Consider the following 72089-nt stretch of genomic DNA (forward strand, 5'->3'; position numbering starts at 1 on the left):
TAAAGGGTAAAAATCACCATGCTCCTTTGAAAATAGCTCAGACTTTTTAATGTGTATTTGATCCAGGGTGAAACTCCTCTATGCTTTTATAAAGACATGAGTACAATTTTCTCTGGAAAACAGAGAGCAAGTTTAAAATAGATTTTCTCCAGAAGAAGATGTCTCACATTTGAAAGCCAAAGTAGGATTTCTGACTTGTGATGCCTGTCATTCATATAAAAACTAACTAAAAATCATTAACAAAACATGTCAAATTTTGCATTTTCAAGGCAATATGATTTTCTACAGATCTTTTAGCAGTATATTAAATGTATCATTTGTCCCTATGAGCCTCATATGCTAGAAGATGTAGTAACTGGTTCAAGCATCTTGAACATTTTACATTTAGAGTACGAGCAGCATATAATTAAACAAGTGCCTATGTCAGCAGGGAAATCTCCATTGAAGTGAGGATCTGATCACACTAGCAGTTAATTTTGCAACTGTTTTCATGAATAGAAATGCTTCTGGTTATGCAAGCCTCAAAGCTGATTCTATTCAAGTCACTGGGACTATTGGAATCATTGAGACTTCAGCAGAAATAGAATCTAAGTCATTATTATTTGAGCCGCCAGCAATTCTTGAAATGCTAGTGCCTTTTTCCTTTCTGTAAAATGAAATTTTTGGAAGAGTGGAAAGTGAGTCATTTGGACACACCAATCGGACAAAGTCTTGTAATACAAGGAGCTGTCCTAATGGGATTTCATGCCCTTGCTGACCCACAGAGCTATAGCTGCCAGTATATTTATTTGTTCAAAAAGAACGTTGATATTAAGAAGGCAGTACATGATTTTACCAAACATGCACATCAGATTTTCTCTTTACTTTATAAGGATCAGTTGGCCTGAGATTGTACTGCAGACTGTAAATGTTCATCTCAAATGGAAAACAACAATACTTTAAAATGGCTGAGGTTGGTATTTTTTGATGGGGCACCAATGAGTTGAAAGAGCAGACTAATAATGCTCCCCCCCTCATTTCATCCCAGGCAAGTGAGCTAAATTTAGCAAATAAGCTGGATACAAGGTTCTTCATGCTTGTCAAAATATGATGGCAATTAAACAGGCATCTATTCTGTACCTCATTTTTTTAAGGAATATATTTTTCAGGGCTTTGACAGTTAAAAACTATTTAGATTATTTATGACATTTCCAATGAGTTACTAACATTTTTTTTTATTGCATTGCATTTTGCATAATATAATTTGTCACTACTTCTTTATTAAGCTTGTTTTATATTCATAGTTGTCCCACAACACCATATTTTCCTCTTTGTCAGCTCAGAACTTCATTATGAAGGATGAGGTTTTATCGTTTCCTAGTGATGCAAATGTCTACAGTGAATAAGTGTCATTATGCAGGAACAAGAATTTAGTTTTCCTCCATTAAGCAGCCAGGCTAATGACTCAACAAGTTTATAGCCCACCACAAAATTTGATAGCTTGGTGTGAGCTAAACAAATGATGGTTACATATTTATATGAAAATGAAAGTGGCTTTTTGGGGCTGGATGTTGTACTTCTTTCATTTAAAGCCTAGACTTCCATTTTTAATTTAAAGAAGGAACATTCTCAGTTATACCTTAAGATACGCATGCCATTTATTTCATTATGTCTGACATGACTCCTATATGACAACACCATTGTAGGGAAACAACAAAAAAAATAATGTTTCGTGGCCAACTTTCAAATCCCATTGACACTCTTGGAAATATCCTCATTTAATGGCTTTGAATTCTCACTATTTTTCATTATATGCAGAAAAAAGGCTATTCATAATAAACATTAGATCCAGCTGAAGATCATATATGCCATGTTCTCAGCAATGAAATATTTCCATCTGGGTACAACACCCACTCAACACTGTTTCAGGGACAGTGCACAACTATATAGTCAAAACCATTGCCAAGCTCTTTCTTTCTCTATACAGTCACTTTTAAGTAATTAAAAGAATGTGTGAAAAAAACCTATTTGACTATCTAATTCATCTCTCCTCCAGTACAAATTTGTCCCCATGGTATATTTTTTCTAATACTTTGCCTAATCTAATTCCAAATATGTCCAGGCTTAAAGCTTTCAGCACTTTCCTTAGGAGACTGTTTCTCAATTTAAGGGATCATACTATCAGGATTCTTGTTCAGATATTTAGCTAAAGTTTAATTTTTTTTCCTTAATTTCAGTATATTTCTCCTGGGGACAGGTTCCTGGCTGTCATAAACTGTCAGAGCTTCCCTAATTTCCTTTGGGTTTGGACAGTGTACATCAGCTGAGAATCTGGTCAGAGTTTTCCCTTCCTACTATGCTAACAATTCTTCTCTCCTCTGATACATGATACTATTAATCATCATGCTCACACTTAGTCATTGCATTCTGTATTTAATAATGCTTTCAAATCCTGCTTTCTAATACCATATTGCTTGCTGTGTCAATCATTCCAGCCAGTAATTCACTTATTAATCCGTACTTCATGCAGAGATTAAAATCAGCTGCTGAACTAGATGAAACTTCTCCATAGTGATGGTAGAGCCGCTACCATGATCATAAAAGAGGATTGTACTGAGGGCTATGAAGTAAGATCCTACTTTTGATAAAATTTGTATTTGATATTTCTATTTTCAGATAAAAACAAACAAAACCAATCGTATGATATGGTCTTGTTGAGAATTGTCTTAAAAAAGGACAAAAGCCCCTCTGCTTTACATCTCAGTATTTGTAAAGGAAAGCTGGCTGTTTCAGAACAACTCCATGCTTCCAGTGGTGCTTCCTACCTATAATCTGCTGTGTGCCCCAACACAGGCTCATATTACTTGCTGTTATAAAATTGTCCCCTCTCCACTAGTTTGTAAATCCACTAGTTTATAACAGATGGATATTTTTAAAATAGCATGGGAATACATTGGCACAAACAGGTTTCATGACTGAACTGTCCCTAGCTCATCACTCACATTTTTTTCTTTGGTAGTTACTTTTGTTAATTTCTGAACTAGCCTATCACTGCAGCAAGCTCCAGAAAACTGAAACAGAACAAAACAAAACAAACTGAAACAAAACAAAGCAATCTTTTCTACTGGCAGAGTTCCTTGGTAATGAGGTTGTGTTTAAGAGGTATTTAAAGGTAGCCACTGTTTCCTACTTTAAATGAAATCCCAGCTCTCCTGTGCCTTTAGACATGATAAACTGAGCTCCCTGATACCAACTGTTCTTGGGATTTCCAAATCCAAATCAAAATATTAACTAAACATTAATCAGATAAATTTTGCTCCACCAGTATTGAGCTCATTTGGACCAGCAAATAAATGCTTTTTTCTCTTCTTTCCAACATTCCTTAGAAAGTGACAAAGCAGGAAAGCTTTTGAGTATTGTTGAGCGCATATTTACTTTTGGCAGTTTCTTGTTCAAGTCACTTAACGTTCTGCCATGGCCCAGGCCTGCTTGATCTATTATTGCTCATGAAATCTATCATGTTTTATAGCAGGGACTTAAGAATATGACACCTATTTATATAGGAGAGTCTACGAGGCTGTCTTACTGAAGACCTCCTACTGTGTTGTTAAGTGCTCACTGTCAAATTGTGACTCATACAAGAGTCTTGAGCCCAGCACTTAGCCACGAGTAATCTGCTGAAGCCTGGCAAAGTGGGATCGCTCTTGTGATGTGGCCAACCTCTTCTGAAAGTCAGAGATTCATTTTTTGAACAAAACACTGGTGCATCATAGAAAAACCTGTGATGAACTTTTTTGTATGAGGTAAGTAAAGTTATCACTAGCAGGAGCTTGGTGGCCACGTTACTTATCAGAAATACCACAAAAGCAATGTCTGTACATAACAGTGTACATACAATTCAACGGTACTTTAACGTCTTGACCTTGCTTCTCTCTAACTTCATACTTACAGAGGTTCATCTGTAACAGGAGTTAATGTGAGAGTATCAAGGCAGTACACATTTTTTGAGCAACGTTCACGGTGGCAGCACACATAAGTTTCTCTTTGGTTCTGTGAACTTCTGCATCCATGTACCATTAGCGCTGGGATCCCGTTCAGTATTTCAAGGGCTTGAGCAGTGTGCCCTTAATCCATACTCATGGCATTCAGAAGTACATTAGATAAAATTTCAAACTATTGCTTCACTAGCTTCTTCTGAACAGTAGATCATCTGATCATGTTCCAGACTGTAGGCTTAGATTGGTGGGATTCTTTTTGCTGAAGTAGAAATAAATGTCCCTAGTAGAATGTAAAATGTTAGTTTTTATAGAAAGAGAATAAAAGCATGAACTAGTTCACAAGTTGACTTTCAGTTAGTTCTACATATTAGCAGTCACAAAAAAGAGGTTTGTGGCCTCAGGCACTGAATTCAATCACTTAATCTTTCCAAGTAGCAACCCTGTTTTTGCTTCCCTCCAGGCACACACTCACAGAGCAATCACATTGAATTCTCAATTCAAGTATGAACAGTTAGCTAAGCTTTTCTCTCAACAAACCACATTATAGAAAATTTAGGGAAAATCAGGCAGTTATAGAAAATCATAAAAGCTAGATTTTGGTAACATGATACCTCTGGGCTTTGAAATAAGAAAATCAAACAGCTAATCCGTAATACAGAAGTAATGCTTCATGTCACCTTCTAATAGATGTTACAGACCCTGTGTGAAGTGAGACAACGGTCCCAGCTCTATAGCTAAAGGTCAGGGGTCCCAAAACAAAGCTGCAAAGGCAATTAGACTTCTTTTTACAGGTTTTAGCAGATAGATGATGGACATGCTAGAACTGATGATCTGGACAAGGTACCTCCAATTCAGGTTGAAATATTAGTGAAACATTCCCACTGATGATACTGTCCTGGACTAGCAAAGATGTCAGTAACTTATTTTCAGAAAGCTGGTTTTGTTTTTCATGAGAATAGAGGCCACATATATTATTTTGCATCACAGAGAGTTATCACCTACTGTTGATGCAAAATAGAAAATAAACAATACAGTCGTGTTATGTATCAAACAGGTAGGTAGCGACAGCATGTTCTGAGCCCCCTAAAAAACTTCAGCAAGGACCAAAATAATATCCTCAACAGCTTTGGGTCTAGTCCAGATTTGTAACATAATTTTTTTTATTTTCTAGTATTTCATTTCAACATAGTATATTGTGAGGTAAGAATAACTATAAAACAACACATTATTTGGTGTAATAATGTGGCAACAAAATATAACCTTAATAACACTTTCTGTATGTGTTATTGCTTAATTTAAGTGATTTTTTTGGTGTTGTAGGATTATTGTTTCCATTTTATTGATTGAGAAATCAAGGCCCAGAAAGACTGTATGATACTTTTCAGAGATACAGAGCTTCCCCGTCTGAATGAATTGTTGTCGGTCCTGTTCCCATAGGTCAAGTGTTCAGCTCATTAAAATGTTCCACCATCACAATTCAATGACCTTGTGGGCAATCTTTGCAGAGGCTAATGACTTATTTAACATTGGCATTGATCTGCCAGGTATGATCTCTTTGAGTTAGAAGATCTATAAATACATCTTAATCATTCAAAAGGCTTAATTAGCTACTGCATTACTGCAGTTTTATGTTGATGTATTATTATTGGGCTTATATGAGATTACTGAGGAATCACACTGTGATTTAATATTTACTAGCTAGTCTTTCAAGGACCTCAGGCTCATCAAACCCTATTTTCAAAAGTGCTGCTACCTAGTGCCCATGGGTTGCAGGAACGCTAGCTTGGGCTGGTGGCTAGTCAGAATTTCTGTCTTGGCATGCTCTTGTGAAGCCTGCATGCACGACAGGTCTAGATCAGCATATATTTACATACACAGATATTCATATGCAAAAATAAATCTGCACTCAAAACTTAGTATTTGTACACATACATACTCACTTCCCTGCAAAACTGACCTACAAAGATTGCTTTTCTTTTCAAAATCTTTAGTCAACAGTAAATATGTTAGGGATATTGCTGTTCTTTTTCTTAAAGACTGCTGTCTCCTATGTGAATAGCCAGAAAAACATTCTCCTATTTACTTTTGGCAAAACTAAAAATACGTGATAGTGTTCATAATCCTTATACTTCAACTATATTTCATGGTAATATTTGCTACTTAAATATTATGCAAGCTGTTCTGAGTTTAATGACTGTTTGCTCCTGTTCACAAAATTTCAAGGTTAGTGCAAGGTCAAACTGCACTTTGCTGAAGAAGCCAGCTATAAATTTCACTAATGTATTTCATCATGTGATGTTTTTCTGGTCATAGTGGTGATTGTTCTGGAGTAGCAAAAGGTTAGCTGAGCACGCATGATACATTGATTATTCCTGGTTTCACTATCTTCATAGATGAAATATAGATAAAGTTAGTCCTGCATCTCTCTTTCCTATTGCTATCTTTGAACGAAGAACTGAGTTCTTGCTTAAACATAATAAAATTGCTTTAGCCTGATGTCAATTAAATAAAACTAGTTTCTTTGTAAGAATTTTAGTTGCTTCTGGTAGTTTCTAGGGAAATCTGTGGTGAACAGCTTCTCTTAGCTGTTTGCTAATTGATGGGTTCTTGATTATTATCCTTTTTCTGATAGTCTTCTTCTTGATTAAGAAGCATCCACACCTGTAGTCTCTAGCTGCCTGCCAAGTAGAGGGTAGCTGAGTAGGGGACACTTGTTTATTTAGTAAGTGGGCATAGAGCAAACTGAGGCTTTGGGAGTTTATGTGGAGAGGGGCAGAAATGGCTCCAAATAGTGTGGGAACAAGACTGGTGGGTATGGGCCAGCAGGGTCAGTCCCCAGCCTTGACTGGAGAAATCAGCTCCGAAAAAACAGAAACCATGACCCAGATGGAGCTCTGGAGAGATGCTGCTGCTGCACAGGTCTCAGGCAGCAACAGGCTCAGATATCTTTAGATCTTTGTTATGAAAACTGAAAAAACTGAACACATGATTTTCCCTTTCCATTTCACAGAGGGTATCCAAGAAAAAAAAAAAAAAAAAAAAAGTCCCTAAAATGAACAAAGAGTAAGCAGGCAAAGATGAATCTGTTAACTGTATATTCATATCCAGAGAAGCTCTTGTAGACCTTGCATTTTTTGTCTGAAATGTCACTCTTCCCCGTGGATGTGCCAAGACAAACAAAGCACATCATTGCAGTACAGCATGCTGTCAACCCTGCATCTTGCAAAGCTGATTCTGAACTAATGGTTGCTCATACCCTCACCTGGACATGATGAGGACAGAGTAGAGAGAGGTAGCCAAGATAAGAAGTGTCCCTGAGGTAGACATTCTGTGAGTGACAGAGCATGGACAGACTGACTTTTCTGCTAGATTCTCCGTTTGCATTAGATTTCAGGGACCCCAGCCCCTAAGAGAAGCGGGAAACATGAATTCCCTGAGTAGCCCTTTGTCTTGCTGGATTTCCATCTCTGATTGTTATTCAATGGTTCAGGACTAAATTAATTCTTTTTGAGAAATGGTTACTTTATATGCATGGCAAAATACTTCAAAACATTCTGCAGGCATTTTTGGATCCTAACGGTCATGCATTTTCCCACTAGTAATGTTGATTCAACTGACTATAGTGATAATAAAGAGACAAAATAGTTGATTGAGTTAATAATACACAGGTTGAATTATTTCTAAGTAGCATTCAAAAAATAATCAATGCCACATGATGACCTCTCTGGTCAATTGCCCATGAATTATGAAGAATTAAAATAAACCTTGACAGGGTAGGCTGTACACACCAACCCAAGCAGCAATGTGGCAGTTGGTTTTATGATGATATTCGTAACACAATAAATGAGTCATTTGTGAGCGGAAGTCTCCAAATTTTTTCATTATATTCCAGTCTTTTAAATATTTACCTGAAATGCTGCCTTCATTTTCACAAAAGGGTTTGCAGGATCTTTGCCTTTATAATTTGTATTAGATGTTCCAGTAGTAGGAAGAAAAAGTTGACTGAACTCGTTTAGGAGGAAGAAAGGATCATGTAAAGTTTAAAAAAGTGGCAGTGCCTTCCAGGAAGACACATGCTAGAAGCAGCCAGGTATGAGGTCAGATCAGAGATCCCCCAGAAGAGATGCTGAAATAGCAGCATATGCCTACATACTCACTGCCACAGCTCTATGCAGCAGGTGCCTATTTATATAATAAAAGTTCTAACCCCAATGTTCATTGAAAGAGCTCTTTGAATTTTTTCCCCAGTCACATGCAATGTACACTCATGATCAAATGGTGTACAGTTGGCCTTGTGCCTGTGAGTGCCTGTGAACCACTGGAGTCAGGTTGTGAGAAGGTCCCCTTAGAACATTTCACTGACAAGGGCTTGCACTGCCTCAAGCAGAAAATCTCTTGCCTAAATACTGTCTTTCTGTCATCATTGCTAAGCAAACCCTGAGAGAGCATTTTAGGTTTGTGTTTAAGGAAAAAAGATGTTAGCCTTGATGTGAAATGTCAGGCTGTTTTCTCTAAAACAGAGAGTAATCTTGATCCCCTGGAAGAAAAAAAAAAAATCTCATGGTCATAAAATCTAGTAGATTACAATTAGATATTGTAATCTAAATAACTCCATCTGGAAACCACTATACATAAGAGAAGAAGTAGCTGAAGTATTGCTTATAGGCAGGTTATAACCTATTCCTCTCAGATTTATAGCACCTTCATCTCTGAAAGAATATTAATCTTCATTAATGGGTTGGATTCCAGGCATCTGCCATCATTGCACTTCTGATTATTGAGGACTTATAGAGATAAGATATATGTGCTGTGAATAATGAACCTAACTAGCCTTCAGCCAAAGTTGCAAAGATCTGAAGTTGCAGACTTGAGTGGTCTGCACAAGTCTCAGTTATCTGAGATGTGAATGTATTATTTAAATTTTTGATACCTTTAACTTAACTGACAACGGAAACCACTACAACATAAAATCTATAAAAAATGTTTTGATACGTTTAACTTAACTGACAACAGAAACCACTACAACATAAAATCTATAAAAAATGTATGTATGTTATGGTGTATAGATATATGTATATATTTATTAATTAGTCACTAAGACTTCAGTGTGGTTTCTTATTTTGCAGTCCAAGGCTTTCTGCAACTGGACAGCTAGAAGTACAGAACACCACAAGTTGTATTTCTCTGTACAGGAAGATAAATTTAGCTAAATAAATAGTTATTTGTACTGAGATTTTGTTTAACCAGTTCCATGGAGGATTCAATTGTGAAATTTAGATTAGGCCTCAAAGCAAATTTTAACTCATCTCCAGGCAGAGTAATTTCCTCTAGTGCTCTAGGCTATATCTATATGCAGTTAGAAGTATCCAGTAACTATTGCATTTCTTATCCATGCAAACATAGTCTTTTTTTCTTTAATAGAAAACAAGACAAGATGATAGGCGTTGACTGTTCATATTTTCTTTCCTGTTACCTGAGAACTGCAAGTCTTTAGTGACTTTTAAAACTAGATTGTTAAATTTTTTGTCTGAAATAAATAAGAATTTACTATCTGCCGTATATGTATTTTAAAGAATTAATGAGCATTTAATAAATAAATTGCATGTGTCATTCACATAACAATGTAGTATATATTACACAAAGCTATGTTAAAACCCCCTTTTTTCAAAGTAGTTAAAGCTGTAAGTTAGCTGAATACAAAGCTTTCAGCTCTCATGTGTGTATGACATAGTATTTAAAGATCATCTGTGATATTTTGCACAGAATAAATGATGCTGTCGGACTAAGCAGCTGTTCATACCTGTTTGCCTTTTTTTTGGTGTGCAGCTCTATTGCCATGCCCAGCAACATCCCAAGATCTCAGTTGCCAGAGAAAACCCTGAGAGCAGTGAAAAGCAATGTCTCTTCCCCAGTCACAGCTTCATAAGTGGAGCAGTTGTTTTTGCTGTGTTTTAAGAAAAACACATCAGTGGCTGATACCTGTCATGAAGAATATTAACCAGAATGCAAAAAGTTGGCAGATAAATAAGCAACAAGGTCTTATGACTGTATCCAATACTATAACAACAAAGAGGACTATGAGTCCCAACAGCAGTCTGTTCTCTGTACACATTTTTTTGGCTCAGAACTAGAAGGGCCTGCAGTGAGGATGTGGTTTTCTAACTTCAGAGCAGGAAGCCAGGTCATGGTTGAGATAATTGAGGAAGCTCCTGCGTGAGGTGGTAGGCCAAGTTAAAGAACAGGGGTCTTTACCTTACTCTAATACAAGTATTCTTTCTGGTAGAGAAACAGACCAAACCCTAAATTTAGCCACAGAGTATGCACTGGTCAATGTTTAAATGGGATCTAGAGCATTAAGCAGCCTGCACCTTTGAAAGCCACTTGGAAACTGCAGCTGCCTCTGCACTAGGAGAGGAACACCACCTACTAGGGGAATCTTCTCTATTTGCCTTCAAGGGTATTGCTACTCAAGTGGGATGAAAAGTGTGCAAAGCAAAATGCTCAGCAAATTAAGGACTTTACTATTGTAGTTCAGTCAATCAGAAATGCTGTTTCCTGGAGAAAAGATGGTTTTCCTTTTGATAAAGCATTCTTACAAAAGAACTAGAGGCAATGTCAATATCATAAAGACTGGGAAGCTATAAATAGAACTGTTGTGTCAAAGATGCATCTAAATATAAGAAAGACAGAAATAAAAGGGGGTTTTGCCTCCAAAATACAGCACAAATGGGCAAGTTGCTGTGTTCTGTTTGAACAAATGAGACCCAGATCTTAGCTGACATTTGTCATCATGGCAACATCATCTTCACCTAGAGGAACATATGAACTATGTATTTCTCAATAAAAAAGCAAGAAGCTTTTATTTCTTTGGGGTTTGGGGGGAAAGAAAATAAAAACAGAAATGGGAAAAATAATTGGGCAATCACTGAGTTATAGACAGAATGAAGATGGAAGTTAGTCCAGTGCTGCTGAGTATTACCAGCAAATCAGTTAGTCAGCCACTTGGCTTTTTGAAATTATTAGTGAGGGTCATGAGCCATGGGAACAGCAATTTGCAAATGCTTCATGAGGAGCGTGCCTGCTGCCTCCCAGCCCTGGGATGCCTCTATCCCAGCCAAAAGCAGTGCACTCTCCAGGGTGCACACAGAGATGCAGTGTTTGTACTCTGTGCATGTGCAGGTAGGCCAAGACACATTCAAGTGTTCCACAGATGGAAGCAGGATCAGGTCAGATGAAACATCCCAACAGACCTGAACCTCATCCAGAGGCCAAAATAGCCAAATTAGGAAGTTAAAAGGTAAAATTCTTGGAAAAACATGAGGGGGTGACCAAGAAATAGTGGAAAAGGGGAGCAAAAAGTACTTACAATCCTAATTTAAAGAATAAAAAAAAAAAAAGGTAGAGGTTAAACCTTATTTTGGTCTATATTTCTACGCACTTTTCTATGGTGGCAGAACAACTCATGTATTTTCACTGTTGTATATGCACAGAATACTCCCCTTCCCTTCCTTGTCTACATTCTGGCTCCCCACTAACAAAAACTACTAGAACTTATTTATTTCCTTTGACATTCCTCCCTTTTTCTCTTTTCTTTCTGACAATCTTTTGTAGATTTTACAGGCTGTGGCTATATTTGTCTATGTTTGTCATTTGTCTCAAAGCTTCAACTTTACAGACCCCAAGTTCACCTCATAATACTAGATTCAGTCGCACTGCTTTTCAGCAAGAGAGAACTCTAACAATCCCATATGCCTTTGTGCTCTACAATCATCATCACTGAGAGCTTTTTTGGTCTCCATGGCTGTCTGCGCAAAGGAAATATCCAGCCCCTATATTAGGTCTTTTTCTTTACTCTTTATACCAGTCTTGATGAAAAATATTTTATTAGACAGCATTAGAATAATGCAATCTATCCTGAGCTAACTTGAAAGTATAACAGTTTTTGATGATCTTGAATTTGATGAGTGATTGTTCAGGTGATGCAGCTGTGGCTGTCAATATATGAGAAAGTATTTATATCTGTATAAACTATTATTGAAAATCTCACACAGTTAAAGTACATGCAAGGACATAAGAGAATGCCCTCCAAAACTGGCTTTGCTTGTCTTCAGGTAAAGAATTTCTTCAGTCAGCTCAAACATAGATGAATTGTTCTGAAGATGGAGAATTCAAGCACAGGCCTTGAATGGGTATTCTTGAAAACCCCAAAATATTTCCACAAAATGTTGAAAAGTTGGCTGACAGTCTAGGACTGAAATAAACTGTTAATCCTGTGATTCCACTGTCAAGTATAGTGTTAATCTGAAAATTATTTTCTCTTTTTTCTGGTACTAGCAACATGTTGAGCTTTGCTCAGAATAACTCTCACAAAACTGTTGCGTATGATTTCCAGTTCACATATCAAGTTTTGCAGACTTTCCACTTCTGCATCACCAGTTTTTCTTGAATTATTCAGTCCCTTCAGCTAATGGCTACCAGTGTGCTGTACATGCAAGAGAGTATGTGTTATAACTGCATTTACTTCATGCCATGTCTTAGATATTTTTAAATTTAGATTTTTCTGAATGTTTTTCTAAATTTGTGTTGAAGCCTGGTTAACAAGCTGTGAAGAATCAGTCACCATTAACACAATCTGTCTATCCTGCACTAGAGACCCCTTGAAGGGAATTTCCAGCATGACGCTGCAGGGTGTCTTGGCTTTTTGGAGTGCTGCAAAGCAAATTGTAAACAGTCTTCACTATGCCAGCACAAGCAACAGCTTTGATACCGCTTTCTGATGAATCTGCTTGACAAAGATTCAGTGATGACAATTTAGGAATAGTATGCACTGTTTACCTTCTTGTTTTCACCCACTGTAGTTTTCCCCAAAACCTATATACCATATTAGCTGCATTAATCACATTATTCTGGTTTTCAGTCTTATGATAAGAATCATTCCAAAATTCATCAAGTCTGTTTTAACTCTTGTCTTTCCATTCCAACTCCATCAGTTCAGAGAATGCTCCTAAGTTGTATACCTTTTCTAGGTACAAATGATTCATCACCACCCTCAAAGGCAGCATGCTTTATGTGTGATCTGCTTTCATACAAATATGGTATAACATATTTCTGGTGAATTCTGCCTTGGCACACTTTCTGTTCAGGAGCTGGCACTGATGACGCAACCTCACAGTCACTTCTTGGCTCCACAGATAATAATCTTAACCACCTTCAAGGAAACTGTATGAACATCTGCATATCTGCTTTTGTATTGTTCTCCATCACATCATCATGTGGTATGTCTCTGTTGTAATGATTCTTGAGGATCAGGTGAGTCATGTTTCTGAAGACAGATTTTTCTCTAGTTGCTTTCATCAGCCTAAGGACTGGTGGGAAGTTCCTAACTAAAAATGCCATAGTCATAAGAGGGCCATACACCCCAAAGAAGATGATTGTCTTATTGACATACATTTTGTATTGGACAACATGGGACCGTGACCATCCTATTAATTCACTTCATCACCATTTGAACACAATGATTCAATAACTGAAATATGTTCTTTTTCATGTGCCATGTTTGAACACATAATGGCTATGTGTCAGCTGCAGAACCGAGAAGTGCTTCCCATATTTTGAGTCTGTGTGTATGTGAGCTTCAGCTCCACTCCTGCTCCAGCTTGTGATGGAGATCTAGACATTCACCACCCTTTCCCTGAGCTTTAATTTTGTGGGGAGGGAAGCTGAGTGTTCAGGCAGCAGAAGCGTCTTGATACAATTCAGTCAGCCTCTCAGTCTAGATGATCAAGATGTGGAAGGTGAATACCCAGCCACCCATTCTCTGCACAACTTAAACAGAGGCCATCTACCTTCTTCTGTTAGAGTGCTAGAATACGTCATAACTCAGATATTAAAGCTGAATTGGCCAGTATTATTCTGCAACATGAACACTCTTACCTTTCACGGTATTTGTTTCCTGTTGAGCTACCAAAACAAGTTCAACACTTAACAAACAACCCTAGAATTCATTCTGTCCTTTTTATCTTTTTTTTTTTTTTTTCACTTTGATCTCTGTCTAGTATATTTGTCACCACAAATCAATATCAATTACAGGTTGTAGTGAACTTTTGTGGATTTGGAAAAGATGAGGATATTCGGGGGATTTTTACATTAATAATTTAGTCTGATTTTATAATTCTCTTAATGAGACAATGCCTTCTCTAAAAATGTGGTAACCTATTTTATAGTATATTATCACATGGACATTACAAATGTATTGACCAATCTCTTAATAACATCATATTCTGGAACTATTAATTGGTCTTTACTTACAGACTCCTTCAAACTTTAGACTTTCAGCTTCCACAGAGGGATGGTGGTTTGAAATTTGCAGCTGGTACCTAGTTTTCTAAAGAATCAGCTCAAACTCTTAATTCTAGACACAGCTAGTATGTACAAATCCAGAGATGATACACTGGGCCTTTGTCGAAGAGAAAGAGAATGTCTGAAACTACTGAACAGGGTTTCCCCAAACTGTGGCTCAGTGCCACAGTTTCAATTTCATTGACAAAATTTTGATAAAAAATAAGAATAGGATACCAGGAACCCAGCCTGAGCCAAAGCAAAATATTCATTCTTCATATTCTTCAAATGTTCAGAGTTGGAACCCAGTTTTACAGCTTTTTTTGATGCTGCAGACAGGGATAACAACTAAACATAAGGGATTTTGTAAACTGTTCTCCTCTCTTCACCTTGGCTTCTACTCCTTTCCCTCATCTTAGCTTCAGAACACAAAGCCTTTAACACAGCCAGAAGATATTTTGTTGTCTGTTTTCAAATAGCCAATAAAGCACACAGTAGTATTTGTCAACTATCATCTTTCATCTAAGAAATTCAAAGCAATTAAGAAAATTTATTATATTAAATATACAGCAGGAATTCATTGTTGAGAATTATTTGCATCTTTTTCATGGATAAATAGAGGTACTTTCAGTAAGTCAATGACAAAGCTAGGCCTGGACCATTCTGCCCTCCATCATCTGTTCTAACTGTGCAATATACATAAACTATGACATTATGAAGTATGAGAAGCTTCAGACAATGAGAAGAATGATTTTAGGGAAGAGTGAACTTCTTTCATTCTAGTATGCACAGAATCACAAAATCAACTAAGCTGGAAAGGACCTTGAAGATCATCTAGTCCAACCGTTCACCTAAGCACTGACAGTTCCCAACTACACCATATCTCTCAGTGCTATGTCAACCCGACTCTTAAACACCTCCAGGGATGGGGACTTCACCACTGCCCTGGGCAGCCCATTCCAACGCCTAACAACCCGTTCTGGAAAGAAATACTTCCTGACATCTAGTCTAAACCTTCTCTGGTGCAACTTGAGGCCATTACCTCTTTTCCTATTGCTTGTTACTTTGTTAAAGAGACTCATCCCCAGCTCTCTGCACCCTCCTTTCAGGGAGCTGTAGAGGGCGATGAGGTCTCCCCTCAGCCTCCTCTTCTCCAGACTAAACACCCCCAGTTCCCTCAGCCGCTCCTCGTACGACCTGTGCTCCAGACCCTGCACCAGCTTCGTTGCCCTTCTCTGGACACGCTCGAGTCATTCAATGTCCTTTTTGTAGTGAGGGGCCCAAAACTGAACACAGGAATCGAGGGGCGGCCTCACCAGTGCCGAGTACAGGGGTGAGATCCCTTCCCTGTCCCTGCTGGCCACGCTATTGCTGACACAAGCCAGGATGCCATTGGCCTTCTTGGCCCCCTGGGCACACTGCTGGCACCTGTTCAGCCGGCTGTCAATCACCCCCCCAAGTCCCTCTCTGACTGGCAGCTCTCCAGCCACTCCTCCCCAAGCCTGTAGCGCTGCTGGGGGTTGTTGTGGCCCAAGGGCAGCCCCCGGCATTTGGCCTTATTGAAACTCCTCCAGTTGGCCGCAGCCCATGGCTCCAGCCTGTCCAGGTCTCTCTGCAGAGCCTCCCTGCCCTCGAGCAGATCAACACTCCCACCCAACTTGGTGTCATCTGCAAACTGACTGAGGGTGCACTCGATCCCTTCGTCTAGATCATCAATAAAGATGTTAAACAGGAGTGGCCCCAAAACTGAGCCCTGGGGTACACCACTCGTGACCGGCTGCCAACTGGGTTTAACTCCATTCACCACAACTCTTTGGGCCCAGTCGTCCAGCCAGTTTTTTACCCAGTGAAGCGTGCAATTGTCCAAGCCTCAAGCAGCCAGTTTTGCCAGGAGAATGCTGTGGGAAACGGTGTCAAAGCGCTTAGTAAATCAAGGTAAACAACATCCACAGCCTTTGCCTCATCCAATAAGCAGGTCGCCCTGTCGTAGAAGAAGATACAGGTTTGCCAGGCAGGACCTGCCTTTCACAAACCCATGCTGACTGGGCCTGAGCATCTGGTTGTCCCACAAGTGTTGCGTGATGGTACTCAGGATGAGCTGCTCCATCAGCTTCCTGGGCACTGAAGTCAAGCTGACAGGCCTGTAATTTCCCGGATCATCCTTCTGACCCTTCTTATATATGGGTGTTACACTGGCCAATTTCCAAACTGTCGGAACCTCCCCGGTCAGCCAGGACTGCTGGTAAATGATGGAAAGCAGCTTGGCGAGCACCCCAGCCAGCTCCTTCATCACTCTTGGGTGTATCCCGTCTGGTCCCATAGACTTGTGTGTGTCTGTGTGATGCAGCAGGTCACTGACTGTCTCCTCCTGGATTGAGGGGGTGTCGTTCTCCCAGTCTCTGTCTTCTGGCTGAGGAGGCTGGATTCCCTCAGTACAACTAGTCTTGTTATTAAAGACTGAGGCAAAGAAGGCATTAAGCACCTCAGCCTTTTCCTCATCAATTGTTACCATGTTTCCTCCTGCATCTAGCAGGGGATGGAGACTCTCTCTGGTCTTTCTTTTGCTACTGACATACTTATAGAAACATGCACAAGTCTGGCAATCAATTTTAACTATAGAACATGAACACTAAACTTATGTTCACATTTTATTGCTTGCAGTGCAGTTGCATGGGTTTTACAGTGCTATTATTCAACAGTTAGCCTAATATAAGTTACAAATGCATAGCTTACCTGTGATTTTGTTTTAAATTAAATATAGGCTTTCAATATTTGTTTCTAACTTCTCATTTTTCATTAAAAAATAATCCATGCAATTCTTTAAAATTTAATAATGTGAGCTTTTTGCAACCATTTGAGAACCTGGGTTATGTAGTTAAAACACTGTGCAAATAATTCATATGATCAGACTAATATAACTTCAGTGTTATAGTCACTTTTGAAATTTTGAGATTGTAATTCAGCTACCAGGAATCCATAACCAATTGTCTGTACATGGTCCTGGGTGACTATTCCTTATATAATGAATGGCTCCAGAAACCTCTTGTTCCCAGAATACATTATAGTCTATAAAATAAATTAAGTTGCAGTTTTACATGACAATTTTCTTACGACAATATCTGTTGGAATGTGGATTCTAGGTTATGTTTGTATTACTGCATGTGTTGTTTACAGTGCAGAGAGAGGCCTCAATAGCTCAGTTATGTATGAAATGTCTTCCTGAGACATACGAATATGTGAAATTTATCTCACTGATATAGAAGTTACCTCATATCTCATGAGCAGAGCTGCCCCCAATAGGTAATGTGATCATTGTTACCAGGTGAATATTCACCCTGAGGGCAATATCCTACCATTGATTTTCAGTCACCGTTTATTGATTCCAGAGGAAATTTTGTGCAATATCTGATAGTCTTATATAGTCCCTACTTTAAAGTACAACTGGAAACTTAGTGGCATTGTACAAATTAGTTTTCAAGTGAAAAAAATAAGTACAGTCCAGTCAGAAAAGTTTTGGCTATTAACTTTCATAGGAAATTGTGCCTTTACAAATAGACACATCAGAGGGAATATATTTGATCGAGATAAAACAACAAAAGTTGCTGAGAAGGTCAGTAAGGAACTCATGTTTACACTCTAACAATACAAACCCAAAAACTTCTGATAAAATAGGAAAGCAATATACTTTTACACAGTTTGTAATTAACCTGTGGAACTGGCTGTCACAAAATATCAGTGCATTCACGAGTTTAAGAGCCTTTGAAAAAGAGATGGCATTTTATCTGAGTAATGAGAACATCCACAGTTAATTTAGTAAAAAAATAATATTTTGGACAGGATGCAAACTTTCATACTTTGGGATATTAACCAATTTATATTTAAAAGTTTGAAGGAATTTTTGCCTGGAAAGATCTTTTACAAATTCTCTATGTATTTCACACTTAATTTTGTAGTGCCCACAGCCAGGCAGAGACTGTGACCACAATTGTGCAGTGTTGCATAGTGACTATATGGTCCACTAGCAGTGTCTTGGACTCATGGTATCCAGAGATACAAGATTCCCACGCTGTGTAAAGCTGTCCTCGTTATAGTACTATAAAGCACACCAATTCCTTCTGGAAGACTTTCCAGGCTCTAAGTTACTATTGGTTTTACATTTCTATTCTTTTCTGGATTTCAGAATTTAATTAGACTTTTAAATGTAGAATTAGTTTCCAAAAGCTGGAAGGCTCTCTTCTAGAGTCTTAATACATGCAAGATTTTGGTGTCAGTCTTGGTTGCTGCTTACTGCAAGGAAAATAATATTTCACTTTTTCTTCTCAATATAATTCACTGTTTTACCTATTGTATCTCTTACATTCCTTGACATTACTTTCTCCTGTGACTATTCTTAGTCTAAACTTTTTGTTACTGAATACAATGGAAGCCTTATTCAGTCCACTCTCTCTTTCCATGGTGTTTCATTGTCTGGTTGTTTTGTAAAGAATTGTAAATGTGAGAAACTGTTCATTAAAATAATCCTTTCAGTTCTTACATCCTTCAGTTCTACAGACATACACACACATGTACAGAGTCATGCATTGTACCTACAGTTATCAAGCTAAAAAATAAACTTTCAGAAGTCTGCTGTATCCCTGCATAGAAATGTTAAGCTTTCTGCATTTTTTTTTTTTCCTTAATAAAAACTAAGGGTAGACGGGAGAGGTGAGGAAGGGAAAAAAAATGTTTTACTACAAAATTTCAATTTTTTTCTTGTTGAACAGAAGGGAAAGGGTTTCAAAAGTCATTTCAGAAGATGAAAGGCTTGAACAACCAGCCAAAATTACTGATGTCACACTGCTTTGCCTTGTTGAAGCCAAAGGCATGACCCTTAGCCTTTCATTTCCCAAGCAACTGACTTAACTCCAACCTATTGAACTGTTCTGGAAATGGTTGTCTAACAATTTAACCCAGTAAAATAATTTGAATAACTAACTAGGAACTGGGCAGAGAATAGGACTGACCCTATAAGCAGGGTTAGGATACTTGCCTGTTGCACAGCATGACTGGAGGCTTCTGACTATGACTACAACTTTGCCTTTTTCTCTGGTTTGTTGGTTATTCTGTTCATGGGAAAGAGATACTGAGGTCTTCAAAGCACATGTGCTAAGCTGTCACTTTGACTTACCCTGTTAAAAAGTCTATCTCTAGTGACATTTTATGGAGAGCATACTCCTAAGATTAAATGACTATCTTTGTTGTTTCTTAACAACACATTTATTCTGAATGTAAATGAGAGTATCTGAGTATTTGATGAAATTATCATTGAAACGGCATGTTCTGTAACCCCATTAAATCTGCATTTTCAGTTAAAAATATTCTGTTGGAAAATTCCCAAATGGCTTTTATAGTCAATATGTCCTGTTTTCTTCTTTTTCTCTTAGAACACCTAAAATAACAACAAATTGTGCTCTGTATTTTCTAGACTCAAGAGCTCTATCCCAGTGCTTACAAGCCTTCATGTCCTTCTCCTAGTTGTAGTATATGCATTTCAGTTAATATATAGAATAACCTTCAAACATAGCATCTAGATAGAATATATTGTGGTCAGATCCTGCAAGAAGTTTTAGTGCATTGATGGTCTTAATAAAATTAAGATGCAATGAGATGGTTGAAAAAACTCAGTATGTGTTGATGCAAGTGATTGCTGGGGACTCAAACTCTTAACATGGACAAGCAAATACTGTGTTAATGTGGAAGCTAAACACAAAGGCATGAGCTCTCTGTGGCACAACACCTCCCCTATATAGGATGTTCTCAACGTTCAGTTACGCTTTGGACAGCAAGGGAGGTACGTTAATATAGGGTGATGGCAGAAATACCTCTTTCAGCAAGAATTAGTTTTTTATTTTGCTTTCAGCTGTTATCTAACTGTATGCAGATTTCCACTGGTTTGCAGGAGTTAAGTACTACTGAACAAGAATAAAGTGGTATAGTTTTGTCTGCTATGAATTTTGAAAAAGATGTTTTGTTCTGGGCTCTGCCACTTCTTTTGCAGTAAAATTGAGTCTTTATGATCATACACAGAACTAAGACCATGTAATTGGTCAAAAGCATCCTTCTACAGCTTGTCATCAAACCATCTATCATGTGAACCCAACTGGGTATGGGGAGAGATGGACAGAGATTCTCCCCATCCCTGCTGCTGCCTCTATGGGGAGTCTATTTAGAACAAGCTTCCTGGGGATGCTCCATTAGCTTAAAAGATATTGTATAGCTCTCAATTTTTTTGTTGCTGTTTTTGTTTTGTTTTCCAGCCAAAAATCTTCAAAAGCTTTTAGACAACAATGGAGTCAGGGAAGATGGTTGTCTGAATTTAAAAGGCAGACAAGTCAGCAGAGAGTCTCCTGTACATATGATTTCTTTCGTTCTCTATTTCTTGCATTAAGCCAATTACTTAATGGACAGAAAGTTATTTTAAAATCCTTCAGAGTGTGAGACAGATTACAGAAGAATCTCCCTAAGCAATGGAAAACAATGTATAAATAATAAGAACCTAATCATTCCCTTTAATGAAAAACTGCTCACAAGGGAGGAAAGATACACATGCATATGCACTAAAATTAAGTCATCCTGCCTACATGATCATGTCCCCGTGAAGCATGCTCTTCAAGCACCATTCTGAAGCTTAAATGTTGCTATGCTTCATGATCCAAGACATATGTAGCGAGAAGAGAGTGCTGTACTTGTGTCAGCTCATTATTGGACCTCTATACCATTTAAGGCAGGCACAGGCTCTGGCTACTCATCTCAGATAAGAAAAGTCCAGCTTTAGAGCCTTTTCATATCAGACGGAGTACATTCAAACATTCATCAGCTTTTCTCCATGCAGTATTAATAACCAGTTTCTGGTTGTACGTAGACAGGAACCAAGAGACAATACAGACTGTTTATCTGCTTGCCAAACTATCTATCTATCTATCTATCTATCTATCTATCTATCTATTTATTAATTATCTATCTATCTTCCTTCTAGCTTTTTCTAACCACAGTAATAGTTTCTACTGTTAAGAAAAATCATTTAATGAAAGAATATTCCAACACTGGCAACCAGAATTGACAAAAACCTGGGATGGACCTGAGAAATGCTAGCTGCCTATCTTCTAGCCAGAGAATCTGGTTGCCAGTTTCAAAAGTTGTATTTTAGCTTGAATTATTTGCTAGAAGAGTAAGAGGGAGCAAAAACTTACCATTAGGGAAAAACACTGATCTAAACATTCACAAATATACAGAAAGTAATGACTGAGCTCCTCTCCTCCTCATTCCCCAAATTATTTTTTTTTCCACATACAATTTATAATGAATTTCAGAATATTTCAGTCAATTCTATTTCACAAACAGCTCTTATCATTCTGTTTATTCTTTCTTGGTGTCCAACAGCACCAGCTGTTTCCTTGACAGTCATATGTTATTCCCTAACACCTCCTTGAGCAGCAGTTCCTTCCTGCATAGAATGGGCAGATACTTTCCAAAATAACTTCATGCAGAGCAGTTAAATTCTGTCCATGACTTGGTTGATGAGGTGAATGCTTGACAGAAATACCTTCTCAGTTATCATGTTTGGGAACATCCTTACCTCTTCCAGGAGTTCCATCAGTAGGTACACCTTAACAGTATTAAAAACATGACTAGTGAGCCATGGAGTGCACCTAGGGCAGAACATTTTGGTTTTAACAGGTTTAAACCCATTACAGAAAATATTGACTTAAACAGTTGGTCTTTTTACTACAAAAAAGGTAAGGATTGTAGGTAGGGCAAAGGCAGCTGAGGAGGCAACACTGGCATATCTAGGTGGAAAGTAATGTTCTTTAAAAGCATGTTGTCCATGAAGTGGATGTGAATGGAAGCTAAAGTTCACACTTGAAAAATGTTCATTAAGTGTCTGCATGTCTTGACTCTTCAAGCAAATAGGGGGGCTCCTGCTGTCACCAACAAGTTTTTCCCTTTATCTTCCTTCTGTGTTTCTAAAATGCATAATTGTTTAGTGCTGAATATCTAAGGAAAGTAATATTTGACTCAAAACTGTTTTCATTAGGGTATTTTGGGGCTATAAAATAAGTATTTGAAGGGAAAAAAGAAGTTTCTGCTTCATACCATCATACCTACTTATGCAGTGAAATTATTTTTATGTTCTAAAGACCTGTTGAACACACCAGTCCTGTATTTATTTTGCACAGAATGTCTGGAGGTGTTTTGTTTTTCTCTCACTTAATCTATTTGTGCTATATAAGTATATTGCATCCTCTACTACCCTCTTTTTAAGAATGTTAATACAGCACTTCATTATTAAATTTGAAACTCTCTGAAGTTATTCTTTGTGGAAGAAAGGACAAACTCTCCCAACTAATTAACTAATGTGCTATTTTGTTCCCTAAAATATCCCTTAATAGTCAATGTTCATAGATGCAAAGGAGACGAAGCTGCCATAAGTTTTAGTACTTTTCACTTGTACAGCCTCTATGAATTTATCACATGATAAAGAAAACTTTTCCTGTCTGAACACAGTTGTTACAATCCCCTCAGTTGTTATAGTTGCCCAAAACACTATTTAGCCTAAGCTTTGTCTACAACTAGGCTGGTTACTTGTGGAATTCTCCTGTTTGTTTTACTAGCAGGCATCCCACTGTTGGGACTGTATTCCCTGTTTGCTCATTTGATCATGTATAGTGTGTATAACATACTTTATTTGGTTAAGGGAACTTTTTTATTATTAGAAAAAGCACAATTTCTTATATCATACTCTGCCAGATATATTGACTCTACAGTAATTTAAACCTATGTTTGTAATATATATATAATGAACATTTATGGAGCCTAGATAAGCAAACTATCTTTTTTTCTGCTATTGCATCTATTTTACAAAATGATATTGCTAAACATTAAATCAGACAGCCCTGACATAATTCTAATTGTTATTTGATTCTCTTAAAGTATTTTCATATAAGCTGAATTTAGAAGATTTCTTCACAGCCCTTTTCAGATAGCTCTAAAAGACAGTTCAGCAGATGTTTCCAGTAAAAAACAAAGGCAAATGCAATATTACTCAGGAATTCATGTGCCCTGCAAAGCGGGGTTTTTCCTGAACACTGCTTTGGGTACAAGAACAGGGATGGAGAGACAGAGACATGCAGAGAAGAAAGCCTTTTTCAAGGGTGTAATGGTTTAACCCTGGCTGGCAACTAAGCACTGCACAGCCCCTCACTCACTCCCCACTGGTGGGATGGAGGAGATAATCGGAAGGGTAAAGGTGAGAAAACTTGTGGATAGAGATAAGATAGTTTAATAGGTAAAGCAAAAGCCATGCATGCAAGCAAAGCAAAACAATGAAGTAATTTGCTGCTTCTCATTGTCAGGCAGGTGTTCGGACATCTCTGGGAAAACAGGGGTCCACCACGCATAACAGTTACTTTGGAAGACAAACGCCATTGCTCTGAACATATCCCCCTTCCTTCTTCTCCCCCCAGCTTTTTATTGCTGACCCTGATGTTATATTGTATGGAATATCCCTGTGGTCAGCTGGGGTCAGCTGCCCCAGCTGTGCCCCCTCCCAACTTCTTGTGCACCCACAGCCTATCTGCTGGTGGGGTGGTGTGAGGAGCAGAAAAGGCCTTGACTGTGTGTGAGCACTGCTCAGCAGTGACTAAAACATCCCTCTGTTATCCACACTGTTTCCAGTAAAAATCCAAACCATAGCCCCATACTAGCTTTTGTGAAGAAAGCAAACTCTATCCCAACCAAAACCATCACAAAGGGTCATTTCTATCAATCAGCATCAACACCAGCTCAGCAGATCCCAGTTCTCTCCCCACTTTCAGCTGCTCATTTCTGCCTGCACATGCCTCCTCAGTTGTGTCAGAACAACTATTTTGGGGGCTCTGCAGTGAACCAGATCATAGAACTGGTATTGGTTAAAAATACCCTGTTATTTTTAACCTGTTTCAGTTTCTTTATTGGCTCACCACATGTCCTCCCAGCTATGCTCCTGTAACAGAGGGGGCAGTGCAAGGACAGAAGATGAGAGGCAGGGGGACAAAAGTGGGCAGAAAGAGCTTAAGCCGGTGCTGTTGCTGAAGTCTGTGGAAGCTTGGCCTAAGCCAGCCCCAGTGAAGATGCTGTCAATAACCCTGAACTTTCAACAAAAAGGGGGTATTGGTCAAAAGAGGCTGGGATCCTGAGTACAAACACTGAAGCAGGATTTCTTCTTTGGCAAAGATAACCATCTCTGATTATTTTAATAAAGGAGCAGACCTGCATCAGAGATATTTCTCTCCGCTGTTAACTTCTGCTGATTTTAATAAGTGCAAAATCAGGTGGGTGAAAAATGGCTGAAAAACAGTTGAAACAGGTACAAAGGTGAGAAGCCTCAAACATCACTTTGTCCATTTTTCTGCTTTTCTTCATAAAATAGCATGGATCAGAAAATCAGCTCAGCAAATTTTATAATTGCACACAGTCCTCCCTAACCATCTTGTTTGGTAGGTCAGGCCACCATCACACTTGCTTATGGGAAATATTCCAGTAGATTCATTTAATTATACAGCATAATTGGCAGTTATATTGGCTAGTCTTTCCATATTAAATTGTCTGGTTGTCCAATCTATGTAATAGGTGACATTGATAATAACAAGAGTATGTTTAGTCAACAAAGCTACATGCTTTGGTAGGTAGTTTCTATTTTGAAGAATTTAGATTTTCTTTCTTCCAAAATCAAAATCAAGAGTTTTATTTTAGGCATCAGTGAAAGATATTACTGCAGCTTAACACAGGGCTGTGCAGCAGCTGAGTGTTGGCAACTGTTGGATCAGTTTTAACAAAAAAGCAAATGCAAACTGTTGTAACGTATCTTTGCACTACCTGACATTTTTTGTGCCCTACCAACAACCTGATCCTGACTTCAGTGGGAATCTGTGACCTCGATATTGATCTATTCATTACTCCTGCCTGGTAACACCTTCCTTTTCTGTCAAAATATTGCTTGATTGTTGTTCTTCTTTTACACAGCTGTTACTTCTGCTATAAAACTTAAACAAAAGCATGTTCTGATTCTACAAACAGTGATGCACATGGTTAACTTTAAGTTTCCAGCTAGGCCATGGAAGTAAAATTTGTTTCAGTTTAAGAACCCACATAACTATCCAAAGGATTGGGTCCATATCCATGTAAAGATAAATATCAGAAACACAAATGAAAATACTTGAGCATATGCACAGCTTACTGTGGCATTACTAAGTCATTAGGGGTGATTGCTTGTGCCAGCAACCTAATATAAACATTAGATGATTTTGCATCTCCCTGATTGATCATACATTTGTTAGAGATGATGAGATGAATTTCATATTTCCATACAGCCTGAAAAAAACTAATAAAATGGAATAGGATGGTATAAAACAGAGACCTTCTTCTGAATCCTGAAGGTCATTTCTTCATGAATACAGAAATACACCATCTCTTGGTAAAAAAGTACAAATATATTCTGTAACATAATGCTCTGTATTTATTTTTTAAACATTTTAATGAAATATTAAACAGATTCAGTTTGAGATCCTGTTATTAAGCTATAGGAAAGGTCATGACAGTAGAGAGACTGCAATAGCTACTCTGAACACAGTAGCTTATTATTCAGTATTACCATGAAGTTTTAACCTGGAGCTGATATGAAAAAAAAAAAAATTATAACTTTCTTGTTTCCTATTTTCTGTAAGCAATCTTTTTCTCGGGGGGGGGGGGGGGGGGGGGTTGGGTGGTGTCATTTCTTTAAAATGTATGTTCTCAAGCTCAACTCTTTCCTATACTTGCCTTTATTTTTCCTTTCTAGCCCCTGCTTTTTCCTCCTCATTCTCCCCTCCCCCCACTTCTCTTCAATCTGATCTCATCCATATGGTCGTAGACAAATTGGCTGCAAAAGATCTGGGTAAGGTGAGCAGATGTCCTGTGGAAAAAAGTCATCAGGGTGTCCATTTTTTCCCCATTTCTTCATATTACACTACTCAGTTGCACAGTAGGGGAAAAATAATAGGCAATTTACATAGAGAAATCCTTGGATAAACCTGTGCTAAAATACTGGAAAAGAAACTTCTGCGATAGTTTGTCAAAATTAAAAAAGAAAACCAAAAAACATTGTTCATTCTTTGCAGTTATGCCAGCAGGTTGTCTAAAACATCTGCTCTGGTAATATGTCACAAGAAATAGCCTGTGCAGGTTAGGCCAGTACATAATGGAAGTAAATGTATTTTTAAATGCCAGGTTTTAAAAGAAGACAGATCTGCTTGGTATCTCATTATAAGGGAAATGGCTTTTCATGTCACCCCATCAGTAGTTGTGCAGCTTTGGGGAAAGTTTCAAAGGTTACGATCCATACCTTTTAACTGTTAACTAGTTTACAATTCTTCCCATGAAAAAACTCTAGATGGTTTTAATTATCAAATAATAAAATTGACTCTTTTTTTTTAAAAAAAAAAAAGAAAGATAATTTATCTGCATATGGCAAATATTCTTCCTATTTCCGTACATGAAAACTCCTTAGGAACATTATGTGAGATTCCTACTATATATCCTTGCTTCTCTGCATGTTTATGTGCATATACATACATGAATCAGAAAAATCTTTTGGGGCTGATTCTGACTTAATGGCAGCATAACACTGAAGTAAAATCACTGATTTCCCTAGAAGTGCCTAGTCACATCAGTAAAGCATAAATTCAGTATTCAGAAAGCTTCAGCTTTCTCTGAAGACAACAGAATAGACCTGTCTTAAGTCAAAAATCCTTACATAAATCTGCAAATTCAATAAGTCACTAAAATGTGTATTGAATTTAAGTATGCTTGCCCGTTTGCAGATTTTAACCAAGAGATATTTAAGCATGCACTCAGGAAATTTACTAAATCATGGATTATCCAGCAAAGTACAAAAACCTTTTAGGTGATATGAGGTTCCTAACTGAATTAAACTTTTAAATGTATTATTCCCTTAGAACTGCTTATTATCTTGCAGTTGTGCAAGTACTTAAAGATTTTGGTGAACTAGACACGCATAATTAAGTATACACCACCAATAAACAATAATTTCATTTTGTTTATACTGGTTGTAAGCATGTAATAAAAATAAAATAAAAATTACACTGACCCAAGTAAGAAAGCAATACTTTTCTGGATGCACTATGTTTATCTCTGAAGTCAAAGAGTTATTAATTCAAACAGTTGCTCATCAGAAAAAACACAGATACATACCAGTTTTGACTAAATTTTCACTGTCAAAGTGAAAGTCAAGTATATATGTTTTTGGTTAAAAGCTTACAGAAAGCAGGCCCAGAATAGAAGTGCACAATTTTTCATTTACTGTAGAAAATGAAAATAACTGCCCATTTTGGAGAAGGGTTTTAAGATATCCCAGTGCACTCTTACTGACTCTTCTGGAGTGGCTCAAACTAAAGTTTTTCAAAGGTAAAAATCCTATATTGTAAAAGCTTTTGAGTATATTCCCTCGTGGGTATGTAGAAAATAGTAAACCTCAAAATATCATTTTAGAATAAGATGTCTGTTTCTTCCTTGCTTGAATTATCTCTTGATTGAAACTGAACAGAAAAAGCTCCCACATCTGTCTTTGAATAGGCTAATCCCTTATATATATATATATACATATATATATATATATTATTTAAAAAAAAAAAAAAGTACTATTTCCTATGTTGAAAAGTTGAACATATTTTAAAACCACAGTTAAGAAGTGTGAGAAATAAGGAAATGAATGATGAAGTATAAAAATGTGTCAGAAAAAAAGGACCTGATTATCTGGGGAAGGTTCTGCTTTGCATTGATATTACATAATAGTACTCTGGTCTGAACTCCTCTCTATTTCTTAACCAAATTACCCTTTAAATTACCAAGCAAGGGCCATATGCTTCCCTCATTTATGCTGCACGTATCTCAGATTTTCACTTAATTTAAACAAGAGAGACATGATAAGTGTCTCTTTAGTTTAAAGGAAACCGATGTGCACTTCTTTTAGTGCAATATTCTGAAAGTTACCGTGGTGAGAAACACTATTTCATGCAGTCCTGATCTCTGATTCAGTACAGAAGTTGTTCCTTTTTAACTTCTTTACACCATCATCTTTCTGGTCAAAGACTAGTCAAGATTCTTCTTCACTGCTTCATAATGGCTATTTTCTAGGGACACTTATGGTTGGATAAATAGTATCTGAGACAAGAAAAGGACTAAAATTTAGAAACAAACTTCAATTTGCTCCTAAATTTAAATTAATTCATAACTCAGCAAGACCACAAAGATTAATAATGTGCCTAAAACTATGCACAATGTTTAGGTATCTCACTAAATCTGGATCCATTTTCTTGGAAACAGAGTAACTGGACAGGTGTCAGAATGCTCAGTTAAGACTGCTTATGTCTCTATATCTATAATTTGATTATTTTTTTCTTGATGGACTTGTACATGCATTGTGGTACTGAAGCGTTTTCTCCACTGTTTCATATGGTGCTGAGATTGTTTTTCTAGTGGTGCTGTGTTGTGTGATAGAACCAAAATGGTAAAACCTGTAACAGGGACTGAGGTTAGCCAGTTGCATAAATAATATTAAACTGTTGGGCAACATTAGGCTTGTTATGCTCCATTTCTTGCCTTCACAATATCATTTCCTACTTGCATTTCCTTAAAACTTTAATAGATGTAGTGCAAAAGGAGCATGAATGGGCTGAATTAGGATTTAGCCACAATGGTTTATAGATGACTAGAGGTTGGTCACAAGTAAGTAGACTCCTTGATGACATAATTACTGTGCATGTAGGAAGAAGGAAACAACAGTATCTACTTCTTGACTTCCAAAATTTCTCATAGGACAATAGACAAATGCTATTAAATCTTCCAAATTAACGACATGGAGTACACCTATTTCCATGCCTATACCTCCCTTATGCTAGGTCAGAAAAAAGAGAAGGCCATTAAATCGTGATTATTTCCATCTGAATGTGAATGTGGAATGGTCATGTTGTAGGGTGAGACCAAATTCTCCAAATCTTTCTGTGAGGAGCTGACCTGAAACTCTCTTATCAGGAGGACTACATCAACACATACTAATTAATGCAGACTTCATAAGACACAAAGTGTCTACAAGTATATCAAGAGCAAGTCCTTACATTTTCCCCTCTAGTATGCAGATTCTTCATTCATTTATAGCACTATACCAGATTTATCTCTTGCTCTCTTGCAACTGTGCCCTAGGGTCTGCCAATCAGCTGGACCTAGTGTCTCAGTGTAAGTGTTTCGCTGTTAGGAATATGCTTGCTGGTAGAAACTCACACTTCAGAGGCTTGCTGCCACCCAATCCTTCCCTACTGCTGCAGCCAAGCCTGGCAGCTTCCTCTACGGGCAGTGTTGACTTGCCCATTTAGTAATGGGGGGATCCAACTCTTGGCTTCTCATACACTGGGAAGGAGAATATTGCACTCAGGGACAGACAATGAGAAAAGATAGACAAAGATGCTTTTTGAGTTCAGTGGCTCTTTTTAATTCGACGACTAGCAAAACAAAGAGGAAACTGTAAAATCAAGAGAGAGAGAAAGGCTGAGATTTAGAGGAGAAAGAGGCATTCATGTTAGTTGGCTTTGCAGGTTTCTTTTTTCTGGATCAATGTAATTTTTCAGTTAGCTAAAGTAGGAGGGTACATTTCAATGACACTTTTAAAGCTTTGGTGTCCCTGAGTTTTAGCTATCCTTGAGAAACAGAGTGTATCTATTGGGATTGACAATAACCTTGATGTCATGAGTGATGCTTTTAGGCTTTTGTATGGGGGGGAGAGGCGAGGCCGTTTTTAGGCTCTGGTCTATTAGCACTGCTCTGTGAGCCTGAAGCAGCTGGGTCCCCAATCTTAGACTTCAAGGAGACAATGTGTGCTCATAAACGTATGGCAGAGGTCAAGGGGTACCAGTGTTGCTTCCTACTGAGCAAAAGCCCAAGTAATTTTGAAGACAACATATAGCATTTTGTTGATACCCAAACTCAATCCACACGGGAAAGGAGAGAAGAATGGTACCATATCTGTGTGATGAGCAACTTAAATAGTATTAAAGCTATGGCTAGTGAGACAAATCAGCAGCAGAATTCTGAATTTCAACAGATCCAACAACAGGTTTTTACACACAATTTTTCTCTGCCACTTTTGCAAATTACTTATCATTTACTTTTTTTCTATGCATTCACAGTATACAGATGCAGGAATCAGTGCTTTTTGCCCACTGTGGAAATCTGACGGCAAAAAGCCAGCTCAGTGAAACACCATAAAAATACCAGCAAATATAATTTAGTGTATATCTTAATTTTTTCTTCTTGCTCTGGTATACCAGATTCAGTTGTAACACTTTGGTAGATAGCAGAGATCTCCATGCCAAATCTAGAGAGACAATAAGATTGCCATTCTCATTTTCATCCTCAACAGACCTTCAATATTGCTCTATCATCTGTGTTCAGTGCATGTATTAGGATAACACTGTTTGTGGCAGTGTCTGTGTAGTGATGTGTGTGTTTATGCTCTTCATATGATATGTGTTAAACATGACTGCCATAGTTATTTTAACACAATGCAAAAAAATTAGTTCAGCTGTGAACTTTAAGTTTCATGGGCTAGTGGGGCAGAATGGCATTGGAAGGGTTCAAAAAGCGCAAAATGAAGTTAAAAAGGATTTTTATGCGCTTTTTAGTCTAATGTACTAGTTACAACACTTAGCAGGTTCATTCAGTGTGGATCTGTGGTACTGCTGCAGCACTTATGCAAATCACTTGGTCTGTCTTTGGTGTTTTTCACTTTCTTTTCTATCAGGACACAAGTCTTCACCTAATGTGCAGCAGGCCCTGTTTTAGTTTTCCATGTGGTCAAAAGGAGATAAATTCCTTTCACTCTGTGCAATTCAATATTATGCCAGGTAAGACTTCATTTTGTGGCTATTCTGTATTCTGTACAGTACTCTGTGTTCTGTATAGTATTTCTATAGTAATTCTTTTGCTGTCTTCTGACTGTTTCATGTATAGTATGACATATATAAACCACAGGATCGGGATCTGTGAATCTCCATCACATGCATGTGACACATACGCAGATGACAGGATTATCAACCTCTGATGGCAGAATTAATTTTGTTAACCTTCTCTGTAGCGGAAGTGGAAAATATGCAGGTGGTGAATAAATAGTATGAAGAGATAATAGAATTACTCAGCCTCATTAAATGGCTACACATTGTGCTATTTAGTAATGCACTCAATAGCCAGGTGTCTTGAAGAGCAAGTACAATAGATTATTAACTGTAGGGGGACTGCACACATAAAGACATAACTGTTAAAGGGATTCAATGCATTCTGCTCAGCACCATATGCATAGAGACATAAAACAGTTATTATTACGACATTATCTCAGCTTGTCTAACACATCTATCCCTATCCTTTCACTCAGTCCTCTTTCTCTGCTTTCCCTCACCACCACCCCCCTTTTTCTTTTTTTTTTTTCCAGACCCTGAATCTATAAAGGAACATTAAAAAATCTTTCAAATTGAAATCTCACACCTCTCCGCCCTCCTTAAGAAAGGAATGCATGCTATCAACAATACACATTAATCAGTTATAAATGAAAGTAATAATAATCTGCCATTCTATTCTGCCTATTATCATAAGTAGCATGAAATGATAATTTAATAGTATGCAGTACTTCACTTCATCAATAAATGTATCCAAGCAGCAAAGCACAAACACTAACAAGTGTGCAGCACAGTCAATTCTCATCACATCCCCAGGACCTGATTCATTTTTCATCAGCTGTAATGCCAGCTTGCCAAGTCACAGAAAGGAGGAACGAAAGCTGCTACTTCAGCCTCACTAATGTGTGAGAAGGAAGAGGGCTGCCACTCCCTTAGCACTGCCTGCCTGAAAAGCTGTAATGACCCCGTGGTGTTGCCAGCAGGCACCCTACTGTCATCTTCTGCTGCTACTGTTGTGGTTTTTTTCCAGTCCTATACAGTTGCTGAGAGCAGCCGGCTCTTCCTTTTCTTATCACCTTATCTCACCTTGGAAATGAAGATTGTCTCACGTTTGGCTCTTAAAATGGAAAGTACCGCAACTGCACAGAGGTGCAGTGTGCCATATTCAGCGGCTGGCTGACCCACATGCACTGCTTTGCTGGGACCCCATTTGCAGCTTGGCTGTCCCTTCGTCAGGTTATTACCATAGTTCCTACTCACACAAGCCTTCATCCTTACACATATTGGTTCACCAGGTTAAAACTTTCATCCCAATGAAGCTGGTTGGAAATTCCCTATCAAAATGTTCTATGGAAAATGCAGTTTCCATAACATAGATGTTTACCATGGTGTAAGATCTATTTTGCTCAAAGTGAAACAAAATGGAAGTGTTTTCTTACAAGGAAGTTGTGACTAGTATCTCATCCCCCTGTCTCCTCAGGAAGACTGTCCTTCAGGGGTTATTGCTGTCTTTCCTCAGCTTTGTCTGACAGTGCCCTTATTGGAAGTACAGCCCAGCTCAGAGGTGAAGGCAGTGCTTGGCATTCAGCTTCTGTACAGCATCCTGGAAGTTGCATTAACACTACATCATGTGAAAACGTAAATGTTTCCACATTCCAAAATTGACATTTTTTTTAATACCAACAGCCCAGCAAAAGATTTTTCAGTGCATTTTCATTTTTTAGGTTTGTCAGTACACTTGAAATTTTAATATAAGAAGACAAAAAACTTCATGCCAGACTCCTGCTGTTTTTTTAACTTTGGTGAATGCCAACATGTTTGCTCCTGTAGCAGCTTACAAGTATGCCTATATGACACATACAGTTCCTACACATACAGTAACATTGTGGTAACCAGCTCAGAACAACAGTACTGATGTTTTTGTAAGTGTTGGGATTTTGACTGTGTATAACCTCTTCAAATAAGGCTACACACCACCTGAGAGTGAGTTCATATCTCCCCTGACATTTACAGATGCCTGTAATTGAGTCATCTAGGAAATTCCAGGCAGAGAACTTTCTTGTAGTCCTACAAAAGGACTGAATGCACCTGCAATAATAAAAGGAAGAAAAGTTAGAAAGAAATCCTCATATCCCAACAAGTTACAGGAAAGGGGATGAAAAAATTAAAGAAAATTTCCTTTAGAAGGTTCATCCTTCTCACAGGACTGTAACAGGACCATATTAGCTGTCAGTCCTATTGTTAATTAAAATTTATGTTGCAGTGGTTAGAAGATGCTTTTTCTGCACCAGCTTTTAGTACCCAAAGAATGAAAAAGTTAATATAATTCAAAAAATTAGAAGCTCAAAAAGTTAAATTTTGTAATTTTTACATTTCAGTAAAAAGGCCTTTTTCATGCAAAGTTTCTCATTGGATAAAGTTGTTAGTCCAGATCTGGTAAGACTGAAAAATAATATTATCCTCTAGGCAAGCACTATGTTCTCAAGTTACATTAAGAGTCAGACAAGCTACAGCTGCTTACACATTCAGTTAAAAATTATCATGTAGACAATTAGACACAGTCTATGTTATGTTTGCATCATGGCTGTGACATGATTTCTAATTACGTTCTGTTGTTCCATGCTTGTTTTTTGATTCTGATGCTCAGTGCAGATTTGCAAGGTGTAGAGCTCAATGACACTTTCTTCAAAAACTCCATTGTCCTCTTCTTGTATCAGTTCTAATAGCTGCGAAATGTCAAATCACCACGCTACCTCGCCATTCAGCCAGTAAGTAGATCTTACTTTGCTGCTTGAAATTATATTCCCAGAGGATTTTAGTTTGTTAAAGGCGGGACAACAGTGCTCAAAAATATAAGAATTGCCTTAATATGCTTGGAAAAGGGCAGATGTGACTATATTACTCCATTACACATGGAGGAAAAGTAAGGCATAAAGATATAAAATTACTTCATAAACTTTAAATGGGTACTGTGGACATTTCACTTCTTTTTGTTTATCACTCCAACCACCTGGTAATCCCAGCAGCTAACCCAAACTTTGACTAGATGAGGAAAGTGTTTCTTCTGGAAAGCCATCCTTGCATTACACGCTCAATATGTAACCAAGTGGTTGTGTCAAGTGGAAAATAACAATTTTATGATAACTTGTTCTGTGCTATTCTCTCACAGGGCTCCAAACTTTATGATATGTAATGACATACTATTGAAACATCAAACTGCTTTCAGTAGTCACTACAATTGGTTTTTTACTTCCCATCTCCATCATATGACTATGATTCTAAAATGTGAATTTATAACAGAAACTTCCTTTTTTCACAATGTCAGTTTAACATGTCCTATCTTGATGACTTTAACACAAAGCAATCTTAGCTAATTCTGTTACCATAATCATAGCTAATACTTAATGTTGTTCCATATTATTTTTAGGTTTCTTTGAAAAGAAAATAGTTCAAACTGAAATAGTTATTAGTTGCCAGATTCCACTGAGAAGAACAACTCAGCATTTAGTGTTGATTTTAACGCTTAGGTACTGAAGGAAACCCATCTGTGGTTTACTGAAGAAGTATCTTGCCAATATTGCTGTTATCAGAGTATTATGGGAAATTGCACACCAGTGTGCCAACTCTACTTGAAGCTGTTCTGTGACACAGAATCATAGAATCATTCAGGTTGGAAAAGACCGATTATTACTACAAATAATCCATCTAAAGCTATCTCTTGTCCTGTTAATAACTCAGTGATTAGCTTTAGCCATTCACCTAAAGGAAATTTTTTGCCCAATTCTTTCTCAAATAGATTTCAGTGGAGAAATCTGCCACTGTGTTATTGAACCCAATATATAACACTGAGAATTTTCTGTGTTGTATGCATACATCCCAAAGAGTGGAGGTCAATGAATTTAAATCCAGCTGGCAGCTGGTCACAACTGCTGTTCCTCAGGGCTTGGTGTTGGGACCATTTCTGTTTGACATCTTTATTGATGATCTTGATAGAGTGTATCATCAGTAAGTTCACAGATGACACCAAGTTAATCAGGAGTGTCGATCTGCATGAAGATAGGGAGGCTCCACAGAGAGACTTGGATAGTTTGGATCATTGGGCCAACATTAACGGGATGAGCTTCAACAAGGCCAAGTGCCAGGTCCTGCACTTGGGCCATAACAACCCCATGCATCGCTACAGGCGTGCGGAGGTGTGGCTGGAGCTGTCTAGAAGAGAAGGATCTGGGGGTTCTAACTGACAAGCGGCTGAACATGATCAGGCAGTGTGCCCAGGTGTCCAAGAAAGCCAACGGCATCCTGGCTTGTATTAGAAATAGTGTGACCAGCAGAAGCAGGGAGGTGGTAGTCCCCCTGTACTCTGCACTGGTGAGGCCACACCTGGAGTGTTGTGTCCAGTTTTGGGCACCTCGATACGAGAGAGATATCAAGGTGCTGGAGTGAGGGCAGAGGAGGGCAATGAAGCTTGTGAAGGGCCTGGAGAATAAATCCAAGAGGAATGATTAAAGAAGGTGGGACTGTTTAGTTTGAGGAGGAGAAGGCTGAGGGGAGACCTCATCACTCTCTACAACTACCTGAAAGGACATTGTAGAGAGGTTGGTGCTGGTCTGTTCTCACAGGTAATTAGCGATAGAACAAGAGGGAATGGCTTGAAACTGCAACAGGGGAGGTTCAGACTGGACATTAGGAAAATAATTTTCCCAGAAAGAGTGGTCAGAGAGTGGAATAGGCTGCCCAGGGAGGTGGTGGAGTCATCATCCCTGGATGTGTTTAAGGGTCGTTTGGATGAGATGTTGGGGGATATGGTGTAGGGGAGAACTTTGTAGAGTAGGGCTGATGGTTGGACTTGATGATCCCAAAGGTCTTTTCCAACCTCAATGTTTCTGTGACTCTGTGACATAGCTAACTTGTGGGGATTTTGACACCAACTGAGGAAGTGGCACAGAAACATAAGGCTGAAATAGCACATCCATGGCATACAGAGGAGAAAAGTAAATCTAATGATGTGTTAGTATTCAGCTGGGATACACCCATTTCATGTGGAATAATCTGCAGATGTTAAAGTAGCCCCATAACATCTCTTTCCCTCTCCAGTATGTAAAAAGAAAGCAAGAAATATATGTTGCAAAAGTTGCTGAGGAAATCTGAGGAAGTTGAATTGTAGCAGAGGTACTGTTATGTTTATCCTGTGTCCTGCTTTTATGATCATTGAAATGGGTCTGTGTGTGTTTATATTGGTCTGTTCACAGCATAGACAAAGAAAAGTTGTCATGTACTCTGACAAAAAGAAAAACTGCAGCACACCTCCTCTACTTTCTCCTGCAATTGCCGTTCTCGTGAGCCAGAAGAATAATTTAAAATGTAGAGGTGAATTCCTTGTACCCAGATCAATGGGCAAAAAGGTTGTTTAAGTCAGTTTATATAGGTCTAAGAATGTATATAGTATCTGTGTGGCTTCTGGTACTCTTTCTGTATGAATGAGAGTCATTGGAAACCTCTGAGAATAAGCCAGGGCATATAAGCACGTACAGTGACTGTATCTGTTCGTGAATTATGGTGTTGGCAATAACCATCAAAGCTTTGCTGTTCTGCTTCTACTTCATCATTTGCTCTGTCTTCTTCCAAGACAATCACTTGTTTGCCCATGAAGACCCATTTTAAAAGTCTATATGCTCATGTTGCAAGTTGCTTGATGCTTATATGCAAGTGTTATTTAATGCACACAGGACAGCTGTTGCAAGCCACATAGCTATTTAGTCCTTCTGATGTTTTTAATTCATTTGTACTCTTGCTAGCTCTTCACAGTGGAATGTACTCCATCACATGTGTGTGGTTGCAACCATGGGAATAAGTTAATGCAAGTACTGAAGCAAGTGGAGTTGTCCACTATGAAATACAAAACTGGATGTTTTGGCTTCTCACTTGAGTTCCTTATTGGATATGATGCTGGCTGCTTTTGTTAAACTTCCAGTGTAATTTTTTTAATGCCACCCTGAAAAGCATCCTGTCATTTTCAGCTAGACGACGGTTTTCAGTAGAGAGGATCCCTCTCAGTCTTTCTGGGTTACTTAGACTACTTCGATTTTCTGCTTCTTTCCTTGTTTTTCTGGAGTACCATCAGGGGATGGCAGTGATAAATGTAATGCCCGGTTCATTCGTGACATTAACACCATTAAAAGTAAGTTCTCATGAGCAACTCATTGCTTTCTCCCAGGGAGTCAAGTAAGTTGTGTCACAATACAGATTGTCTCAACTTGTGAAACAATGATTTTCAGACTCTGTGCAGAAAGTAGAACCAATAGAAAAAGAAATCAGCAACAAATTAAAACCTAAGGGAAATGTTGGGGGTAAACAGGGACTCCCATTCACAACCATTGTGATGTTGTAATAAGGCTTCATCTCAAACAAAGACAGTTCTATAAGAAAATGGAGGGAAGTCCTCTGTAGAGTAATGCCTTTTTACCACTCCCAGCTACCATTGTTGCACCAAAAAATAAAGATAAAAAATCTCCAAAGAATGAAAGCTTTACCAAGTTTGGATAGATAACAAAAGTAGGTTCAGTGATAAGGTCACAGCTTCTGCCCTGCCCTATTCTAGCTGACAGAGCAGCAATAGAAAAAATAGTCACCTCTGTGCTACATTAATGGGAAGACTGATCGTGATAAAAATCTGAGCCCAAGTGCAAGAAGAAAAATACCTGTTAGTTTTGTAAAATAAAGTCAGCGCTTTATTATTTTTTTTTCATTGGTCTTGCTTTTGACAGAACTCCTGTCAATAAAATACTGTGAGCAGTCTCAAAAAAGCTATTTCATGAAGAATGTTGGTCAAACTTATTTTTTTAAAAGGAAAATATTATATCTCCAAAGAATAAAAGAAGCAGTTTAAGTAATAATCTGGGAGGCTGGCAATCAGTGTAAGGTTCATCATTCCCAAACAAGCTCTGTGCTGTTGCTTTTTAGCTTTGATTTCACATTTCTGCTTTTTCATTACAAGGACTCTTTTCTATCACATGTGGATGTACTGAATAGTAGTAGGGTGGCATAAAGATGTTCAAAATGGTTTTCACCAAGGGCTAGTTCTGCCTTTCATTTTTAAATCTCACATTGAAAGCTAGTGACGGACCACCTGGCTAGCCCAAGTAATCAGCACCTTTTCTAAGGAGCATTGTCTCCTAAAGAGTTCAATCTGCATTGCTGTGCACTCCTTTTTACATTTACTTATGTATGTCTGGGGAAATGTTTCTCAGCTTCTTACACAGAGTTGCTCAAGAATTTCTAAATAATAAATACACTGCTGCAAAGCTGTTCCCCTATCATGAGAAACAGAAAAACTTTTGGGAGACTAACATCACTTAAGTATTGTTTTACTGTGAAGATCATCACAGTCAGGATTAGAATATAGTTCAGCCACATGTGAGAATAAAATAATGCTTAAAACAACTCCAAACACCTATAGCAGTTCCTCTGTGCCTGTAAAATGGGTCTGGAGTGAAATCTCATTCAATTTGGATTACCTGGGTAATGACTTAAGTCACCACTTGGTTTTAACTTGCTAGTTTGAATATGGGTGTCAGGCTAGCCACAATCTGACCACCTGGAACTAGGTATCACGTGCAAAGTCTTTCCAAGAAGAGTTAAATATTTTGAAAAGCTGCCTATTCTAAACTCTGGGTATCTTAGCTAGATTGGAACAAGCATGTTAATTAGTTCTAAAGGTGGAACTAATATACGTCTATATTACACTTTAATCACCGTGACTTCTGCAGAAAATATCTTGAGTCAGTACTTGCACCTATATCATTTTATAAGGGAAGATATTTTATAAGGGAAGTATATGCAATATAAGATCATTAGCTTCTAGTACAAGAAGCCATTGGATTCAGCAGTATCTGTATAGTTAACAATATTCAAATATATGTACTTTTGAAACTAGTTCACTCAGAACCATATTTGCAAAAGTGAGTTCTCCATCCAATGCAATTCCTAAACCTCCATTTACATTAAAAAAGAAGAAAGAAAAAGAAAGAAGTAATTACATGGAATTACTTTCACATGTATGACTAATATTTGTACTTTTACATTTTTTACATTTTTCAAAAAAGTACAAAAATGTACTTTTTACATTTTACAATATGCTATTGCAGCAGTTAGTTTTGAACCTGTGACTTTGGGGTTTTTTTCAGTGATTCTTGAACTCAGGAACTATGCATGTTTGCCATCATACTTTTAATTCAAAACTATATAAAGGTGATATTGTTCTGTAACCTACTGAAGATCATTTGTGGCTACAAACCAGAGTTTGGGAACTGATGGTTTATTCTCCTGAAAATAACTTTGTTGTACTAATGTAGTCTGCTGGGATATGGAATTGATGGCTTTGTTAATGGCTGTTGCCAGATGTTTAGTCTCAGTATTTTCATACATTTCATTTTGGAGCTAATTACCTACAAGATAGTTCAGTTTTACAAGACTGCTGCCAACCAACAAAGAAGAGAGTGAAAATGATGGTATGGCAAAAGATGCTATGCTGATTGGAGCTCAAGACCAAGTTTTTAATCACTGAAGCACCTGGACTCTTGGAGCACCAGTCCAACACAACTGCTTATTTCCAGAAGCACTCCTCTTCAGTTCAACATAAGCTACTGGTCAAAAGTTAATTTTCCAGTGAAATTCTTACTCTGTTCTAGAAAATAATTTTTCTGGAGATAAATAATAGAACAAGTATTAAGCAAGCAGTAGGAAATGTACTTTTGGTTGTTAATGCATTTTGTACTCGGCGACCTAAGTTTTGGTTAAGAGGAGAAGGAAATGAACTCTCCTATTTATTGCCTGATCATTTAAAATCAAATGTATAGATAGTTGCACCTTTGATGCACAACTTACTCTTGTATTTATTCTATGTTTTAAAAGGTTCCAAAATAAAGGGCTACACATTAATTTCTTTCATCTTCATTATTTATTTTTGTAAGCTGCTAAAGCTGTGCTTTATTTATTGCAAGTCATCCATACATAATTCTCTGTAGTTTAGAAAACTGCATCTAACATTTTCACCCCAACTTTATAAATTGCATTGATTTATTTCTGTCTCTGAGGCCTACAACCATTTATTACAGCAACAAAACATCCTCCAATTCTGGTGATCAAGGAACAAAGTCTACGCGTTTACTGTGTAGTGAGAATTGACAGATGGCCAAATGGGGTGATAGATTTGATTTTAATGTGTCTTAAGAGAGTAAATGAACCAAAGGCAATCTTCATCTCATGTGAAAAGTTGGATTTTTGTGTGGCTTTTCTGCAACAGTGAGGTGCAATTCTCACAGCACTTCATTGATTTTCCAATCAACCATGACCACTCAGATGGCAAAAAGCAGGGTCAAAGAATTTTTATAAAGGATTTATTTTTTTACTGTTTATCTAGAACTGCACAAACAAGCTTGAATGTAGTAACATAAAATACTCTTCAGTGGGTTTTTTTTCCTCCTGAAAAATCTTTACAGGTTTCACAGGTTATGCATTTTTAATTTTTCATCAAATGAAGAGGTTTTGTCAAGAGAATCATTTACATCATAAAGATAATGAGGATAAAATTTCCTTACATCTCCCCACCTGTTATTTTAGCATATATCATTGATAACAAAGCACTTTGCATTTCTAACTTTGAACTCTGAGTAGGGATAGATTCCTTATTTCAGAACATGAAATAACATATGGAGCAATGCAATAAAACCAAAATGCACAGTAGTTTTTTCCATGCACTAGTCTCAAACAGCAATATATGTGTAGGTCCTTAAGAATCATTAGAGACACAAAAAGTAATTGTACAGTGTGTGTCAAGTAGTGTTCGTTAGACCTCAGTGTGTTTCAGAACTGGTGAAGAATTTCTAAGACAGGCTTGAAAGTTATCATACGGGAGCATAACCACTTCCAACCACAGGCAGCAATATCTTAGAACTGATTCAGTGAAATATGACTGGTGCGCGATAAAAGGCATTACTTTTTCATCAGATGGCATGTTGCATGGTACCTCTTTAGGTGGGTAATCCCACCCAAAATGGTGAATCACAAGCAGGTGGGCATGTACCTACCCTATACGCTGCCCGAAAACTGAAACCTTCTCTCTTTTCTGTTTAGTACACAGAGCACTTCAAAGTGTCTGTATCATGCCTTACAGTGTGTCATACACATTCACTGCTTATTTAGTAAGGGTTAGTTTTTTAGTTGTGTTTGTATAATCCAGTATTTTAGCACAGCTTGAGCAGCTAACATAAAATCCTCCCATTTTGAGTGAGAAATTATGATCCCTTACTAGCTGAAAAAGTAGGCTACCTACTTTTCTCTTGGTCCTTGGAATTCAGGCATCTTGTATTTTACATATGCAAAACTTGATTTTTAAAACGACTTCACATTTCAAAATCAAGGGCTGCAATTTGAACTTTGGAGATGAGAACTGATATCCATAAATAAATTTGTGTCGAGTTATCGACCTGCAAATCAGGTTAAGACACTTGAAGGACAGTTCATGATCTTTTGTAATTACCAGTCAGAAGACTACAGCTATTAAAGTGTGTTATTGGTGAATTAAAATTACTGAAATTTTTTTCTTCTGATCCTCATTTTTCTGCTCATCCCTACATAATAAAATACATTTTAATTCCTCTGGATTTTTAAAGGCAATTACATGTGGGAAAAAAAATCCTCTTTGCATTGATCTTTTTAGAGAAAAAGCTTTGGATCTGGTTCTAAGTGGTATCAGTAAACCACTGAAAAAAACACAAAAAGGTTGAGATTAAATTACTAAATAATTTATTATCCTGGAAAATAACAGAAAATAAATTTGTTCTTTCATTTCAATACAGGTTCACTACTACAAAAGCTATAATCACTCAAAAAATAAATATTGCTAAAATCTAGTGAGAACTGTTCTTCCTAACACCAAACATAAATATTCCAAACCTGTCATACATCCAAAATATTTCTTATGTGGATACCCTGAACACAGAGAAATGAAAGTTGGTAGAACAGGCAGTTGTTCTGTCTTCCTTCCATGTACCTTTGATTGTACAAGTGTGTGTTCTTGGGTTTTTGTAAATACAATATGTGTTGAAAATATGGAACTGTGTCTTTTACACAGAATGTTTATTTTATTTCATTGTACTCTAAAACTATTTATAAAAAATAATTAAGGGGGTTTTTTGTGGGTTTTGGTGGGGGGGGTTTTGTGTGGTTTTTTTGTTTTTTTTGTTTTTTTTTTTAATAGAATACTTCCTTTGGAGGAGGGGAGGAATTCAAGTAAGTGCACTTCATGGAGTCAGAATTCTTGCCTTGACTAGAGCAGGACCATGATCTTTACTAATAAGTGGTACCACATGCAATCTGAGTTGAGAAAAATGTCATGGTAATTTTAGTAATCAAAGATGATGTTTCTCCATACATTCTACCAAAACCTCTATTTTGTGTGGAATAATCCTTAATGAGCCAACTGAGTGCAAAAAGTGACATTATAGCCCAGTTTTTGTCAATTCTGTATTCAACTTTTTGTACTTATGAGTAATGAATAACAGTCAAAAAATAATGGTAGCAGAAATCAGAATCCAGAGCTTCATTTTTTCAAGTGAACCCTTTATTTCATCCCTAGGAAAAACTGCTATGAGTATGCCCACCAGATCAGGCTCCATAAGCAAGACAGGGCCAGCAAATAGGGCAAGTTTATACATAATTTGGACTAGTATTGGCATGTAAGCAATATTAGATTAATAGAAAATTATGACAGGAATCAGAAAGAAGCTGTAGGAGGTTCTAGTCTTCAAGGACCAAAATGTAAGCCAAAACGTCTTGCTAACATTTTATTTCATTGACAACTCCTCCTGCCCCAGCTGTGCTTGTTTTGACACTGGTAAATCAAAGCAAGCAGCTCTGTGAAAGAAAAAATTGGATAAGACTGGGTATATTAGATTAAATAATAATAACGTCTCAACAAGTCAGGTGAACCATGAGAAAAGATACTCGGGACTGGATTTAGCTAATCCAACATAGACCTAATCGTATACATGGACAGTGTAGCTACCTCCAGACATTTTAGTCTTCTAGACTCCTTTTATCAACAATGGAGAACAATAGGCTCCTTTACACAATAGTTTATTTAATCTTCAACTCTGTGTTTCATATAGATTAAACTAATCATGCCATAAAACAACTTTGTCTCTTCCCCGCCTTTGAAGATAGTCTGGGTTTATGAGTTTACATGTGGCATTAGTGGGTTGCCAAGATGGTCAAATACAGTGGGGACTTATGGATTATGGGGCCTCGGGTAATTAATTGTTCTTACTATATCTGTCTAAAATCAGCTTTGCTTAGATTGTGAATTTTTATGCTAATTAAACAGGGAATCAATATCTAGGGTCAGGTCAAGTCTTACTGTACTCTCGGTACATCAAGAGGCAGGAATTTTGACATATGAAATGTCAATATTTTTGCTATACCTACTTAACTATGTCAGATCCATCTCCCAGTTAAAAGACTATGCTCTAATCATGGTTTGTTATCATTTTGTGAAATTGCCTTGGAGAACGGATGATCCAGCATCATGGAGGAAATGTTTTCATTCTGTCCAACTTGTATCCACAATGATGATAAATTTTTTGAAGGTCTCATATTATTATTATTATTATTATTATTATTATTATTATTATTATTGGCATGAAAATATGCACTAGGTTTTCAGTTAAGTTATCTTTCTCTCCTCCTTGAAATATTTCTAAGAACCTCCTCATTCTTGAGGCACTGCCACCGTGAAGACAACGTGCTATTTTGTTCTGTAATGTACTGTATAGTTACTTCTTGTGCCTTTCAATTTGTCTTGGAGCAAGGTTTTGTTATTCGTTTGGCACAATTCACACATTGTTTGGAACAATGCACACTAATGCCATGACATTCAGACTAAACAAATGGCAATAATTTTCAACCTCACTAGTTATTTGGATATATCCAATTATTTGCATGGACAAATGTGTCTGCGTGTATGTGTAATAGTGACTAATAATCCCTATCGTGTTATTGACCCATCATATACACTGTGATTGAACTCAGTAGGAAATGTTCGTGCAGAATAATTGTGAAATCAGACTAAGCATATCATTAAAAGATAATCTGTAAAAATTAGAAATTAAAATAGAGAAACACATGCACAAGTTATTTTTCCTGAAATATTTCTGCTGTTGACAGGAAGAGGAATGTTGGTTCCAAGTTCTTAATTTTGAAAACTCTCATACTTGCCCATTTTCCTCAGTTTTGTGCTTCTGTCTGTTGCTGCTTAGTGCCTTGAATCATATAAAAATACTTTTCAGATCATATTCTAAGAAGTACTGTTCTTCCTAAGAACATAGTTTATGTTGCAATGCATTTGTATCCCAGATAAACTTTCCCCCAAATATTATTTTGGAGACATCTACATGGATGCTGTTAATGTTTATTTACTCAACAATAATCTTGACAAATCCTTAACAAGCTAAATGTTACCAGTATGTAATTTCTCATTTGTTAGTTAATCATCCTGATAAAATGCCTAGCCCAGAGAAGCTCCAGTAAATCAGTTATTAGCCACAGTAAATACTGGCTTAGAAAGAAATATCCTGATAATAAATGGAAAATAACACCAAGCTGATAAACTGTAAACAACAAAATTATTCTTATTTTATAAAATGGGAAAGGAAAAAAAGGAGCAGTCTCATGGATCTGTGATGCCTGTGTGTGGCATTCAGTGATTCTCCTGGTACAGCTTTTAAGAGAGAAGAACCTGCAAGGGAGAAGCTTAACCAGCCTTACAAAACCACTTTAGACTAGTGGGATACTACCATCCCTAAATTGGTGGATTACAAGATATACATTCATACGAGATGTTTTGGTTTCACTCAATCCACATCTTCACCAACAGTTTCTCTTCAAAAAATTATAGAAGAGTTTGCTGCTGCCAGTGTGGGGGGAATTTGATAAGCCTTACTTAGAAAAGTGAAAATTCAAGAGACAGAGGATAACAGGCCTTAAATGACAATGATATATTTTGAACAAAGGAAACAGATTACTCTGGTAAGAGCCAAATGACTGAAAGTAGGGAAGGATAGGAGTTGTGAAAATGTTCTGATGATAAAGTCAGGAACGGGGCACATGTGCTAAAGAATTGCAACCCTGTTTATGTAGGTCATTAGTTGCCTTACCATAATGAGCCAGTCCTGCAAAATGCAGAGGAGGAATCAAAGTCATGTATATGCAAAAGGTCTTTTTTTTTTTTTACCTCTTTAAGCAGATAAAAATAATTTCCTGATGTTTTACAGAAAAAGGAAGAGAAAATATTAGTGTGAATGCTACTTACTCCATCTACATTTTTAAAATGGCAGTTACCAAGGCTTTTCATCATGAGCAGCTGAGGGAACGGGGGTTGTTTAGTCTGAAGAAGAGGAGGCTGAGGGGAGACTTTATCATCCTCTACAGCTACCTGAACGGAGGCTGCAGAGAGCTGGGGATGAGTCTCTTTAACCAAGTAACAAGAGATAAGACAAGAGATAATAGACTCAAGTTATGCCAGGGAAGGTTTAGACTAGATATTAGGAAGCATTTCTTTCCAGAAGGGGTTGTTAGGTGTTGGAATGGGCTGCCCAGGGAGGTGGTGGAGTCCCCATCCCTGGAGGTGTTTAAGAGTTGGGTCGACATAGCGCTGAGGGATATGGTGTAGTTGGGAACTGTCAGTGTTAGGTTAATGGTTGGACTAGATGACATTCAAGGTCTTTTCCAATCTAGACAATTCTGTGATTCTGTGAATTTCTTTCCTGTGAGGGTGGTGAGACACTGGAACAAGTTGCCCAGAGAAGCTGTGGCTGCCCCCTCCCTGGAAGTGTTCAAGGCCAGACTGAATGGGGCTTTGAGCAACCTGGTCTAGCAGAAGGTGTCCCTGCCCATGGATGGGGTTGGAACTAGATGAACTTTAAGGCCGCTTTCAACCCAAACCATTCTATAATTCTATAATAAAGATCCCAGTGCAAGAGACCCTGGACTACAGATCTTCATGACAAGTGCAGGAGAAGAGTCGAATTATATAGTGTAGGTAAGACCTTTGTAGAGTAGGGCTGATGGTTGGACTCAATGATCCTAACAGTCTTTTCCAACCTCAATGATTCCTAGTGATTCTTTAATATAAATGAAGTCTACCTACTCAAAAATTCCCTGGGATGCATAAACTGATGAGAGAACCACATTAAAATACTCAACTCATTACTATACCTTTGCATGAGAAGGTGATATTATACGCTTCCTAAATTGCAAGGCTTTGAAAAAATGAATTAAGTATAGATTTAAGTTATAAACTAAATTTCTATGTACTTCTTTCATTCACAATATTAACTTTGCTGGAATACATAAATATATCTAAAAGGAAAGAGGTTATGTTTAGTAGCTAAATCAAATAAAAAGTATCTGAAAAATATAGGGATGTATCCAGAACAGAGGAGCTTTTCATTAATCTCTCCCACAAACACAAACATATGATACAGTAGGCATAAATTTTCATGAGGACAAATTTAAATTTGCATGTTATTTACTCAGCATAACCACTCCTTTGGAAAACTTAGGATTTCTCTTGTATATAAGCACTTACATAATTTAAAAAAATGTGTATTATGTATCCAATAGACCATAAGGGCTCTATAGAGAGCAGTTACAGAGATCCAGAATGTAATAATGTCCTGGATAAATCTGGTTTGGAGTGGTCTACATGCATTAGATTATTAAAAAAATTATGTACAAATGCACAGTGGTTGGGTTTTTAAACAGTAGTAGGGGAACCATTTTCTTTATCCTTCCTAGCTACCTCAAAACAACAGAACAGACTTCGTGCTTTCCACCACGTGATTGTGGGAGTTCTGCACGTAGTGAGGGAAAAATGTTATTATCCATTTACACTGTAGATTTATGACCCAGAAATTAAAGAGCATTTTGAGTTATAGAAACAAAAAGTTGCTAGCACTACTATCTTTCTTTTAGCCCCTGTTATTCATCACTAGCTGTATGTATCAATTTCTGCATATTCAGTCAGACAACTGACAATTCACTAAAGACTTGACAATTCACTAGGTATTGTTCAAAAGTTCCACAAGATGCGGGGCTATCTGTGTCTGACTCACTTGGGGTGAAAAGTTTCTGAAGATGACTGTTAAGAGAGCTGGATGGATGTATTTCAGCTATTAAATATTCACAATAAACTACTCTCTGAAAATTAAAACTAGGAATTGTCTGCAAAAGTTTCGTAAATAATATACAGTTAAATGTCAGAAAATTACATGTTTTATCAAAAAAGAAGAATGAAATGAGAGAAAAAAACCCACAACAAACAAGTCCAAATAGACCATCAAGATTAATTTTCTTAATTCTGATTAAAGTCACCAAAAAAGGGACCAAAAAAGCTCATCAATAATTGTAACCAATGCATGTTACCTTAAATGCAGAAAATTATTACATGCATTGTATTCCCACAAATTGATGTCTTCATATGATGAATATGAATTCATATGATGAGTTCATGTTGTCTTTGGCGGGTTTTTTTTAAGACCTCATGTTCTTAAGTCATGAGGTTCAAACAAACTTTTTCATTAATATTTTGTTAGATGTTATCCCTAAAAGGTGCTTACTTACCACTCCAAAAGGCAAATGATGGCAATACAGTGATGTGAGAGCAATTTACTTCTTTCACAGAAAGAAAGAACAATTCAGAGCATCTTTATTAAAACACAGCTATGTGAGATATGAGTACCTTGTTCAGTAATCTCTGTCACAGCACATGCAGGTCTACATTCAGAAAATGAATAATGATTTATGTCCACTGGTAGAAAGACCTTCTCAGCAAATCAGAATAGACCCCATTGTGCCTCTTAAAAAAACCTGCAACCAATCCACAAAAAAACAGGAAAACATCAGAAACAGTATTTTGGCAGCATAGCCAGAGAAATATGAGATTGGCCCTTAAGAGAATTCTTATTCTCAAGTGGATGTAAATGTATTCATCAATGCAAAGAAATGCATAGTGTGTTATATACACAATACATTAATAAATAGCCATGCATTAAAAAATAATGAGATTTTCTATGAAACAACATCCTGTGGTGTTTAGGGTCATAAAAAAAGACAGTAAAGGAAGGTGGGGGGGAAGATTATGTGGAAAATCTGATTAAAATACTAAAAACCAATCCTATATGTAAGATACAATAAATATTTCATTGGCTAACTGTAAACAAAAGAACAAGTGCAGTAAAATGTAATTAAAAATGTAAAAGTGTGGGGAATGATTTATTTTAGCACAATGATATTAATATTAGAAATGGTATGTAAATAGATATCAGGGTTCTGCTGCAGAAACAGTGGAAAATGGCTGTTCATTTTCTATAATGAGCTTTCATCTTTCTGACTTTCACTTTAAGTATTTTCAATGATTTATGAATAATGATGGTCTTAGCCATTGGAAAGCTCTAGCAAAGCTTCAAATTCTGGTACGTCCTAACAGATATTACTTACATTTCTTAAAAATTATTTTAAGCCTCATCAATAGGTTTAACACAGAGTATCTTGGCAGAAATATAGATTGTTTCACACTTCTGGCTTGTCATGTAAAGAGCATGAGACTTCCTTGTGGTTTTGAGCCACAGGCCACAATATGAGAAGACAGAGAGGTGTCCTGACTCAGCAGCAGCTGGCACTCCACAGGCACAACTCTCAACGTGCGAAGCATGCTGCTACCACATGCAAGGCTTTTCTACTTTCATTTCATCATACTTAGGCCTATTGAACAACTTCCTAGTGAAGAATACTCTCCATGTAGCCTTTACGTTTGAAACACATGGTACAACTAGTGAGACCGAGCTCTGGTTTTGCATCTGGGCTGGCTTTGTTTCTGCTGCAAATTACCCCAGGCCTTTCCTGACAATTGATGACAAGCTGGCTTAATGAGTTAGAGAATGTCATAAGAAATTGTGGCTCACAGTAAATAATTGCATTTCTCCCAGCCCAAGTGTCAGGCTGTAAGTTTCATGTGTCCACAGTTTTGGGATTACATAAAGCCGCAAAAATTCAGCACTTGACCCCTGTTTTTTGAGATGGTGCAACCCAGATCCAGAAGATGGGATGTGAATGCAACCAACAAGTGTTGCCTGTTTGTTTAGACTTTATAGTTGTAGAAATACTGGAAATGATTCATAATTACTATGGCTGTGCACATCAGATTTAACACTTTTAAAAACAACACAAAAAAAGCCTTAAGTATCGAAATACAATTTCAGTATAACCACCACTGCTGATAACACAGGCAATTTAATAGATCAAATTCCTTCTTCTTCCACCAACTTCTTATCCTTTCAGTTCCAACTCATTTTCAAACACCCAAGGGGGAAAAAAAAAAAAAAAAAAAGACTACACAGCATGACCTGGAAGGCTACAAAACTAGGCTATTTTTGAACAAAGTAAGGTGAGAAGAACTGTACATTTTCTATGAAAATGTAGTTTCATTGAAATCAAAGTGCTGGGAAGGAAAAATGTCAGTGGGAAGCTGCTGAACTAAATAATTTAAGGTTTCTCAATTCATTATGTAATTCTTTGACATTACTGAAATAAAATAATTCAACATGACAAATATTCATTCTATTGATTCCTAATTGAATTGTTCTAAATTTCATATTCCATAAGAGGGAATATACTAAGTTTTCTTTCAAATCATCTTATTTTGCTGTTGTAAATCTCTTCTTCCAGCTACTCCTTTCTATTTTCAAAGCACTAGTGAAATTTCTGCTCTACCTTCTTTCTTGATACCATGTACAAGTTAGATGTATATTGCTGTTACCTCCTCAATACCAAGATAAGCAGAGCCAACCATGATGATATAATTCTCCTAGCTGTTGTTAGGAAGGAATACAGAGTTTGACCCTCAGACTTCAACACATTTACTAGAACTCACTGGAACTCAAATGCAGAGATTTCAAGTTTAATAAGGCTGTACATGAGGTCATTGGGTCACCCTAACAGGTCACATAATGGGACCAGGGTTCTGACAGTCCTAATAAAAATGTATCCTGTTCCAGTTGGGTAAGAAAAGACTGACATTTGAAACTCTTCATAAAACTCTTATTACTAGAAGCCACTTTGACATTTTGTCTAAAGAACTGGGAACAGCTTATTGGTTTAAATAACTTTACAGGCTTCATAGCAGAAGTTGGTACAGAAGCAAATTTCTATTAAAGAGATCTTTTTTGTGTGGTTTTGGTACTTTTAGTATGAAACGTAATAGTTGCTTTGAAGTTTTAAAAATCAAGAAAAAAGAGCAAGAGCAGGAGGGGAAGGAAAGAAAAAAGGAAGGGAGGAAGGGAGGAAGGGAGGAAGGGAGGAAGGAAGGAAGGAAGGAAGGAAGGAAGGAAGGAAGGAAGGAAGGAAGGAAGGAAGGAAGGAAGGAAGGAAGGAAGGAAGGAAGGAAGGAAGGAAGGAAGGAAGGAAGGAAGGAAGGAAGGAAGGAAAGTGGAGGGGCAAAAAGAAAAATGTAGTAATATTTAAGACACAGGGTTTATGTTTCTTATTGTTGGGTAAAGAAAGAAAATAAGTTTGTGCAAGCAATTTCCAATGACATTTTCTTCAAAATAAATACTAGCAGACAAGTATTTTGTTTATGATCCTGCTGAAGTCAATAGAGGGTATGTTTGTGAGCACTAGCATGAGATAATATGCATAACTGATCTAGTCAGTTTCAAAAACATGCTGTGCAAAATCTGATACTACAAAATGTTTATCAGTACATGTTCTACTGCTGAAAGCAGAAGACACCAGAATATTTTCAGGAACAAAATGTATTTCTTGGAATGAACACAATGCCCAGTAAAGTTTACTAGCTTGTTTCAGTTGTAGTACCTAAGGCAGTAATCAACCAAATGATTGCTAAAATGAAAAACTCACTGAAATCACTTTCTTCCATGTGTGTTTTAATATTATAGTGCTTTATCACTTTCCAGGAGGTGCATTCCAGGGCACTGAGCTTAGTACTGTCTGTGAGGGTCACTCTCCCTCTTGTTCTCTTGCCACGACAAAATAATGTGTTCAGTGTGGTATTTAGGTTTGGTAAGATTCTTGTTCTTACTGTTTTGCTTTCTATATGTACTTACTGCTATATGTTTATATTAGAAAAAGTAAAATCTAACACAAGTTCCTGGCACTTGCTGAGATAGACAACAAAACTCAGTCTTGTGGTCTGCAAACCCAATGTCCAGGGTCAGCTCCCAGGACAGTTCTAAGGTGTCAGCCATTGTATTCCTCCCAGGCTCTGGGTCACTTTTTTCAGATTTGTAAGGCTGAGGCAATTGAGTGTCTTAGAAGAAAAAGCCACAATCTCAAATGTAACTGAAATAATTTTTCTTAAAATTTAGAAGCAGTGAAAGTTTGGTTTCCAGGATTTAGAGTTAACAGTATTAAGGGGAGATGTTCAAAATCACAAAAGATAACATTTGTAAACATGAGTATTTCACTCCTTTGCATTGTTTTGTGATATCCTCCTACAAAACCACATTTCAAGAACTGCAAAATATTTAGCTAGTGTTTACCTAAATCCTACCTACATGCAGAAAAGAGAATGTTATTCTAGATATCTAGATCAACATGTAGGACAGCTGAGGGAACACTTTGTATGAAGAAAGCTTATGCTTAGTTATTCCAATGTAATTGCAAAAATAAATGTAGCATAGTTAAAATAGTAAATTTACAATTGCATTTTGAGTTTCTTATTGCTTCATCTCACTCCCACCACCACCAAGGCAAATCTGTTGGATGTCACCAATGATGCTATGTTGTTGTGCTAACATGAAAAGAATTGGTTGGTACATTTAGACTGTATTACATAACAAATATCTTCCTAGAGCAGAAAGTCAGCATTAAAAATGCTGTATTGTAAACCCAATGATTTAATATCATATTTCAGAGAAAGCATTTCAGGGGGAAAAAAAAAAAAAAAAAGAAAAAAAAAAAGAAAGGTCATTCATGATATATATTTACATTAAATTAGAAAGGAAAAACAAATAAAGAAAAGAATTTATTCCAAGTATAATTCATTCAGCTTCTACTTACCTGATGGGTGTTTTGATTTGGTACATGGTATTGCAAGGTTTGTCAGACTTTTTCCCAGTCGTGTTGTGGTGCATATTGCATTGTGTATATGTGGTCCGTTTTACAGTATCTTCTGAATTTGTGCTACTGGTCTGTTTCTTAAGAGATTTTGTATATTTGCAGTATTTAAAAAGATATCAAACTTTCTCATTTGTAGAGATTAATATGGCAAAAATAAATTGATAAATCCACACTAAAGAATAAATACAATTATAAAGAACATCATTGAATGTTTGATCATTCACACATTCCTGGAATGAGTCTTTTTATGCTTGAAATGCTTATGCATGTGTATAACTTTGTCTTCGCAGAGTCTGAACTCAGGTTTACTTGCAAGGTTGCAGTAATGTGCAACAGTAAGTATTTACAGCACCAGAGCTTAGCGGTAAGTGGCTGAATTGCTACTTATGTCATTTTATTGTCTTTAAAGAGTGCTTATAGTTCACTGTTCCAGAAACTGACATTTTTTTTCAAAGCAGATATAGAGTTTCCTTCCCTGAGAACTCATCAAACAAGGCATCCCTTGGCTACCACCCTCCATAAGGATGGAAAAAAAGGCAAATTCTGCTTACTCCAGTCTGACAGAGCTTTCAGACAGTTCCATTCTTCAAAGGGAGAAGAGGTGAAGTAAATAATTATTTCTGTACTTGGGTCCTTTGTAAATCAAATATCATATATGCATACATTTTATCATTTGTAGCACACTCTCCTGGTTTCAGCTGGGATAGAATTGATTTTCTTCCTAGTAGCTGGTACAGTGCTGTGTTTTGGATTTAGTCTGAGAATAATGTTGATAACACACTGATGTTTTAGTTGTTGCTAAGTAGAGCTTATCCTAAGTTAAGGATTTAAGACCCAAGACAGTGGCCAAGCTACCGAACCACCTTGAATTGAATTCAACAGGCAAAATTTGAGCAAAGCAGATAAATCAGGGGGAATAGAGCTCAAAACTGCTAAATCTGGACCAGCATCATGGATGTAGAGCAAGACTTGGAAATTGAAAGACATGGAAATGAAGCTTGTTTAGATAGAAATACTTTTGGTTTCAAAGTTGACCTATCCCTGAAGGGAGAGATTTAAAAAAAAAAAAGTCAGAAAAGCATGGCTATTGGGAGCACAGAGAAGAAGACATTCATGAAGCTGGCAATAAAAATAAAAAAATAAATAAAAAAAGAAAATCATGCAGAAACAATATTTGGATAGCTTTGCTGGACAAGTTCTGCCCTGAAATATAGCATGAAAGAAGCATCCCTGAGCTTATTTATTAAAGGTAGACAATTTAAAGAGGTGCCTGAGGCTCATCATAATTTTCAGAATTAACATTATAATCATAATTGACCTAATATCCTCATATTCTGATATGTTTTTAGCTCTGCAACCTTTGCCTCAGTAGGCTGAAAATGTGAAAAGTCCCATACTTGCAGCAAAATACTGAAGTAAATTTCACTACCTTTGCCCTTTATTGCATTCTGTCATTTGATTATCTGGCATTCTTTGACTCCCCTGTACAGGTCCAACAACTTTGGGGAAAGAGGAATAATGCCTACCAGAATGCCTCATCAGTGACAATACTGAGTCTACAAAAGGTTAAAGAAGAACAGCATTCAACTGTCTTCCATGGGCAAGGGTAGATATTCAAACTTCCATGTTTTGTTTTTGTGACAGAGTCTGCAAGAACATAAAATGCCACAACATGGCTCCATTCTCATGGAAGCAGCTGTAGCAAAAATGGAAAATGATACAAACTAGAGTTGTAAGTTTTAAATGGTAATCACTTCGTCATTTTGGATTCTGTAATCAAACGCTGTATGGCCTGTTCTCTTAAAAAGAATTCATGCCTTATCCTTAAAACAAAACAATAACAGTTAGGTCTGTTCTCTCAGGATTTGTGGTTTCATCACATCTGGTATATAAAAGGTGACTGTCTTCTAAGAGCAAGAGGTACAATGCAGGTCTTTCAGTTTACATTTTTCTTGGCCTACCTGCAAATAGCTAAATAACAGCAGTTGTCCAAAAAAGAAATTAACAAAATTTACAATTCACATTCTCAGTTGCTATTACTTATGGAGTCAGTATTGTTATGGAGAAGACTAGGAATTGCTGATTTTTCAAGTGCTGATATCCAGTAGAGTGTACAGCATATAGTAAAATAATACTTTTAATGGCAAAAGAAAATATTTCAAATTAAAAAAAAAAATAAATCAATGCTCAGTTAAACCACTGAGCTGCTTCTGTGCCTTTGAAATCATTTAAGGTAGACCTTTGGTCTTTATGCTAAAGATTCACCCATCTTTACCTCTGGACAGTACATGTCTCTTACTATTATATTGATCTCCAGTAATGGTATCCATACATTCCCAGTAGTGCATTAAGCAATATGCCTAACGCTTGTGAAAGTGAATTAAACCCTCTCATCTCTCTCTTGTATTATTCTGTGTAACAGAATGTTTTACAGAGGGGTTTTAGAGACATGTTTTAGCGAAAGGGACTTTTTTAGTCTATTGTTAGTAATACTCTTAAATTTTGAAAGCAAAACAGAGAATTTAACTTAATCTCTATATTCAAAAAATTGACCTTCATAAATCCATTGCCTAACATCCAGTCTAATGTATAAAATGTTATCAAATCAGGCTTATTCTCTATTATAAAGACAGTGATGCCTGCATGTTCTTTGTTTGGCATAATCAACTGTGCAATGGAAAGCTAGACCATAGGCAACTTAGTTATAGATAGGGTATACTACCATAGGGAGCAGCACTTAGGAGGCAAGGAAAGAACACTTCCAAGGCTTCCTGAACATCCATTAGGGTGACATGACAAAGAAAGAAGAAAAACAAAAAAACAAAAAAACCCCAGAACTGAAATGGAACTGAGTGAAGTCTAGATCAGATAAATTAGGGCAATATTTATCAGATCTGGTTGGATAACAGTAATAAGATGCAGCCTTGAGAAAAGAACTCTTAAAGCTGCAGTAAACAAAAGGACTGCAAATGAAGGAACATACGGCCTGAAGTAATTTTCTCAGTATTATTTACAAAACATTAATTATATTAATAGATCTACATTTTTGTCCATATAACAATTCAAGCAGGCAAATACAATTACATATTTTCTCATATAAGTAGAAAAGGAAGAAAGGAAAAGCAGTTAGTGATATCAAATCAGCAAACATGTCTGAGATTAATATTATGCAGAGAAGCCTGATTCATTTGCCTGTAAGACATAAGAAGCAGCTACATTATGGATACACTGAGGGACACTGACTTTTTTGACAGTATATAGCATGCTTTTTGAGACCTGCTGATGACAAACAAAATCCATTTGCGAAGCGTTTACTACAGAATTTATTACCCTTCCTACTTCAGCACTGTTGGGGAAAAACTTCTCTTTGACAATACTTATTTCACTCTGGTATATCTGAAACCAATCTTACTTCATGGCTTTATGTAGAGTTCAGTCAAGGAAATAAGTCTGTCCAATAAGATAATTGCACATAGAGTATACCCTGGATAACCTGCCTTCAGAGAAGCCATATACTTATAAACACTAAGTGTTTTGCTCAAACTGGATTGTTCTGTTGAAATATTGAGCTTTAAAATATAGCTCAAGAAATGTGTAGAGTACTTTCAAAGTTATGGTTTCTATTAATTTCTAACATTCAAAATCAAAGTTTTTATGAAAATGAACCTGATTTGGATAGTACTTTTATTCAAAATACCCTTTATTTATGAAAGAAGAAAGAAGCTATACAAAGGCCTATATTATCTCTGTTCTCACTGATACAACATATTTTCAGAAAGTATTGCAATATGTGGAAAGGAAATCATTATGACAGAAAATGTCAGCAAATGTACAAAATAAGCAAAGATGTATTGCTCAATTATTCAAGGATACACAGACTTTAAGGCCAGAAGGTCAATTGTACTCGTAGCCTGATCTCGTATGTAACACCAGCAATCAAATTTCATTAAACCAAAGTGAACTCAAAAGCTTGTGTTTGCTAAAGCATTCCTTTCAGAAAGACACCTAGTTTAGATTTATAAAGACTTCAGAAGTAGGAGAACTTATAATTTTCCTTGGTAGTTTGTTCCAATATTCAGTTATCCTTGCTGTTAAAAACGAGTACAGAATTTTTTATTTGAATTTGAGTATTTTAAGAACTACCAATTGGTTCTTGTTATGCTGGTTCTTTTCTGTCCCAGACTGAAAAGCCTTTAGTACCAGTTATTTTTCCTCATGTAGGTACTTACATACCATAATCAAATCACTTCTTGATCTTCTTTCTGATAATCTAAGCAAGTTGAACTTCATAAATATTATATTGCAACACATTATTTTCAACTCGCAATCATTTTAGAATATCCTCTTGGTAGTTATAGGAACCTTATGTATCACTGGGTAAAAATTCTGAGCTATTTTGCTTCAAATATGAGAAATAGGATTTGGACAATTCAGTATCTTGACTTAGGATAATTTCAACTATGCAGTCTAAAATAGGATAAGAAGGTGTGTTGAATACATTGACCAAAAATTACATGCCTATTCTGAAAAATATTCTCCATGTATGTTATTACAATGTTAAATTTCACAAGTCAAACAGGTAAGTCAGAAAATGAAATTGCAACCAGACCTTTAAAGAGAATAAAATTCAAAGTGTGACAAAGGAAGAGACAACAGCTGACTGCACAAGTTAACAGCTAACCAATAAATGCTAGTTGTTTTATGGTATCTAACACCATGATGAATTTTCAGACAAGACAATTAGGTCCAAAAAGATCTAATTCAGGATCATTTCCATAGAGTCTGTTCCAGGGCTAGTGAAGCAGGCATTCTGTTGTGTATTCTCATCAAACAGATTTTTTTGTGACCTGTTGGGAACAAATGGTTATCAGGGAAGGACAGGAACTTCAATTTGCTAAGCTAACCTCCAAGCCTGATGTTTGATTAATAAAAGTATTGTCCTCATTGTTGATGGCTACTGTTCTTCCTTATTGAGTCTCACAGAAGTCAGCCAGAGGAAGAGGCCTCCAAAGGCAGGGCACTACAGTTGTAAAGTAGGAAAGCACAACAAAACTGTCTCCTTTTCTTTCCTCTCTATTATTAATTTTTACCTTAAGAGTTTCCTCTGCATTAATGATAATGACTGGAAATTTTCCCATCAATCAGGGGGATGCCAGAGTAAAGTGCCTCACTGCCTATTCAGCTAAAAGAACGCTAACTAAAAAAGTTTTGCTGATGGTGTAATTCTGATTCGAGAAAAATCACAACGGATCAGGAGAGATGTTATTTTTAAAAGTGGGAGGAGGTGTGCCAATAAACTTGTGAATCCTCTAAATAATAGAGTACTGAATTTACACCTGCAATTCCATTACAGATGTGTAAGAGTTTTGAACAAGGAAAATTTCCAAACAAAGTGGAGGAGAAAAACTACAAATTAATTGTCCACCATCCATTCACTAGAAGCAAATTGTTTCCATTCACAAATGCAAGCCATGTCTTTCAGTGGTTAATCTACATTGTTGCTTTCTTGCTTCTATTTTCTCTCAGAGGATTACTGAACTATACGCATTCCTGATACTCAGCTTATAACAGTCTAAGAACTGGATAATTTTCCTAGTGTGTAGGAACATGGGACCGGGATGAAGAGAGATGAGGATCACTCAGTCATATACCCAGAAATTATACCCAGCCATAAGATTTTGTCTTAAAATGTAGTTGTTTGCAAAAAAACCCTTATTCCTCTGATAGACTTCCAGTTGATTTTGAACCTACACTCATTCTAGAGTAAGTTTGTGTTTATATTTTTGCCTAAACTATCCCTTATTGAAAAATTTCCCTTACTGAAAAAAAAGTCAAATTATTGTGTTAACATCTTTGTGCATCTCTGAACAATGGCTGTTGGATTTCTCTTTTGTATTGTTTTAATAGAAATTTGCTAATAAAATACTGGAATTTTAATTTCTGCTGGAACAGCATATAGAGTACTCAGAGCCCCACAGTTCTAACTGGGCAGTAATACACAAAGAAAAAGAGACAGCTTTTATTAAAATGTTTTAACCATTCCTTCATCAATTTTACAAGCACTGTGTTAAAGTTGTTGATGTGATTGTAGCAGAGATAAAGATCCTTCTAAAGATAGCTTCTAGAATACCCATTTTCTAGTAACTCATGCTATATATTATTTTTCTTCTTCCACTAAATGTGCAGTTGCACTGGTTTTTACCTTTAATATTATTTGAATAGCCTGTATATATAATGTATTAGGTGAGTAATTTATAATAATATAGGATACCTTGGCTCTGGTACAACCTATATATTACAATGCTTAAAATTAATCCTGTAGATATTTCTACATGCTTGGGATATATATCTACTTCTACACATTTAAGGCATCTGAGTTTCTCTTCCTCTGTCAGGAGATGAAACATAACCACAAAATTCTGCTCTGACTTATATCTATGAAAATCCACTATTTTCAATGAACATGTGTATGTCAGAGCAGTACTCAACGTAATAGGCTATATTGTACTTCCTGACATTTTCCAAATTTTAAAAAAATTAACAAAGTCAATAAAAGTTAGAGTTAACAAAATGGATTTGGGAGAAAAAAAACATTCCTTCACCACAAACAGTAAACATTTTAACAATGTTGATTAACTTCAAGAGGAAAGTATCCTATGCTACAGATCCTATCCTAAAGGAAGAAAAAAGTAATGACGAAAAAGACTGCTATGCCATGACAAATGAAGGCAGCTATTGCAACAGTACTGGTGAGAGGTGCTTTCCTCCTCTCTCACTAAGCACAATCAACAGCAGGGGTTTCTGGATAATCCTTGGTTTTAGAAAAACAGATTCTTAGTCCATTAATCTACTGTCATCATTATTGGCAAGAAATTATTTCAGTCTCTACTTGAAAGGGGGAGGGAGCGATTATCAAGAAAATATCCCTGCATATAAATCTTTTAATACTTTTTCTTAAACTAATGATATTATGACATTTGAAGTAAACAATTTGCATGCCTTTTAGCTGAAAAGTAACATTTCATGAGTGATATTGATACTTTAGGTTCTTTGGAACTAGGTATTAGATAGTATTTTGACACATTGGTGGTATTTACAAAGGCTCCCCCTTCTCATTGAAGTGATGTATTTTGGTGTTATAGAGTTGCAAAGATAATCTATGTGGACAGAAAAGTGCCCCAAATGCATGTCGAGTGTAATATTCCAGTCCCTCTATTACCTGTTTCACAAATAATGAGTCACTGGAGCACACCCTATATGGTCGATCCTGAGGAGACTGCAGAGCTCAGCAAGGGTAAGTCAGGTCTCATAAGATATCTTTTTAGACCACATAGTGGGGGAAATAGTAAACTGTTCAGAGAGGAGAAATACAAGTAGAATTGTGCATGGACAAGTACAATCCCTGAAGGGACTCAAAAGTCTGTCACCACGAGGTCTTTTTTCTGGCTAACATTGCAGTATATAAATTTTTACTGGTATAACTTGAAATGTGTATTCTTCACAATAAACATTTTGTCCCAAGGTAGCATCCTAGAATCCAAGAAGCTAACTGAACACAAGAAAAAATACAACAGAGTGGTGAATTCAGTCAATGCAGAGCATTTACTGTTGTATTTAATGATGTTGTCAAAATATTTCAGGACACAGTAGTGCTTTTATCTAGTTAGTCTAGAAGTGAGAACAAAACTTCCAAATATCTATACATTTATTAAATTAAATGGGAGTTCCTTATATTTGTATGAAGTATTTGAGGGTTTACTGAGCATGTCCACATATGTCCTCTTGTATATAATAGTTTATTTTATGTATCAAGAACTAAGTGATAGTTGAACACTTTTGTTATATTCCTCTGAATCTCACAGACCTTAGTATTATTTTTTTAGAAAGTTATAATAATGAAGAAAAGCAGAACTATCCAGCAGATTTTTTTAAATAAATATATTTATTATATATTATATTATTATAAATAAATATATTTTCTCACAGAAAAAAGTTCCTAAATAAGTCTTAGCGTTAATATCTCCCAGAAAAGAAAAATACAAATCAAACTACAACCTGGAACAGGGTATGGAGAGGATGAACTGCTTTTCTCATCACTGACTTCATATGGCTATGATTTTGACAGGATACTTTCAAAGAATTTCATGATAAATGTCAGCATTCTTCCACATTAACACCTAAGGCTACCAATTCATGCAGATTTGACTTCAACAAACAAACAGAGATCTTAGTAGCAAAGCATACATTAATAATGGCATCAGTCCTAAAAGATACAATTAAAATAGCTATGGAAAAGAATAGCTCTAAATTTGTTTAGTAGGGAAAAAAATTGGTTTGCACACACACTTTGCTCTGAAATGAAAATCTGCTGAGGTTGTCTTTCCTGATTCTTTGGCATGTCATTCTGAAAGACATACTGGTAAGAAAAAAAAAAAATAAATAATTACAGTGCTAGTAGGCACCAGTAGACTTCTCAATGCAATAATACTCAGCACTGGAAAACAATCTGTGTTTGGGTATCTCATCAGAAATTATATTGGACTTCATCATTATGAATAAGTTTTCTTTAAAATGAGAATCATATTGAAAACACTAATTAATACAAAGCGTATTTGGCTTGGCTGTGTTCAAAGTAAGTTAGCACTGGAAAAACATGCAGTCAATGCACAAAGGTCTCAAATTTCAGCAGGGGTTTCTCATAGCTATGTACCACCCCCCACCACCCCCCCACCCCCCATTTGATATTTTCTGAAAAAGCAAAACCTACTGGATGAGATTTAAGAACAAGAGTCCTTTCCCAGAGCTATAATTCTTTTTTCCCACAGGACTAAGATGGTGCTGCTATTAAAGGTGTTGATGAACATAGTGTTTTCAAGTCATTTACATCACAAATATCAGCAGATGTTCCCCAAAATGACCTGGGGAATAAACCATAGAAAAGGCACTTATAGATTTTCTGTACACATAACCACATGAAAACAAAGTTTGTAAAACAAGAACTAGCATTTTAAATTTAACTTAATTTTTATTTGAGTGTACATGAGAAACATCCTGGGAGAAACAGACTGTCCGTGTGGGGTTTTTTTTCCAAAAAGGTCAAGTGGTCTTTGAATAGAAACAGTGCAGAAACAGTTTCACATGACTTTCGACAAGCTTTGGTAGGTATTTTTTTCCCAGTTGATCTAAACAAGGTATGGCACCAGCATAAGGTATGTTTCTCCCAAGCAGCTTTCAAGTAGGTTTTCATAACAGGGCTGTGCAGAACATGAAATGAAACATTAGCAGCGCAAAAGCCTCTGTGAAATCCGCAGACTTTTTCTATGATGCATTTGTTCTTCTCACAGAAAATAGCTCATTCACCATTTTTTCTACTTTAGTTGTCTTTCCTACTGTAAGTTGAACTGCTTGCAGCCTCCATTTATGCAAATATCTCTCAAGATGTTTGTCACAGCTTGCTTTTTGTTTGAAATCAGTGGTATCATTACTGCTGCACACACACACACACACACACACAAAGTAACATCACTTTCAGGAAATGTCCCCTTTTCATTTCTCTGCTTAACATTTGTAGATGCCACTTTGCTCACTTCTGCTGAAGTAATTTTTTCAGCTCAACAGCATTTTCCCACCTTCCCTCATTCAGACACCATTGGCTGGTTTGCCTTCCACAAATGCAAGCTTCCAACAGCTAAATTCCTATGTTACCAGCTGAGAAACCTGCCGATATGATTTGTCATGAGCACATGGCTCATATTTATTTGTATTGAATGCAAATTAAATACATTCTTATACACACTGGCAAGATTGCAGTTTTAATTCAAAAACACTGTGACTATCAGAGTAAGACTTGTAGCTTTAGCTATAAATATATCTTTATAAAATACATTAGATTTGGCCTTAACTCCTCAACTAGCGTATTAACAATTATCCAGTTTAGTGTATTGATCTTTTTACTCAAACACGTCTTTTAAGTATTCCCAATTTAGACTTCCAAATGTCAATTTCTTTTATTGACACAATTTTTAAAAATTCCAAATACAAGGGAAAGAAAATCAAGCAGTATCAGCAATGTTATATTTAATATTAGTTAATAATCTTGACTTCATAAATTACAACCTCCCAACCTTCCTGAACCTCATTCAGTATCAGAACTAGTTTAGGAGGTGGTTTTACAGCCCTTTAGTACATCTCACTATGAAGAAGTGACTAACAGTCACTTCATGTCCTGTTCTAAAGTACAGCAGCCCTGCATTCCTCCTTAAGTGCTCCAACTATTCACTCACTCAATAAATTACCTTACCAAGCTGGCATCTCAGAGCGAGCTTCCAGTGACTTTGTATAGAGGTAACCTATCTAAGCAGTTTCACTTTGTCTATGAAAGCTTGTTTTAGAAATAATCTGAATGGGAACCTCAGCAGTGTTTATTTAGGCTTTTTTAGACTGCGAGATACAACTATGGTACTTTTTTATTTTTTGGACTGAAAAGATAAGTGTAATGTTCTTGAAAAGAGGAAGCTACTATCATGTAGGACAGTACCTCTACTTCCATTTTAGTAAAAATGAGGAAATGTAAACCCAGTATTGGTGTGCATCAGATTTGTTTATTTTTTAGTATTACAGAAAGCCCAATTTGATTTTACAGGGATCAAAAGATGGTGTAAGAAAAAAATTAACAATTCCGTTTCCCGTCTTTGTGAAGACATTTAAACCACAAGTCTTCAAACATACCCAGATTCTTCTGAAAAGTTTTGTGGAAAATCGGCTTGATGCACATTCACTTCATGGTGTCATCTGGTATAGTCTAGCTCAAAATGTTTCTTTCTAAATATTTAGTGGGACACCTGATGTGAAAATCTTAACACAAAGCAGACCATGTACACTTTACAACGTCACACATAGCAGGACTAAGAATTACTATTGTTCCTCCTTAAAAAGAAAAGAATAGTGAGATCTCACTGTATATCTTCAGAATTGCATACATCTTTGCAGTGCTTTGTTTCAATTTTGTTGGGTAAAAGAGTTGACTTATTTTTATTTCTTGAGGCTTTTCTTCTTCATACGTAGGCTAGAATTTACTGCTGTACATACACAAAAATATTTCTCATTAGACATGTTAGACTACTACTTCTAAAGTGGAAGTCTTTGAAAAATTGAGTCTAAGTCTTCTGCATAGGTCATCATTTGTGTTAGTCACACTTGCTAAAACTCAGTATCATAGAATCACTTCTTTATCTTTCTTCCCGAGAGTTCTTTATTGGCAAGTCACAACAAACTGTAAAATTTGCTACATTTACCATGAACAGCTTGTGAAACATGTCAACTTTCTCTATAATTTTCACAGGGCTTTAATTATGAATCAATGTGATGTTATGAATAGGGGTATTCATAGCTAATGCTTTCAACATGCAGTAAGCAATATTTCTATTACTTAAACATTGCTCATATCCACAGGCACTTCATTCTGGATTACTTCTTTTGTGAATACCCAGGCATATGCATTTTACTCAATCTAATGGTCAAGTTAAAAAGGAAATGATGCATTTTCCATGGAATTTTACATTGCAAATAAGGATGAATTTTCTAACTAGAGAGTTGCAATTCTCTTGGGACTGTTTGTGACTGACACTATATTTTATCTGCACATTGAAACAACATACTTATCAAATGGAAAAGAAGAAGAAAAATTACAAGAGATTTGATCTTCTTTACAGCTTCTAATAGTAAAATACACTGTATGATTAATGAACCTGTCAACTGTAATGGGAAGAATATATAACAAGTAACTGTGCATTACTTGTTTGTGATTTTTATCTTTTATAAATGCAACCATGTGTAGGATGATAAGATTAACTCTTTGTGCTTTTAAGTGAACATTATATGCAAGAATAATACAGACTTTGCTGTTTCTTGTCTTTCTGTCAGTTCTCAGTCTTAAGAATTGGAATTTTCCCTAATTCCAAAATAACAATATTATTATTCCATATGTCATATCTAGACATCTACTGCTGGATAAATTATTCAAAAGGATGAAAGACAAAAAAGCCCACATAGCTCACCCGTCTCTTTTCATTTAGCTCCTTATGCTTTGTACCCTGCAGCTTTTCTGTGTCAAACAAAAGAGTTTTTATCATTTCTTCAGGATTTGTATAGGGCCTACCAGAGGAGAGCCGTGCGTGCACACTGGAACCAGCCTGGCCTCGAGGCAGCATGGCATGAGAGATATATGTCCTACAGATCTATATTATCTTTGAGATGCCCTCTATGTCGTTTTGTACCCTTATGTCCTATTCTCTAGGAATAAAATTAGGAAAAGCATCTTTCATTTCCCACTGACTCAAAACTCAAGGAATCCTAATGTTTTCGAAACTTCATTGCAGAGGTGGGTCCTTGGCATAGGAGCCAAATCAGGGATTTCTGGCAGTTTTCTCACCAGCTACTGGGAGTGAATAGGAAGGGCAGAGTTTTTGCATTTAAAATACAGAAATTTAATCACATGATAGTAACCAGATATCTCCAAGAAGGACGTTAAAATAAAATGCTTATGAAATTTCCCTCTCCTCAGAACATTGACATAAAATGTCCAGTGGCATTAAAACAAGAGGAAATTACTTATTGCCTTTAATTCTGTATTTATTTCTTGACTTTTAACTAACTCATTGCCTTTTATTGCTGTGCTGGGTTGGGGGGGGGGGGAGTGCGGGGTTGGTAGTGGGGGAGGGTAACCTGTGCCACTGAAAGTAATACACATGTTCCACATGTACAGAAACTCTGAAATAGCAGTATGGGAACTGTTTGCAATTGGAATAAAATCCCGGTCTGTCACTTTGTTATTCACAAAACAAAATTTTCTAATTATCTGATCAGAAAGAAATAATTTAATAAGGATTTAATGTACTTGAATATGGGCACACAATGTATGAAAATAGTCCATTTCCCTTTAGCATTTGAGAACTGGAAGTTTCAAGTTTTAAAATAAAGTTCTAAATTAAAGTACATAATGAAGTCAGACTGGGATGGGGGAAAGAATTTGCTGTGGTGTAGAAATTGGAAAAATGACCTGTGATTAAATTGTATGTATCATGAAAATTAATTTGTTACAATATACATCATATTGTAATGTGACTTCATTAAGTTAGCGTAGTAACATTAACAGTGTGGTGCTATCACATTAGCTATTTAAAACATTCTTTAATATCAGTCTTTATTTTTCACTGTCTTTACATTTTCATTGGGGAAAACAAGTCTTATAAACCCAATTACATGTTCAAGGTACAGTAATACTTATACAGAGAAAAGGTGAATATTTTCTAGTTCATTGATACCATGATACCTCCATGGTATGTCTTTTGGGAACCTTCTGCTGTGCAAACTAATTGTGCTATTTTTTGTACAACTATCCCGTGTCTGATTTCAGGCAAAATATTAAACAGAAGGGAATCATTAAATATGATTTCTACTGGGTTTACTTTCATCCAATATTGCATAGCTAAGAAGATTTTATAGTCATTTAGAAGTAAAAAAAAATTAGGTCCATTACTTAATAGAAAATTAACTATATAATGCTGTGCAGACTGAACTATCCAATGCCATTTTGCCCAAGCAAGAGGTTAAATATGGAAAGATGCTTAACAAAGTTAATTTCAACAAGAGAATAGGTATCAGGACAGAAAAGGAAATAAGTAGGTTAAAAAAAAAAAAAAGTTTGAGTTGAATAAATGCACTGAAGTTCTATGCTTAGAATGCTAAAGAATGACAAGAAATTTGTTTTAACTATTAAGAAATGCAGAATGAATCCACAGAGGAGCAACTATGAACAGTGAAATAAAGTAGTCATCTTGAAAAGGGAATAAAAGCAGTTTTAGGGTGTTGCATATGAGATAAGCTAACATCTACAGTCATTAGAACATACTACAACTGTCACTGCTGTCCTTATTCTTAAATAATCCATCTCTAAGTGTTGAAAGGACAAGTTGACAAGAAACAATCAACACAGATTTTGAGGACATACCATGTTAAGACTGTATAATTTTCTCCTGTGAGAGAAAAATTGTTCTTCTGTTTGGTGGAAAGTAATAGATCTAAATTAGCTTGACCTTAGTAAAGTTTTTAAACCTGTCTAAACAATATATTAATGAACACACTAGAGAAAAAATAGCCCAGATGAAAAGGTTACAAGACAGAAAGTAAAAATTTGACTAAACATATTAAACTATGAGCACAGACCAAAGATAAGTCAGCAATTGCATCACTCTTTCAGAAAAGGAAATTAATAAAATATGAACACGGCAACAAAGAATTATAAGAGATTTAGAAATCATAATGTAAAGAAAATTTGAAAAAAATTATGATTGCTTAGCCTGAAAAGTGACTTTTCTTGTAATACATATAAAAAAGACAATGATCAATATTCTCTGTATCCTGTGCAAGCAGGAAAAGTAATTATGTTAATTTTTAACACGAAACATTTATGCTAGCTATTAGGAAAAAAAGTTCCAACTAGTGTTAAAATCGTTCACCGGCCTTTAGCAGTGAAACACAGTGATTTTGAGACCCCTCATTCAAAGTTTTTAAAAAATATATTATAAGTAAACATCTGTCAGGGATGGCCTGAGTTCTCAGCCTGGTAGCAGGAGAAGGAACTAGATAATTTCTTCAAGGCAACTTCCATGCATAGTTTTTTATATACTCTTTAACTTCAGATTTATCTTCTAAGGCTAGCTTCTAACAGGCTTTACATGGCTTCAAAAGAGAGGAAGGTGATCAGAGAGGGTGTGAGTCCATGTACCAAAAGAGAGAGCATATGCCCTTTCTTGATATTGTATCTTATGAAGCAGCAGCTCGAGGATTAGGAGAGTCTTGGACAACTTTGAACAATGACTAACGTGTGGTACCAGTACACCAAAGAGGGTAAAGTAGCGTAATTCTTCCCAGAACAAAGAATAGTAATGGAAAATTGTAATTGACCTTTGGCAGTCTACTCTTATGCTCATTTCTTAATACAAAACAAATTGTCAAGTGCTCATCTAGCTCAGCTTTTGGTGCAGAGTTACATTTATATGTCATTCCATGCTGACACAGTCGCCTCTTAATATGGTACCAACTGTAGTCTGTGGTATTGTGTTTACCAGTACCACTAAAACCAGACCTCATACACTAACATAAAATATGAATAACTGAATCTGTGTCCCATGGTCTAGTTCAATAGGCAGGAGCTCCATAGGCTGATTTTACAGCTGTCCTCTTCAGCAGAACATACTGACACCAGTTGCTTTCACAGGATGTTAAACTTGACAAGATATCACTGACATGATTTATCTGCTGTAAATGTCCTGTAGCCAAACTGTCCTCTTCTATGTAAATGCTTACTGAAAGAAATGTCTTAAACTCTAGACTAAGCGCTGATGTAGCACTTCAAAGGCTGGAGAAATCAGACATTTACCAAGTTGTCTCAGTTGGTAAGTAGCAGTTTATTTTTAGTGCCTTCAGAATTGGCGTGAAATGCCTTCCCTGGCTAGCATTTCTGCTCTGACTATACGAGCAGTCAGTTAATATGTTAACATATTATACTTGCCAAAATAAAACTCCTAAACCGCACCCACTGACATTAATGATAGACTGTGGAAAGGTTATTAATAATCTGAGTTCAAATTTTGCTACCAACTGTCAAATAAAGTGTTATGCTACTGAATTCATAATACAACACTGGAGTGAGGGAATTCTCTGCATTTAAAAGATTTATTGATATAACTATATTAGTTTTCCATTGTGTATTTTATGTCAAACAGCATAAAGTTGTATTCTCATTTGTACCATTATTTGCTGTTCTGTGTATTAACCCTGGAGGAAAAAAAAAAAAAAAAAAAAAAGGACTATGAACAACTTCTAGTTATTCGTTCAGCATTTACACTTCAATATGTAAAGAAAAATTTTTTTCAAGGTCCTCAAATTACATGAACATTTTTCAAGCACTAGCATGTACAAAAGTGGTTTGGGTTTTTTGTTTTTTTTTTTTTTTCTGTGCTTGTTCATAATAAAGTTTACCCCTTAATTTCAAAGTAAAGATGGCTGGGATTTTTTTGATTAATGGTGTTTAGCTAGAAAATGCAATTTTATAAAAAATTAAGAACTGGTACAGAAATGCACCAGTTACCAAACATTTAGCTGGGAAATTCATCAGTGGAATGCTTGACTTCTTAGCTTGGTCAGTGAGAGATGAATCTGAATTTTCCATGTGCACCACCAGTCCTCAGACACTAGCTTGTTCTTAATTCTTCTCCAACTCTCCTCTCCTCCACTTTAGAGACCATTGACCAAAGTGATCATCATTACAATTCAGGGGTCACTACGGCACTGAAAGTTTGTCTTCAGTTTGGTTTCCTATGCATCAAGTCTTCTGTCTTTGGGACTAGGCATACAACCACTGCTCTGTTGGGAAATGGTTATCTTTTTGACCACCTGACAATGTCAGTAAATGGGCTTGTTTCTAGTTAGCAAAAGGCTTCAGCATTCCTATGATTACTTGATATATTCATCTTGGAATAAAGGATGATGTTTAAAGAAATAGCAAGCTATTTTCCAAGTTAGAGGAAGGTTATAACTGGTATTTTAAGACGCTCGGATTCTATTGGTTCATTCTTCTGTTTCATCAAAACCTGTCACTGTATATTTGTTGTTTTATAGAAGATGTAGGCTAATTGAGCAAAGGCATTATCTTAATTTTTCTCTGCAATTTACAGCTTGTATCTCTGAGAAACTCCTCTGAGGAAGCAACAGTAGACTTCTGTTGCAATTCTAAATACTGAGACTATTACAACCCATTTTTCTTAAAAATGCTCTTGGAAAATCCACCACTGCCTGTCAGAGAGCTAAAGTGCACCAGTTCCAACAATGTCTTGGGTTTGTTTCTTACATGAAACAAAACCAAGCAGCCTATCCTATCTCCACAGTACCTGGGGACCTGCCAGCTTAAAAGAAATCTGTGAAGACATTTATAAACCAGAACAAAATTAACAGAACATTAGCTAGAACAATGAGGATTCCAAAAACTGTCATTTTGCAAAATTTGTCACTACTAAATCACTTTCACTAGTGAAGGCCAGATGCAATAGGTGAAGGAGAAACCACTGCAGGGAAATGTCAAGTTTGCTAGTTTGGAATGAATCACTATTGTAGAAGATAATCATAATTTAAAAGTCTGCCACAGCATTCTTCACCTACTGCACTACAGACATTGTGTTTGTGGATATTGGCAATTGTTACATGCAATTACTCATATTACTTTATAAAGTGCTCTGAAACTGCACTCTAGTGATTCTGACAGTGTTTCTGTGTCCCTTGGCTGTTTAAGTGTCTCATTGTATAACCTCATAATGTTGTTTTTGGAGCAAAGCTGTAAAACTGCAAAATGCACCAGAAATGCTCATGTACTTAAGGTGACTCTGATGAGTTTTTTTAACTTTCAACATATCCCTCTGAATACAAAACTCAGGTCCCAACCCTGAATGCTCATCCACAGCTGTTATAAATTAATTTATGCCCCTGATGATGGTCAAGGCTACAAATTAAAGCATCAGAAAAACAAGTTATTTAAGAATTTTCTTAGGCTACTTTTAACCCCTCATTGTCATCTTATTTTCATATTTATAAAAACTTGGGGTAGAGTGGATGAGACTTCATCTTAGACCCATTCAAGAGCAGAACATTGACAATCGAAGGCTAAAATCATATCACTGGAAATGAATAAACATTGTTAATATAAAATAAGTATTGCTTTCACACCTTCAAAGGGATAAAACCATAAAATGTGTATTTGAACAAATGGGCAATAAAACACTTCTGAAAAAATATGTGTATAGGCTATATATTGCATATGAGGAAGAGATGAGAGCATTCTGGTGGATGAAAATCTCCAGGTGTTTCCTAATTCTCTAAGTGGGCATTTTTGGAGCTTAAGAATTTCACACTTGACAGATGCAACTTCCTGAACCTTCTGGTAACACTGTAGATACATTAGGGAACCCCAAGAGGCAACACCGGCTTTCGTTTTCTTTGCACTTCATGAAGGGTCTTTCAGGTCAGCTGCCTGCTAAGTGCCTCCTCCAGACAGACTACCAGGTCCAACATTGTGTACATGCAAAATGCAAAAATTATCTGGGGGTGGAAAGCACTGTAGAATTGTGAAGTATTATTACAGTTTCATAGACACCAACATTGAGTGGCATGTTTTTGGTACAAAATACTGATTAGCTTAATGACAGTGACAGCTGACACTTGCTACCTAATTAAACCAGTATTAACATATCTTTTTGCCCTGTGATAAATATTCACTCTTCTGGAGATCTGGTGTTCCAAGAATGGGTCTCATTGTAAACATTATTGAGCAAAAATAAGGATCATCATTGAGATGCAGTCTATCTAGTAGAAGCTCATGACAGCACCAAGCTGTTCTTTACTCCATCAATGCTGTTACGCTTTCCTGCTGACATAAATAGATCATTTGCAGAAGAAAAATCTGTAATTTTCTGGACTTCATTTTGCTGGTACAGCAAAGAGACTTACAGGTTTAGATTTAAATTAAGGTTTACTTTGATCCCAAATTTGCCCCTCAGTGGCATAGACATCAGAAAATCAACAGGAGAATAATTTTTCTATACTCTTCAGCTTAGAGAATATATGTTCCTTAATAAAAAAAACCAGAGTCCCTACTCTCCTATCAATGCTTTCTGTCTTCAAGGCCAAGATGGGCATGCACTACAGATCTGTCACTTAAGAACATTCCTTCACCCTTTTTTTCCCAATTTTGTCACCTTCTCCTTCACTTATATGGATCCATCTCCTCTGCAAAGCACTGAATTCAGTCATACTTGAAACAAAGTCATAAAAATGTGATCTTTCCAAAACTGAACTTGAGAATATTGAAAATGATCACCATCTATAGGAACTATAGAAAACAGAGGGCAGCACTTTCATGACTGTCATCCTCATAGCTTTCGACAGAATTGCCTTCTAGCAATAAGCCAAACCCAGAAAACTGATGCCTGAGTACATTGAAAATTTGAATCCCTCACTCTAGTGTATAAACTTTTAATAACTCAAATAGCAATGGTGGCTGAATAATAAAACTTTGTGCCACACCCTGTTAATTTCTGAGTGTCTTACTCATAGTAGCTGCATTACGAAAGCGGGGAGTGTGCAGTAAAATCTCTACCCTTTGTAATGTAGATGTCTTTTTAAAAAAAGTGTGATTATATTCTGAATAGGTCAGCCTCTGAGCCTGGCATTTCTTCTCTTTCCTATGACCTTTTACCAAGTAAGTGGGGGTTTTACACTCTTTTTGGAACTGTCCATCCATTTGAGGCAGTGAATATGAGAGGCACAGTTTGACCATACCAGAATTATTACACTGGATTATTGCAAGGGCACTTACCACCTACTGCGAGTAGAACTGTTCCTTCCTTAACAGCATGTCTCCAATTCAGGTTTAACTTTACTTTGTCTTCTGTTTGTTCATCCACATTTCTAAAGATTTAAATAAATGTGCAGTCACATTTGTTCATGGAAAGTAACA

Source organism: Athene noctua, chromosome 2, assembly GCF_965140245.1.
Source record: "Athene noctua chromosome 2, bAthNoc1.hap1.1, whole genome shotgun sequence".
Classification (NCBI taxonomy): domain Eukaryota; kingdom Metazoa; phylum Chordata; class Aves; order Strigiformes; family Strigidae; genus Athene; species Athene noctua.